Consider the following 72,089-nt stretch of genomic DNA (forward strand, 5'->3'; position numbering starts at 1 on the left):
AATATAACTCATAATAATAGCCCATATAATTATTTTAAGGACCCAATAACATTACTATAATTATTTGAAAGTTATATTAAAAATTGCGTAGGCGTAGCTCACTTACAGCGAATTTTAAAGAAAACTGGGCTTTGCTCGGAGCAGCGTTTCCGAACCGAAAGACCCTTTTTCTCGGGACTCCGGGAGCCTCGGGGCTTCCTTTAGGGGCTAGGGATTTTTTCCTCGGGCTTAGGGGTGGTTTGGGGAGCTAGAGAGAGAGAGAAACTAGAGAGAGAATGAGAATTGGTGTGAAAATCCGGAAACCCTCGCCCCCTTTTATAGCCTGCGAGGCCTCGGACTACGCTGGGCGTAATCCTTGGCTACGCGGCGCGTATCTTCGGATGAGGCTGCCAGCGAGCCTCCAGCTGTCTTGCACTCGGAACGGATAAGAGCAGGAGTACGCGGGGCATACCCAACTTCGGACGCGGGGCGTAATGGCGAGGCGACGTGTCCGAATCCGAAGACCAGACCGTGATCAGCAAGCGACGACCCTGATTTAGCCACGTCATCACCCCCCTCGCAGTTTCGCATTTTTCTTTCCCAACTTCTAAAAATCATAACTTTCACATACGAGCTCCGTTTTCGACGTTCTTTATATCCACGCGTAGGCGGGAACGTACTCAACAACTTTCGTTTAGACTCTGTCGGCTAATTTTGACTTTATTTTAAAAGTTATATTTTTAACAGGCCGGGACCGGATTGGTCCGTTAAAAATTCATAACTTCTTCATCCGACGTCCGTTTTCGTCTGTCTTTTTATCGTTATGATACTATTAACGAGATCTTCGATTCTCTTTTAGGTTGTGTTGGCTAAAAACCGCTCGATCTAATATTCGAATTTCGGGCTATACACTGCTAAGCCGAAACTTCGAAAAATCATAACTTCCTCATACGAAGTCAGATTTGGGCGTTCTTTTTATGGACGCTCTCGGTTTAACGTATTCTACGACTTTTGTTTAGATCGCTAAGGCTAAAACTCGCTCTATTGTAAATTCATTATTTACGCTTCCCGGTGCCGTGCCGGTTTTGCCGTAAAACTTCGACGGGTCATAACTTCTTTGTTATAACTCGGATTTCGGCGTTCTTTATATGTACGGAACCCTTGAGACATATTCTACAACTTGGGTAAGATTATTTATTCTAAATAATCTTTTGTCGAAAAGTCGTTTTCGACCCCTATTATCTCTAAATTGACTAGCCCGGATCTACGAGCGTTACATTTATTGTTGGGCATTTCTATTGGGCCTTGATGATTGGGTTGTTAATGGGCCATCCAAGATCAAGCAAATGGACTAGAATAATTAATGGGATTTGTGGTAAGGCCCATATGAGGAGTTGGGCCCAATTTGGAAAATTGGGCCATAGATGGGCCATAGTTTGGGCCTTTATGATTATGTGATATTGGGCCATTAGAATGTTGAATGTTGGACTCGACTAAATGGTTGGGCCTTATGGTAAGACCTTGTAAGGGTTTGGACCCAATTTGGAAAATTGGGCCATATGATGGGCTTTGACTCATAGTTGACTTTTGGGCCTATGGATTTGGCCTTGGGCTTGAATAAAGCCAAACATGGGGTAATGTAGTAATGGCCCCAAGTACGTACTTATGGTTATGTAGTGGAACCCAATTATTAATTCGGTGTTATTTTGGTGTTGACAGTTCGGGAATCTGTCATCCAGCAGCTAGGGTTGAGTCTGCAGGACTTCAGCAGCGTGGGATTGTGTCTACGGGACTTCAGCAGTGTGAGGTGAGTTACCTTCCAGTAGCGGTGGGTCTACGGCCACAATGTCGGCCCACTAGTAGGAGTTGTATGATAGATGATTGTCTTTGTGATAATCATCTAGGTTTGCTACTACCTGATATGTCTTATGTGTTGGCATGATATGATGTTATGTGATAGTGGTAGTAGGGGGGATAGTCCCCGGTTACCGGTCGATAGGGCCGAAGGGGTAGTTTAGTACCCAGCTATGCTAGACAGATTATGATACATGCGATATGTTATTATGTGGTAGTGGTAGGGGTGAAATAGTCCTCGGTTACCGGTTGAAAGATACCAAAGGGGAGGTTAGCTCCCGGTTACCGGTTGAAAGATACCGAAGGGGTAGGTCGAGCACCCAGATATTCCTGACAATATATTCATGTATGTTATGCTATATTATTATGTGGTAGTGGTTGGGGGTGAAATAGTCCCCGATTACCGGTTGAAAGATACCGAAGGGGAGGTTAGCTCCCGGTTACCGGTCGAGAGGACCGAAGGGGTAGGCCGGCACCCAGATATGCTAGGCAAGGTCGCCGGTCGAGAGGACCGAAGGGGTAGGCCGGGCACCCAGATATGTCTGGCAGTATGATATGTTATATGATTGTATGATACGTGGTATGATGGGGTAACTCACTAAGCTTTGTGCTTACGGTTTACAGTTTTGGTTCCAGGTACTCGTTTTCAAAGGAAAGGAGCCAGCTTGATCGCAGCGCATCACACTATGTTTTCCACACATGAGATCTTTGGGATTACACTCTGATATTGTTTTATGATAACATGTTTTGATTACTTCTACTTTGGTTTTGACATGACATGATATTATGGATGTTTTCTTATACTGATGGTTTTATATAATTACTTAATTGTAACGAAATTTTTGGCCTTGAATTTTGGGATGTTACAATATGATAGGCACTAAGTCCATAGCTGCCAATGCTTGTTCGTAAAGCACTAATTCCATAGATGCTAAAGTTCATTCATCGGGTACTAAATCCATAGCTACCAGTGTTAAGTTAATAGGTACTAAATCCATAGCTACCAACGTTTATTTAACAGGTACTAAGTCCATAGCTACCAACGTTTATCTAACAGGTACTAAGTTCATAGCTACCAATGTTTATTCGATAGGCACTAAGTCCATAGTTGCCGATGTTATTTGTTAGGCACTAAGTCTATAGCTGTCAATGTTCACTCATATCATCTTTCACCTCTCATCATTTATCTACCCATGTTTTACCCAACATATTCGTAGATATAAAATACATATACAGTTTAAATTACTTAAAACATGTATAAAATCGTTCATCCAGCATAGAAAGCAAGTATTCAAATAATATGCACACATAGCACGTAATTTATGTAAAATACTTCATATCTATGTGTAAGATGAAAGTAACTATGCACTCACTTGTTAAAGTGATGATTCCAAACTCGGACAGCGTTTCGCTTCTTAACAATATAATTTCCTTCGACGAAACCTAGTATTATTACCACTAGATTTTAGTATAATATCTACCGTGACTAATTATTAGTCTTAGCATTATTATTATTATTATTATTATTATTATTATTATTATTATTATTATTATTATTATTATTATTATTATTATTATTATTATATAAGCGTTTAAACAATATTTTCCAACCACTATGTACAGACAGGGGCCAGACATAAAACACCGGAGGGCAGGACCATTTTGGCATATAGCACTTCTGAAATCCAACAACCCTATGCGGCCCTTTAAACTAGATTTCCCGTACCGCGAGTAGTTAAAAATATTATAACAACACTTATATAAGTCATAATAATAGCCCAAATATTTATTATAAGTTCATAATAACAATACTAATTTTAAATATAAGTTATATTTAAAATAGGGTAAGCATAACTTACTTACAAGGGAGTTTTAGCTAGGAATCGGGCTCTGCAGGGGCAGAACTTCGTCGCTGAATCTTTCTAAGAAAGATTCTTGCAGCGCTTCAGCGCTCACCTTACTATACTAAAACTACAGAAAGAGAAGTCGAATCACGAAGTACCGAAATGCTCGGGGGATAAGAAGAGAAAGACTCTTGAATCAAGAGAATGGTGCAAGAAATATGAGAGCCCAAGGCTCTTATTTATAGTAATTGAATTTACAAAAACTACCCTCCATAATTACTTAATGACCTTATAGTTATATAAACGAGTAAACACCCCTTCATAATACTATTTTAAATAGATTTAATGATATTTGTACTAAACTAATGTCGAAAGTACTCAACACTAGTCTTATAATGACCGCATCATCGATACCTTTCTAATGATATATACATTTGTATATATATGTATACGTATATATGATTTATACTTTATTTTAATACGTAAATATGCTATTATAATTTATAATTTGTTCATACGAACTCCGTTTTTGACGCTCTTTATATCCACGCGTAGGTGGAGACGTACTCTACAACTTTCATTTAGACTCCGTCATCTAATTTTGACTTTATTTTAAAGTTATATTTTTAACAGGCCGGGACAGGAAAAGTCCGTTAAAAATTCATAACTTCTTCATCCGACGTCCATTTGTTAGGGTGCAAAGTCACTCTTGGATGTAGTGTTTTAGGCTTACCCTCTTGTATGTGTAAATGGGTTGAGTCTTTCCTATAAATAGGAAGTGAGTGACTCCCATTATGTAAGGGAACCATTTGGAGTGTTAGACTAGAGAGAGAAATTGTGTACAAACCCATTTGTATATCCTTTCTAGATCTAATATGAGCTTAAAAAGATTTATTTACTCCTTGTGTTCTTGATTTTACATGATGATTTACTAGATCTTTCTAATTCCGCACATGCCATCATAATCAACGCAACTACAATTGGTATCAGAGCGGGTGTTCTTGATTTCATCAAGAATTGATCCATGGTGGCAATCTTGATTTGGTGATTCATTTTTTGATCTTTGATCTTCGTGATTTGGAGAGTTTTTGGATTCTAGAAATCGAATTCATCATTGTTTTTACTCATAATTCGATTTTCTTCACTAGAATTCAAGTGATTTTTACTTTCTCTCTCTAGAAAACCCATTCAAAATCACTTTCTCTCTCTAGAAATCTTCAAGTTTTTGTAATCATGGTGAATTTGCCTTACAATTCTTGGATTGTGATCATTGAAGATATCAAATACAAAGTCAATAAAGATCAATATTATGGGTTGGTGTTAAACAATTCGATATATTGGGAAACTATGGTTTCTTATGGAGGTTTGAAGGATGATCATGGAAGCTTGATATTTCAACCACTTTGTGAGATCAAATGGTTGGCTGATATTACATGGTCCATATCATCACGTAGTAGTGATAAGATTGGAGAAGAAAAATATTTGTTCAGAAAGAAATATATTTCTCTTATTGAAGACCCAAATGATCTTCGTGCTCTTAAGGTTGTTGAAGTTGTTGACAATGGAGTTAAATGTGATGTTGTTGATGTTCTTGAAGTTCATGATAAGAAGATTCAAGTTGATTCTCAAGATGAAAAAGTTTTTTGCTCGATTGGAGTTCAAACCGATGATATTTTGTGTTCTTGTGATTCGTTTGAAGGAATGATTCCTTATCGGAAGCCGGTGATCCAAGAAATTCACAAGTATCAAACTCCAAAAGATTTGATTCAAACTCATAAAGTTGAAGTTGTGGAAAGTGGGTTTGTTCATGAAATCAAGTCTTCAAGATGCAAAAAGATGAGAAAGAAAAAGAAGAAGAAGATCAATCGGAAAAACAAGCGGGTTTACTCACAAAAATTGTCAAATGTTGTGAAGCCGAAATCCGTGAAGCAAATTTGGGTTCCAAAGCAACAATCTCCAAGTGTTTCATTGAATTTGAAGTCAAAACCCAAAAGTGTTGGTGGTTCTTTTGAAGATGTTCTTGGATCGTTGAAGAACACGAAGAACGGGTTGTACATCTCGCATAATGGGTGGTACAATGTTCAAATTGGATATTTTCTCATTCCAACGAAAGAACCAAGATCTTCTAAATTTGATTCGTTCGTTGCAAATGGATCTCGATTCGTCAAAAAGGTATCACAAATTCTCAAATGGATTCCAAAACGTCCATGATTTCTATTCGTATTGAGCGTTTTTTATTTTTGATCGATTTGCTTCATTGGATCTAATCCGTTTCAACCCCATTGATTGATCCAATTAATTTTTTTGATCAACTATCAAAGTCAAAATCATTTTCTAAAAATTTGATTACTGTTCATCCAAGCCCAAACATACAATCGGTTACTATTAATCTGATTTGATTCAATTCGAAAGCCCAATTGTGAATATCTACTGTTCATATAATTCTTGAGCCCACTTATTTTTTTAAGATCCGATTTCTTTGATTAAATCCGAAAAATCCATCTGATTCTCAAGTTACTGTTCATCAGTATAGTTTCACCTGCTTATCTTACTTGTACCTTCAACTCATGTGTGATTGCTTGTGAATCTTCAATCTCGTTATCTCATTTCTTTTTCTTGTTAATCGGTTGAATGCGATTCGTATGTTGATCAAAATCGTTTTGGAGGTTTGTTTGATTTTGAGTGTCGAATCGTATTTGGATTGGAGAGCACATTTGGTTTAAGTTGACTTTCTGAAGTCAAAATCGATGTTCTTGAGAAATCAGAACTGGAATCGACTGAAAAGGAAGATAAACTTGATTTGTATTTGATTTCGAAACCAACTATGTTTGGTAAATTGATTGGAGTTATAAGGTCAATTTTTGAAATCGACTTGGATAAGTTGAGTCGTTTGATGTTCATATTGATAGTTTTGGAACGAACTTGGAAAGGTTGATCTTAATGGATGGATATTGATCATCAAAAAGCGAAGGATTCTTTTGATTTCGAAAGTTTGATGTTTGATTTTGAAACTTCAATTTTGAGTCAATTGATGGGTTCGACAGTTGACTGTGCTGGAAATTGCTTTAGATGTTGATTGATTCTAAATTCGAAAGGATCGTCACAGATTGTGGTTGTTGTGATTGATTTTGGGTTAGTCTCAACAAGCGAAGGCAGTGTTACTGAAGAATTCGACTTTGAATGTTGATATCGATTTTGGTTGATGACCTAATTTCGAAACCAGAGACTTGATTGATTTTGAAAGTCAGGTGTCGATGAATTGGGTTTACTAGTGAAGGACGAACCTGTGTTGAAATCAGTTTCGATGTTTGGTGTCTGTTTGTATGAAGACAGATAAAAGGATTATGTTCGCTATTGAGGATCGATTGGGTATAGTCACTGTGATATCGATAATTGTTAATGTCAAAGGTTTTGGGTTGTGTAACAGAAAACGAAGACTGATAGTTGAATTGAAGTTCGATCGATGCATTTGGAATCAATGGATAGTTTGGGAACCACGGAATAACGAACTCATATGTTCGTTTGTTGGGTATAAAGATGGTGTTGGAATCGATTTCGATTGTGTTTGGGTTATTGTTAAGGAAGGGATAACAAAATTTCATACGAAGGGCTGTGAATTTTTTTTCGTATGTTTTGAAGATGAAGTTTCATAGGAAGAGTTTGGTTAAATGCTTTTGAAGACTGGGAAGATGATTTAGATTCGAAGGGGGTGTTTGTTTGGGATTTATACGAAGGGTTGTTTGGAATTTCGTATGAATGATAAAGGTTGGATTCGTACGAATTGAAGAAGAAGGCGAATTTTCAAAAATGGTCCCTAGACTTTCGCACGAATATGCAAAGTTTCGTATGAATGATCAAAAAGCTTCGTATGAACAGAAAAAGCAAAAGTTTCAAAAACGGCCCCTAAACCTTCGAATATTTGGCACTTCGAAAATTAACCCAAGTTTCGTATGTTTGACACTTTTCACCCAAATTCGAAAAAGGACTATTTTTGCTGAAATTTGAAGAAAATACATTTCAGGCCCCTGCAGTTTGTGCAAATTGACGCTTTCTACCCAGTTTTGGTAAAGGGGGAGAGTTTTGCATATTTGGCTGTTTTGGGCGCAACGGGTCCCTGCAGAATTCAAAAAGTGACGATTTTTACCCGGTTTTTGAAAAATCTTGCAACTTTCACCCAAAAAGTCAAAAAATTTCATAAATTGGAAATTTTTTGTGGCTTTTTCGTGATTGTTTTTCCGTGCAAGATTTTTGGTGATTCATTTTTGGTACACATCAAGGGGGAGTATCGTGAAGACTATTCCTCGGGCGCTTCTCACCCTTAGTGGGTTTTATAATCATTTCTTTGATTATAAAAAGGGGGAGAATGATGGGTATTCGAAGCTTCTCGGGTTTGTCGAATATTCATTTGCGGATTTGAAGACCGGTGTTACTTCGAGGGGGAGTTTGGTCTTGATCGCACTAGCTCGTTGGAGATTGAAGCCGGACATCGAATCCTAACTTTGAGGGGGAGAATGTTAGGGTGGAAAGTCACTCTTGGATGTAGTGTTTTAGGCTTACCCTCTTGTATGTGTAAATGGGTTGAGTCTTTCCTATAAATAGGAAGTGAGTGACTCCCATTATGTAAGGAACCTTTTGGAGTGTTAGACTAGAGAGAGAAACTTTGTACAAACCCATTTGTATATTCTTTCTAGATCTAATATGAGCTTACAAAGATTTATTTACTCCTTGTGTTCTTGATTTTACATGATGATTCACTAGATCTTTCTAATTCCGCACATGCCATCATAATCAACACAACTACACCGTTTTCGTCTGTCTTTTTACCGTTGCGCTACTATTAATGAGATCTTCAATTCTCATTTAGGTTGTGTTGGCCAAAATCGATCGATCTAAAATTTGAGTTTCGGGTTGTGCACTGATATGCCAAATCTTAGAAAAATCATAACTTCCTCATACGAAGTCAGATTTTGACGTTCTTTTTTTGTATGTTCTCGGTTTAACGTATAATACAACTTTTGTTTAGATCACTAAGGCTAAAAAGTCTTCTATCATAAATTCACTATTTACGTCTCCCGGTGCCGTGTCGGTTTTGCCGTAAAACTTCGACGAGCCATAACTTCTTCGTTATAACTCGGATTTCGGTGTTCTTTATATGTACGGAACCCTTGTAACATATACTATGACTTGATTAAGATTATTCATTCTAAATAATCTTCTATTAAAAAGTAATTTTTGATGCTTATCGTCTCTAAATTGACTAGCCCGAATCTACGGGCGTTACACGGCGTGAGTTGGAGATTGAGCTGCAGATGAGGGAGTAGCGACAGGCACCGGCACAGTCACAGCCGGCGCCCAAGCGGTCTAAGACCGCTGATTCTAGGGTTGGGGGCCAGCAGGGCCGCACTTGTGGCAAGTACGGCAAGGGTCATTCGGGAGCCTGTCGAGCGAGTAGTGGGTGCCACAAGTGTGGTAGGGAGGGGCACTATGCGAGGGACTGTCGCCAGTCCGCCCCTGCATCGGATATGAGGATATGCTATCATTGTCATCAGGTTGGTCACGTGAAGACCAACTGTCCGCAGCTCGCAGCTAGGCCGACACAGGTTCCAGCGCCGGTTACACTGAGGATTACCGATGGGAGGCCAGTTAGGGCAGAGCCTCCGAAGGCTCAGGGGCATGCCTTCCAGCTTACAGCAGAGGAGGCCAGAGCAACACCATATGTGGTTGCAGGTATGTTTCTATCCTTTATCTTATTTATTTTATCTGTCTTATGCTTATCTGTTGTACCTGTGGTTAGGTACGTTTTTAGTGAACTCCTTGCCTGCCTTAGTTTTATTTGACTCGGGGGCGAGTCGTTCTTTCGTATCTCAGACTTTTAGTAGGGAGTTTGGTGTGCCAGCAGGCAAGCTAGAGTGTCCGTTGCGAGTCTCTATCGCCAACGAACACGGAGTTTCTACTTCTTCGGTCTACCGAGGATGTGGGTTGGAGATCTTCGGAGTATCCTTTCCGATATATTTGATACTGATTCCCATGGGGGAGGTGTGCGTGATCGTAGGGATGGATTGTCTTAGCCGTTTTGGTGCCATGATAGATTGCGAGGGTCAGCGAGTTGTAGTTCGAACCCCAAGTGGGGGAGAACTGATTGTTTATGGCGAGGGCACCAGGTTGGGATCAGGGTTTTGTTCAGCTGTTAGGGCTCGACAATACCTTCAGCACGGATGTGCGGGTTACCTAGCGTACGTGGTAGATACGCGGGCCAGAGAGCAGGTTTCAGTTTCAGATGTTTCGGTGGTCAGGGAATTTGCTGATGTGTTCCCGGAGTACCTCCGGAGAGGCAGGTCAAGTTCAGGATCGACCTAGTGCCAGGTGCGGCTCCTATCGCCAAGGCGTCGTACCGGTTAGCACCACCAGAGATGCAGGAGTTATCATCACAGTTGCAGGAGCTGTTGGGAAAGCAGTTCATTCGTCCGAGCAGTTCCCCATGAGGAGCACCGATACTCTTCGTCAGGAAGAAGGATGGTTCGCACCGGATGTGCATTGATTACCGGGAGTTGAACAAGTTAACGGTGAAAAACCGTTATCCACTCCCGAGGATAGATGATCTTTTCGATCAGTTGCAGGGTGCGTCTTGGTTTTCCAAGATAGACTTGAGGTCTGGGTATAATCAGGTCAGGGTCAGAGAGGAGGACGTGGAGAAGACCGATTTCCGAACTCGTTATGGACATTACGAGTTCGTGGTGATGCCGTTTGGGCTCACCAACGCGCCAGCAGTATTCATGGACCTGATGAATCGTGTCTGCAGACCGATGCTCGATCGCTCGGTCATAGTGTTTATCGACGATATCTTGGTGTATTCCAAGACTCGAGAGCAGCATGAGGAGCATCTGCGGGAGTTATTGGGCGTTCTGAGACGAGAACGACTTTATGCCAAGTTCTCGAAATGCGAGTTTTGGTTACGAGAGGTCCAGTTCCTGGGGCACCTCGTTAACCAGGATGGGATTTTGGTCGACCCGACCAAAATCAAAGCAGTCATGCAGTGGGAGGTTCCGAAATCTCCCTCAGACATCAGGAGCTTTTTAGGATTGGCAGGGTACTACCGGAGATTCATACAGGATTTCTACAAGATTGCAGTACCCCTCACTCGTCTGACGAGGAAGGGGTGGATTTCCGATGGGGCCTTGAGCACCAGAGGGCGTTTGAGACCCTCAGACAGCGTCTATGCGAGGCTCCAGTCTTGAATCTCCCGGAGGGAGTTGAGGATTTTGTGGTGTTCTGTGATGCGTCCATCACGGGACTAGGAGTGGTCCTCATGCAGAGGGGACGGGTGATAGCTTATGCATCGCGGCAGTTGTAGCCGCATGAGACGAGATACCCTACACATGATTTAGAGCTGGGAGCGGTGGTGTTCGCTCTCAATATATGGAGACATTACCTATATGGGGTCCGTTGTACCATTTACACGGATCACAAGAGCTTGAGACATATCATGGATCAGCCGAACCTGAACATGAGGCAGCGCAGGTGGCTGGATGTAGTCAAGGACTACGATTGCGAGATCCTTTACCACCCTGGTAAAGCGAATGTGGTTGCGGATGCCTTGAGCCGCAAGTCAGCTAGGTCCTCCACCCCAACGATATGTATGAGGATAGCGGTGGATTCTCCGCTTGTGAGTTTGATCAGAGATGCCCAGGTCGAAGGCATGCGACCAGAGAACTGGAAGCTGGAGAGGATCAGGGGTGAGAACACCCGGTTTGTGCAGGATAGTCGGGGATTATTAACCCAGTGCGGTCGGGTGTGGGTTCCGATGTCTGGTGGGGTCAGACAGACAGTCATGGAGGAGGCTCATAAGTCTCACTTCTCTATTCACCCGGGGGCCACCAAGATGTACCGGGATTTAAGTTTGAGCTACTGGTAGCCGTGCATGAAGCGAGAAATCTCTTGGTACGTCGAGAGGTGCTTGACCTGTAGGATGGTCAAGGCCGAGCATCAGAGGCCGCATGGCAAGCTGCAGCCCCTGGAGATCCCCATGTGGAAATGGGAATAGATCACGATGGATTTTATTACCAAGTTGCCGAGAACGGCAAAGGGGTTTGATGCTATATGGGTCATCGTGGATCGATTGACCAAGAGTGCCCATTTATTAGCCATACGGGAGAGCTCATCGGCCGAGAAATTGGCCGACGTGTACGTTCGCGAGATCGTGGCTCGCCATGGGCTTCTGGTCTCCATTGTCTCCAATCGGGATGCTCGGTTTACCTTCCGTTTCTGGCAGAAGCTTCACGAGGAGTTGGGCACGTGGTTGCACTTCAGCACAACATTCCATCCGCAGACTGACGGTCAGAGCGAGCGGACCATTCAGACCCTCGAGGACATGTTGAGGGCTTGTGTTATTGACTTCGGTGGGAGCTGGGATTCCCACCTACCCCTTGCAGAGTTCGCCTACAACAACAACCACCATTCCAGCATTGGCGCTCCGCCTTTCGAGCTGTTGTACGGACGAAGATGTCGCACCCCGGTTTGTTGGGGTGAGGTCGGGCACAGGGTGATGGGTCGTACGGAGGTAGTCTTGCAGACTACCGAAAAGATTCAACAGATTAGGCAGCGGCTGCAGACCACTCAGAGTCGGCAGAAGAGTTACGCCGACCGATGTCGATCCGAGTTAGAGTTTCAGGTCGATGATATGGTACTCCTGAAGGTCTCGCCCTGGAAGGGTGCGATCCACTTCAGGAAGAGGGGAAAATTGGGTCCCCGATATATTGGGCCGTCCAGGATCATTGCCAGGGTTGGCAAGGTGGCTTACAGGCTAGAGCTACCGGAGGAGCTTAGTCGGATCCACAACACCTTCCACGTTTCGCAGTTGTGAAAGTGCATTATGGATCAGGAGGCGGTGGTGTCGCTGGATGATATTCAGGTCGATGAGCGCCTGAATTACGTGGAGAGGCCTGTGGCCATACTGGAGAGAAAGATGAAGATTCTGAGGAACAAGGAGATACCGTTGGTGAAGGTGCAATGGGAGCATCGTAGGGGGTCCGAGTGGACATGGGAGCCAGAGGCAGAGATGCGGGAGCACTATCCGGAGTTGTTCATCGCAGCGGACTTCGAGGACGAAGTCTAGTTCAAGTGGGGGAGAATTGTAACGCCCTGATTCTGAGGTATTAATATTATGGCTTTAATTTTCAAGTTTCAAGGTCTACTCGACGAGTTGGATGCTCTGACTCGTCGAGTAGTAGCGGGTTTGGGTCACGTGTTTAAGTGACCAACTCGCCGAGTCGGAAGAGTGACTCGACGAATTGGACTGGAGGGTGAAACCCTAATTTCCAGGGTTTTGCACCCTATTTAAAGAATCATAAGCCTCCTTCAGCCTCTTTACAGTCCCTTGAGAGCTCAACAAAACCCTAATACGTGTGTGTACTCCATTGTGTGTTTTAAGCTTTGGAAGAGGATTCTTGGGGAGAAGAGCTTGGGGGAAAACAAGTGGATTGAAGCAAGGAACTCGTGGGAATCAAGATCTACTTCAGTTGGCATCTTTTGGGAAGGTATTAAGCTGTTATCTTAACCCCCCTTTTCATTCTAGATCTATTTTGGGTGGATTTAGGGCTTTTCTAGCTTATTAGGAAGCCTTTCTTGTGTTTGAGCTCAGATATGAGGTTGCAACCTCATATCTGAACTCTCTTGGGTCTCTAAGTCCATAAAGTTTCCAGCTATTGCAAGAATGAGACTCTCCTAAGGTGTAAAGCTCCATTAGAAGCTTAGATTGGTCATTTAGAGTCTCTAGGGCATTGCATGCACGTAAAGTTTGCAACTTTACGTGATAAACATGCCTTAGAAGCTTGGATCTGCAATATGGAGCCGTTGCATGGCTTAAAAAGTACCTGTATGGATGAAGGTCTGAAGAGACTCGGCGAGTTGCATAGTCAACTTGGCGAGCCACATGAAGATGGTCCTGTACTCGACGAGTTGGATGAACAACTCGGCGAGTCCGATGAAGATTGCCTAGGGCTCGGCGAGTCAGTCGAATGACTCGGCGAGTCGGCTAGGGTTTTTCCCGAACCTTTGAAAACGCATGAACTCGACGAGTTATAAGGGAACTCGACGAGTCAACCAAAGATTTCACGACTTCTCGAGTTCAGGAAGGACTCGACGAGTCGGGTCAACATGGACTGTTGAATTTGACTGTGGACTTTGACCTTGGGCAAGGGTTGACTATTAGACTTCTGGAAGTATCTTGAGAACCTATGAACTTGTGATGTGTCAGACATGGGTGGTGGAGTTTGTGGTGGTGATCCGGGAGTTGAGCTTTCTAGTTCCAGACGACAGTTGCGAGGTGAGTTCCCCTCACTATACCAACATGGTCTAAGGCACCAATGTCGGCCCTTATCGGATTTGTATCCGAGTTTATTGCATGATATGCTTATTGATTTACATCCTGGTAGTTAGGATGGTGTTATGCTTAGTGACCTGGTTAGGTCCGTATCCTGGTTATAGGATGTTGCTATGATTGATGATCTGTTAGATCGGTTTGACTGTTATATATATATATATATATATATATATATATATATATGGTAGCGTACAATATTATGTGCACATGTTGTTTGATTGGGGGTTGGGTTGAGGCGGACCTGCTTTGTGCTGAAGGCCAACATACCTAGGGCGGTCCGGATAGACTACAGGCCCAGGAGGGCATGTCAGTCAGACCGAAGGCCCGGCGAGCGGTCCGGAAAGGCTGTAGGCCCTGCGAGGCGGTCCAGACGTGTCGAAGGCTCGGGGAGTGGTCCAGATAGGCTGGAGGCCTGCGAGGCGGTCCAGTCAGGCTGAAGGCTCACTATTCATGCTGATTGTTTATATGTTGTGATTATGATAGTATGGCGTTGGTATTTTGGGGGTAACTCACTAAGCCCTTGAGCTTGCATTTATCGATTATTGTTTCAGGTACTTCTGATGATCGCGGAAAGGCGAAGGCGTGATCGTACCGCTCCTCACATTTTATGATTTTATGATTTGATTTTGGGGTACCCTGACAGTATACTATTTTGAAAACAAGTTTGTAATAATCATGTGTTTTGGAATGTTTTAAAAAGTTTTAAATTGGCTCGAATTTTATGGATGTTACACTAGGATGCTATATAAAGTGGATCTAACAGATTCATTTGACCAATTCAATTGGCTAAATTTTAGGGAAGTTAGTTCAATTTTGACAAATTCAATTGTTGACTGGATAAGCATGCAATGCATAAGAGAAATATTGGGGAATTAAAGGGGTTAGGTCTATTTGCCTAACATGATGAATGCTTCGTCTTTGACCAATTAAATTTGAAGATGAGAGCAGGAGACTTGTTCAAAACCGTATGAGATCCAATATTTTTTTAATGCATAAAGTTGTTGTATATGATGCAGTAAGGATTGTACCTCTTAAAATTCAGCATTTGAGGCTAAATGCTTATTAAGGTATAAAGATATATATATATATATATATATATATATATATATATATATATATATATATATATATATATATATATATATATAGAGAGAGAGCTAGGTTCATTTGTTTAAACTAATTATTGTGTTATTGTATGCATAAATATGGATCAATCATTTTAAAAACCTGGATAGGGCTAAAATTGTAATCTTAGCTTTTAATTAATTTTGGTAATTAATTATTCAATTCATAAACCCTCTAATTTAGGCAAAATCTTTTACATTTAACCCTTTAAATCCCTAGACAGAAACGATGGAGCTTCTGTGATAGTTGGGAAATCGCGAGGAGGTGCAGAGGGAAGAAGCATCGGGACAACACCGATCCAGGGGGCGATCATGGCGGAAGAGGTCGATGTCTGAGACGGACATCACCGGCGAGCAATGATGAAGTTCAAATTATCGGTGGAACCGCAGAAGGTCTTGGTCTTCAACGTCACAATCGCGCCTCCACCGGTGACACTAATCGGCCGTCATAGTCTCTGCCGCCGGCTGTTGCGTCGCCGACTGTCTCTCCTCCATGTGACGATTCAATTTTCCCCCTAAAAACGATCCAGGCTTGTTTAGGAAAAGATTCCTCTGCAGTTGAAAATATCCGATTATTGGGTCCACTCATCGATCCGATTTTTCTGGAGATAAAGATGATAACGCGTGGTCAGCTAGTGACGAACATACGATGCCTTGATTTATGCTGTTGTTGAGCAGCAATTGGTGCGTTTTCTATTTCTTATAATTACTTAAATCATCAGTGGATTATTGTCTAAGATGTCGTTGAATTTTTGTTGAAGTTTGTGTGATTTTGGTCAGTAAAGATGAAATGAATAGGGGATATTTTGCTGCCTTCGTTATGAGATTTGATTGTAGCTCTTAGGATGCACACCAACTAGTCGATAAAATGCTTGAACCAACCTTTTCAATTTTTATTCAACACCGTTATTCAGGGTATGCTTAATTTTCCTTTGGGTATGAACTATGAACTATGAACTACGAAGCATGTGTTTTAAAATTAAAATCCAATTTTATCTTTCTTTGGTATAAAAATATATATTTTTTTGAACGAATGGGGGAAATGCCCTCTTTTTTTTGTTGGTTTGCTGGGTACATAAGGGCAAGAACAAGATTGTTCTTGTATTTCTTTACTGAAATCCATGTAGAATGAAAGGAAACATGGGGTTCATTAAGAGGAAACGTAGAAGAGAGGGGTGAGTGAAATCATGAATTCTAATTCTGTTGGCATTTGTTCACGAATTGTATGAAATCACGAATCCAATTCTGTTGGAATGGAATCATGAATTATAATTCTGTTGGAATGGAATCACGAATCCATTTCTCTTTAAGGGGTTTTGCGTGACTTTATTTTGGTTTGCTTCTTTATGCTTGAATTTTATCTTAGATTGTTGGTTTATAATGATCAAGTGTTGAATACCATTATTTTTGTAGGTACGAAACTAGAGATATCAAAACAAAACATGGTACATATGAAACTTACAACATTCTACTGGAATGGAATCTTGAATTCTGATTCTATGAGAATAGAATTTTGAAGATGAACATTGTATGGGATGAAGATGAACAATGACCACCAATCTTCCAAAAAGAATGGATTAGTCTACTAGAATAATATACAATATAATGAATATATATATATATATATATATATATATATATATATATATATATATATATATATATATATATATATATATATGTGTAATAGTATATTCTGGTAGAATGATTCATATATTGTGTTTTTTTTGTTATTAATAAGTGTAACATTCGCATAGAAAAGTATATATATTTTTTTTCTTTTCTAAGAATGTAATGATATTTTTTTTAACTTGTATCCAAAATTTTGTTATTCTTGAAGAAGTTCATTAAATCAAAATATATATTATGTCAGAATGTGTAATTATTGTATGGTTCCAATCATATTTGTTATTTTTCAATATATTGATAAACATATTCCGTTAGAATTTTCGAATTAAGAGAATTATCATTCATACAATCAGATTTTTAAAAATTAATAGAATCTATTTTCCTTAAAATATGTAATTTTCCTTTTTTAAATTTATGTTAATTGACTAAAATACCCTTAGAATGAAATTAGTTGGTATTTTTTAATTATATTTAATTTAATAATATGTATTATTCACTTTCCAAAATTAAGTAAAATGATTGGCCCACAATTATGCATACAATAACACAATACTTAGTTTGAATAGAATAACCTAGGCTTATATATATATATATATATATATATATATATATATATATATATATATATATATATATATATATATATATATATATATATAGAGAGAGAGAGAGAGAGAGGTAGGTTCAAATGTTTCTCACATCTATTGTGTGCTAGATTGCACCAATACGAATTTAGTAAAAATTAAATTGTTATTTAATCAAATAAAGACAGATATTAAATGATTTCCATAATTATATGTATATTAAATGATATTCATACTTATAATTCTTTTTTATGAAAACTAATTAAATTCGTCATTCATGTCAACAATAATATCTCTTCAAAATGAATTCGTGTCTGGAACAATATCGCTTGTTCCCAAAAATATCTAGATAAATGTGGCATCACAATTAACATGGTAATGGAAAAACAATCAACAAATGGAGCTGGTGGTTCGAACTGGACTTGCCCCCTTAGCAGCAATGGTGATTATCAATTCAACATATTAAGGAAGAAATTAGACAGTTGCAGTTCTGTTGATATCGATAGGTTCAAATGGGTGAAGGAAATTCCAATCAAGGTGTCGACTTTCATATGGCGAGCAAAACAGGGGTACATTCCGACATTTGTCGCTTTATCGCAAAGAGGTGTCAATGTAACCTCCACAATGTGTAGAGGTAGAAGAAACATCAGATCATATGTTGATTCCATGCTCTTACGCAAAAACGGTGATGAAGTTGATATTAAAATAGTGTAACATTCAACCTGCAAAATTTTCCTCAGTTCATAACATACTCGACTACACATCCAATTGGGGGAATTGCCCAAAGAAAAAAAGGAGATTGCTGGGAATTTTCTATGAAACTATGTGGAGTATTTGGAAGTCACGGAATGACAGGGTGTTCAATAACAAAAGGCTGCAACCGACGAAATTGGTGGATATCATTATGTCGACACTATTCATTTGGGTCAAATACAAAGGTAAAACCGATTCGATTAGGTGGTCAAAGTGATGTCTAAACCCTTTTATTGGGTTGTAATCTTTTTATTTTCCTTGTTTTTGCTTTGGCTTCCTTTCTTTGTTGTACTTTTCCTTAGCAACTTGTTGGGGCTCTCTTTTTTATATAATTCTCCATTTTCCGGTTAAAAAAAAAAGAAGAATAATAATGTATTCTAGAAGAATAAGAGTGTATTCTAGTAGAATACACTCTCATTCTTTATATTCCATGCAACTTTATTGTATTTTAAGTGAGTGAGTCCTGAAACAAAACACGAACCCATATATAAAAACTTAAATGCGAATTCATTCTGAAAGAATGTTATTGCTGACATTAATGACAAATTTAATTAGTTTCCATAAAAAGAAAACTATAATTATGGATATCATTTAATATAAATATAATTATGGAAATTATTTAATATCTATCTTTATTCTATTAAATAAGTATTTAATTTTACTAAATTCCTATTGGTGTATTCTAGCACACAATAAATATAAGAAACACATTAACCTAGTCTTATATATATATATATATATATATATATATATATATATATATATATATATATATATATTCAATGTCAACCTTTTATTTCCTTCGTCATTCGTCCCAATTTTCGTTCCGTTTATGTGCTTAGCGTCTAAGTTGGTTGTGGAATTCGTAATGATTATTTTAGTATATTTAAATTGGATAAGGTACCATTTATAGCAACGTACTTTTTGTGGTTTGAACCGAAAAACCATAAACCCACGAACCTACCGTTTTAAAACTGAAAACCCATAAACCCACCCACAAGCCCATGCATCGTTTTAAAACTGAAAACCCATAAACCCACCCACAAGCCCATGCATCGTTTTAAAACTGAAAACCCATAAACCCGAACTGAAAAACCGAAAAAACGTTCCATGCCAAAACCGAACCCATACAGGTTTAAAAACCAAAAAAGCTGACTTTATACGGTTTGGTTCGGTTTTAACAAAATAACCCATTAAAATTGACCCATGTTCAGCCCTAGGAAATTTTCATCTATCACTCCCTCAAAATATACAACAACGAGATGTTGCACTCTACAATAATATGAAATATGGAAAAAAAAGGTACAATGCTTTCTTCTTCCGTAGGGGACTTCCACTAGAGGGATGGTGTTCACTGCAACATCACTGCGGTGCCAGGCATAGCCGGTGGTATGGGGGGGGGGGCAACAGCCTGGTTTTTTAAGGGGCCCATTTTTTTTAATATATTCAATTGCAGCCCATTTTTTTATGTCTTAGCCCAAATCTTTTTTTAGTCCACAAACTAGATAGCAGGTGGGTAGTAAAGGCTTCATCGTTTATTCATCAATTGACAGTTATTATTGATTAATTGATTATTAGCGGCTTAGGCGCTTTTCGCATCCGTGACTATCAATTCGCTGCGGCAGAAGAGAAGGAGAAGCATTGAAGATTGATAATTCATAAGTTCATATAAGGTAATTGTCTAATTGATTATTCACTTATTCAGATAATCAGATTAATAGTTTTATTAGTTTATAATTGAATGATGATTGATGAGCAATTGAACTTGAATCATTATAGAATAATTGAAGTTAAACTTGAATCATAATCAGAATTCACTAATTCAATTAAGATTGAATGTTGTTTATGTGATTATTGATTGAATTTTGAAATTAAGTTGAAATCAAAAATCTGATTATATGATTGAATGTTGAAATTCTGTTGAATGTTGAAACTGTGATTATTATGATATTATCTAAAATCTGAAATTGTTTATTTGATTGAATGTTGAAATTTTGTTGAAATTTATCAGATGCTGAAATCAAATTATCAGATTATGTTTTTTATATTTAGTTGAATATTGAAAGTTGAAAGTAATGAACTTGTAGTGATGAAGTCTAAACAACCATCCGGTAGTAAAAAACGTAAAAGGATAAAACTAGAAGAAGAAAAGAGAAAGGCTGATGTTGGTGCTCTAGATAAGTTTATTCATAGACAACCTGTTGAAGAGTCTGTTGAAGAGCATGTTGAACACCAAGAAAATGTAGAAGTGGAAGTAGAAGAGGCAGAAGAGCAAGAGCCCGTTAAAGAGCTTGTTGATATATGTGATCCAAGAAGGTGGGAAAAACTTAATTATGAAGAACTTAAACTTTTGGTTGAGAAAGGTCCTAAAAGAGATACTAGTATTATGTATGGTCCCTACGATAAATCTGGTAGACGATTTTCTGCAGCTTTATATACAAAAACTTTACCAAATTTGGAGAAGTGTGATAGAGAATGGCTAGTATATTCGAAAGAGCTCGGCAAAGTATTTTGTTTTTGTTGTAAAGTGTTTAGAAAACGGATTTCTAAAGGTAAATTAGGTGACGAAGGTTATTCAGATTGGCACCATGTTACCAGTAGAGTTAAAGAACACAAAATTTCCTTGGATCATCTCACAAATAGGAATAAGTGGTTTGATATGCGTAAAAGATTGAACTTGAATGAAACAATTGATAAAGTTCAATACGAGCAATTCAAGAAAGAAAAAGATTACTGGAAACAAGTCCTTTTGTGAATCATTGCAGTAGTGAAGTTTCTTGCTAAACATAATTTAGCATTCCGTGGATCAAATGAAAAGTTGTATAAAAAAGGTAACTATAGATTGTATATATATATATATATATATATATATATATATATATATATATATATATATATATATATATATATATATATATATATATTTTCCATTTCCAACAAATACCTTTTTGTTAATTATTATAATTGATTCCACTTCTTTTTTGTTAAATATATTTAACAAGTAATGGAAATTTTTCGGGTGTCATTGAAATGTTGGAAGAGTTTCACGCAATTATCAAAGAGCATGTGCGGCGGATCACAAATGACGAGCTTTATGTGCATTATCTTGGGCACACGATCCAAAACGAACTAATACTTTTGATAGCTCAAGAAATTAAAAAAGAACTTATCAAGACGATAAAGGAAGCAAAATACTACTCAATCATACTTGATTGTACTCCCGATTCAAGTCGCCAAGAACAGATGACTATAATAGTGAGGTATTTAAAGTTATCATATAATTCTGTTACTGTCGAGGAGTCCTTTTTTGGTTTTTTGAATGTTGATGATACCTCCGGAAAAGGACTATTTGATATTACACTTGAGGAGTTAAAGTCTTTTGGTCTTGAAATTGATAATGTGCGTGGTCAAGGATATGATAATGGAGCAAACATGAAAGGAAAACACCAAGGAGTGCAAAAGAGATTTTTAGATATAAATCCTAGAGCATTTTACACTCCTTGTGGTTGCCATTCTCTTAATCTAACATTATGTGATATGGCTAACAAGTGTGTTAAAGGAAAGAACTTTTTTGGATTCATCCAACGCATTTATACTATCTTTGCAAATTCTACTAAGAGGTGGGAAATCCTAAAAGATAATGTAAAAGCTTGGAGTCTTAAGTCATTGTGTCAAACTTGTTGGGAAAGCCGAGTTGAGAGTGTAAAGGCTATTAAAATGCAACTTGTTGACGTACGAGAAGCCTTACTTCAAGTTAGAGAAAAAGATAATGATGCTGCAATTGCAAGTGAAGCAACTTCACTAGCAGAAAAAGAACTTGGTGACTTTGAATTTTTGGTATCAACTGTTATCTGGCATGAAGTGCTAAACCATGTGAATATTGTGAGTAAAAAGTTACAGTCAAAGGATATGCATCTTGATAATGTTATTACATAAATAAACAAATTGATTGGTTACTTCAAGGATTATAGAGAAACTGGTTTTTTAAAAGCGATTGATGAAGCTAAGGACATTGCTATCGAAATGGGTATTGATCCAATATTTCCACAAAAGCGTTTGATTGAAAGGAAAAAAAGGTTTGGTGAGAGTTCAAGTAGAGAAGAAGTTTTATTTACACCTGAAGAGAATTTCAGAGTTAATTATTTCTTATACATTGTTGATCAAACTATTTCTTCTCTTGAGACAAGATTTGAACAATTCAAAGAGTATGACAAAATATTTGGTTTTTTATTTCCACATAATTTGAAGGGAATTGAAGATAAAGATCTTAAGTCGTCTTGAAAAAGCACTCAGGTTTGAAGAAAGATCGGATATTGATGCCGATGAACTTTATACAAAGTTGAAATTATTTGAGACATTGGAAACCAATGAATTTAGCAACCCTATAGATGTTTTGAAGCTTTTGAAAGAACTTGATTATTTCCCAAATGCAAGCATTGCATATAGAATATTGTTGACTATTTCAGTAACGGTGACATCTGCAGAAATGAGTTTTTCTAAGTTGAAGTTATTGAAGTCTTACTTACACTCCACAATGTCCCAAGAAAGACTTAGTGGTTTGACGATGATATCTATCGATAACGAAATCTTAGAGAGTATAGACTACGAAGAGTTGCTCAACCAATTTGCTATCAATAACGCTAGGAGAGCTTCACGGATCGTCGATTAACTGTTACGATATGTAATTATTCATTAAAATACTATGATTTTGTTATGTTTATTGCTATAAAGTTTATCGTCGTTTTAAAAAAAATATTAGTTTATGTAATTTTAATTCGTTACACTTTAAGGCCTAAGGGTCTTTTTTTTCCGGTTTGTCCTGGGCATTTGAATTCTCGGGACCAGCCCTGGTGTCAGGTCACCTCCATGTTGTGTGCGGGGCTTGTACTCTGTTGGGCATTAACTTCTAACTTTTATATTGAAAATTTACTGTTACATGAATTATTAAAAGAAAATATGGATATAAATAGAATTTTTTTAACTAAACAGGCAAAATCTTTAAAATAAGAATGTTATTTAATAAATAAATGTTTTCTCAAATTTAATAAAGAGAGTAACATCACATGATTTTTTTCACCAACGCACTAAAATTTTCAACTATATGATTTTGACGGGAAAACATTAAAACGACTGAATCGATGGTGGCCTGGAGGGAACGATGAAGAAGGTCAATACATTGACCGCGGCCTCTTCTCCTTTCTATACAAGTATACAACTTGTATAGACAGGTAGGAGCGCTAACCAACCTCCAACCACCAACGACCACCACACCACCACCTCCTCCCTTACGCCACCCCTTCCTCACCACCACCCAACCGAAACAACTTTGGCGCCATCGCCCTTAATTCTTGTGTGTCAAGATCTCATTTGGGTTTTTGTTTCTTGAGGTGGTTGTGGACGGGGTGGGTGTTGCTGTTGCTGTTGCCCTTCAATCAATTGATTTGATATCAAGATTATCAAAAATCAAAACCCCCCATTATTAGATCTGGTTTTGAAGAAAAAAAGTTTGCAATAGATGATGAACATTTTACGAAAAGACCCAGGTCTACCAACTGATTCATTCTACGAGGTTCGAGCTGGATTTTCCGATGGTCCCAAAACCAATTTTAGAATCAAGGTAAAACCCTTTCTTCATTTTAAGGATCGGATCAATTTTGTTAGCCAATTAACCCAGTTGGGTAATTGCCCTATCGAACGATCTTATATTGGTGAAATTCTTGCTTTCTGCTCTGTTTAATTCATTATGTTCTAGCTTTTTTTTTTTTTTTTTTTCTGAAACTTTTGTTGTTTTTAGGCAGTATTATTCGATCTTCAATAATCCTACGCCAGCTGTTTGATTGATTCTGGTGTTTTTTGATGAATTAGTTAATCTAGCAGGAGAAATTAGCACTTGTAATTACTTTTGGGATGTGACTTTCTTTGATGTTGATAGATTTAGTTAATCTACATATTATTTCTTACTTGTATATTTCAATTGTCATCATCATGATCGGTTTCTTGAAATTGTTACTAAAGCTTCTCAATTTTTTTATCAACTTATTAAGGCCGGAAAGACACTTAGTGAAAAAAGGTGGCGGGCTTCATTTACAGATGAAGGTTGTCTTGATATAGGCAAGTGCCTTAGTCGAATCTATCATGGAGTAAGTTCTCTACATCTCACCTCAAATTTGTTTAGGGATACGATGATGATGAGGAGGGTATTTAAGTCTTTTGCAATGAACAAAGGTCAAGAGTGAGTCCAAAAAGTTGTTTCTTTTGTCCTCTGACATAGTCTTAGTCCAATGCACGCAAATCACAATGAAAAACAAAACACAATACGACTTGTTATACATTGTTTTGTCTTGTTTATTTGTTTTTCATTGACCTTTTGTTCATGTACATTGATGAAAATAAGGGGATTCATCCATCAATTAGAGGAGAAGTGTGGGAAATTCTTCTCGGTTGTTATGATCATAAAAGCACATTTGAAGAACGAGAACAAATACGACAAAGACGAAGGTAATATTATCTTTTCTTCTTATAATATATCTACCAATGAACTTATGTGTCAAATATCCAAAATACTGCTCAATAAAGGGAAAAAAATGTATGCTTTTTGACCCAATCAAATGCCATGAATAAGATCATGATAAGGGTAAATAGGTAACTTTTGGTTTACTTTCAATTTTATATTTTCTTTATGTCTTCAGGGAGCAATATGCTGAGTTGAAAGAATCATGTAGCCGAATGTTTCCCACTGTTGGAAGTGGGAAATTCATCACAGCACGTGTGATCACAGCAAATGGGGATCTAATTCAAGATCCTAATGTGGATTTAGGAACAAATCCTGAAAAGCCTCCAACATTGCAATCTGAAGAAACTGGTAATTTTAAATTTCTTGAGCCATAAATTTATTAATGCTCGTTTGAGTTTCTTATCAATAAAATGCACTGACTTGTGTATCTGCAGTTGCTCGGGAGCATGACAAGGAAATAATTCAGTGGAAGCTGGCTCTACATCAAATAGGTTGATATATAGAAATATAATCACATGCTTCCTATGAATCATGTAACTATATATTTGTTTATTTATTTATTTATTTATCTGTTTGCATATTATTTTATACCATGTCTTAGTCCCTCTTCCTTTTTTCCCCATTAAGTGTTGTCTAGATAAAGTGTTATTTGGATAAAAAGAAGTTAGGAATTAATGGGTAAAGCCTCATTTCCCTGACTTTCTCTATTAGGTCATTCTTTTCTTTCACTTTAAGTCAAAGAAGAATGGTTAATCACAAAAATGGCCAAATCGGGAGGATGTTTTTATGAAAATGACCATTTTTTTTAAACATTTATCACAAAATAACCAACCGTTTTGCAAAATGACATAATATTTTGCGAGATGATGCTGTCATTTCGCAAAGAAAATCACATCTTTTTTCACCTTTTTAAGTTTCTTTTAATGTGGTGGGGCCCTTACTAAAGCAATTTCGAAAATTGCAAAATCCACTTTGCAAAATGGGTGGTTTTTTTTTTCTGATAACTGTTGGAAAAATGGTCAATTGTCAATTTTTTTTAACCCAAAAAGAAACTTTAGCAGATTATTATCCAGTCCTCATTAAGTTCATTAAGTCAAAAAGATACAACACCTTGGTAGCCAAAAAAATTGCATCAAATTCAGTTCAATCTATAATAGGTCTCAGTTTACCTTTTTTTTTTTTGTTTTTAAAAAAAAAAAAGTATTATATAACTTGTCTTCTTTTGAATTACAAATTTATCAGGTCTTGATGTGGTTCGCACAGACAGAACACTAATGTTTTATGAAAAACAAGAAAATTTGGCAAAACTTTGGGATATTCTTGCAGTCTATGCTTGGTTTGATAAAGATGTCGGTTATGGTCAAGGTATTTGATTATATATTTATATCATCAAACATTTATATTTATTATCTTTCAAGATTCCAATTTTAACCCCAATACACAAATCAGGAATGAGTGATCTTTGCTCCCCCATGATTATGCTTCTTGAAGATGAAGCAGATGCTTTTTGGTGCTTTGAACGTTTAATGCGAAGATTAGTAAGTGTATATATATATATTTTCGCCCAATTTTATTTATTTATAATTTCTTGATGATTAATAATTTTTTATACCCTTGAAGAGAGGGAATTTCAGGTGCACAGGAAATTCAGTTGGGGTAGAGACACAACTTGATAGCTTGGCTAATGTTACTCAAGTTGTTGATCCTAAACTTCATAGACACTTAGGTAAAGTTTCAAATATTTTTGATTTAAATTACAAATATGTTGTGAATTCTTTTCTCATTTTTAAATGTACAATTACAGAACACCTAGGTGGAGGTGGATACCTATTTGCATTCCGGATGCTTATGGTGCTGTTCAGAAGAGAACTTTCTTTTGGAGATTCATTGTACTTATGGGAGGTGATAAAAGTTATACCATAAAATCATAATTTTTTTTTTTTTTTAATTTATTTATGATTTTGACCTTGAAGTTTGTATGATTTTGTATTTTGAACCCCAACAGATGATGTGGGCTTTGGAATACAATCCAGAGCTTTTCTCATTGTATGAGGGAGGAGATGAAACAAACAGTAAATCAGATACTCTTAGATTGAAAAGAAAAGCCATTCGCCAATATGGGAAGTATGAAAGAGCAAATAGGAGAAACCGGGCCCGGGTCAAACCCGGATCCGAACCCGAACCCGGATCCGTTTCACCTCTCCCGATTTCTGTTTTTCTTGTAGCAAGTGTCCTTAAGGACAGGAGTGACAAGTTGTTGACTGAAGCTAGAGGACTAGATGATGTTGTAAAGGTCAACCCTTTGACTTTATTTAGAGAACTTAAACCCAAAATTAAAAAAAACAAAAAATGTCTTTTATTTTACGTGATGAGGTTTTCTTGAATTTTTTTGGTTTTGTTTGTGCAGATATTAAATGACATTTCTGGGAATATGGATGCCAAGAAAACTTGCACAGGGGCCATGAAGATTCACAAGAAGTATCTCAAAAGGTATTTTTGGAGACTGTGAATGAATGATGTTTTAAAATATATTTGAGAAAGTTTGTAAAAGTTTGGAGTTAATGGTGAAAGCTAATTTTCATTGTTTTCTATATTAAGTCATTCTTTCTGCATTAACTAAAAATAGAAACATCTGGCTTAATGTATTAAGACGCTAACCATCCCAACTCTCTCGTTAAAATTGGTGAATATTGTGAAATTTGTTTTTTGAAATGTAAGGGTAAAATGGTCATTTAGTCTCATTCAGACAAGAAAGAAACAAACCATATGTTATGCATACAACACTTTATCCAGATATACATCATTTCCTATTTAGCCACTTAACCTAGTGGAAAGAAAAAAAGAAACAATCCCTAAGTCTTTTTATCAGGTTCCTCAAGTCAAAAGTTATACTTTTCAGTTAATTAATTGTTATGTGTTGGCTGTTTCAGGCAAAAACGCCATAGCTTTCAGATTCCATGGCTTGTTTCAAACGCCTCTTAAGTTTGAGTTTTGAGGATAGTTTTCGCAATGTTGGTGTTGGAGGCAATTTGTTGTGAATTGATATGATGGTCATTTCATTTGACTGTGTGTGATTCTTTTTACAAGACAAATAATAAGTCATTTTTGAATATATATATATATATATATATATATATATATATATATATATATATATATATATATATATATATATATATATATATGTAACAACAATCTCGTGAAATGCAAAGGTGCCTGTGTTTGTTTAAACTATTTTATACTATTAAGTCAATCGTAACGAATGTATATTGAGGAAATATAAAAAACTTGTTAATATAGAGGGAATGATTCATTTGAGATGGGGTTATTTTTGTGATATGGCGATGTGTTTCTGGCAAACACATTTTGGAGGCTAAAATTTTTAAAAAAAGGTTTAGAAAGTTTATATGGTATTAATTTTCATCATTTTTAATATCCAAAAAAATATAAAATAATAATCTGAATTCATACATTGGGCAGGATTTGGTGACGGTTGGACACTTGGGAATTACTTGGATATCTAAAATTGTGAATGTTATGAATGTTTGTAAACATTTTAGGAAGCTTTTCACATGAGAGTTGGGTCTTCGATTTTATATGGTATTTGTGTGATGATTCACTTGTACCTAGTAATTCGTACTAGTTTTCAAGTATCTACTCCATAAACATATTTTCCCTTGGGATTACCTTGGGAGTCTGTAAGAGCGAGGGAGGTTGGCTTGTAAGTTTGAGATGACTCGTAAATTGATTTTCATATACATTGTTTGACTTTTGATGAACTTTAGAATTTGTTGGTTTATAACAATATATTTAATATTTTTACTTTAGGATGTTTTTTCCTCAATTTTGATTTTGAAGCTTTTGATGATGTTTTGAGAAAAAAAAAAAGCAAGGGCTTTGAGCCTTGGACAATATATATTTTGTATTATGTTCTCCTTTTATATTGTTTTGGAATGTCTAGCCCTTAGGTTTTCATTAGACTTTAGGCTAATACACCATTTTGAGATGTACTCACGTCAACAGCGGTCTTATAATGATATTTTGGAAATTCAAAGAACTTTTTTTGGAAATGAAAAATATCATTAAAAAGCACACGCTAGCAAGAAGCTAGGCGAGGCAAAAGTACAATACAATAGAAGAAATGAAAAAACAATGACAATGAGATAATTAGGATAGATGAATAAAAGGCGAAAAACTCCAATCAACCTAATTGCTTATGTATTTACACCACACATAGGATAAGGAGATAATGTTGTGGGCACACCAGTTTTCTTGAAAACTTTGTCGTTTCTAACCATCCAAATGATCCAAATAAAACAGTAGAACACCATACTTAAATTCAACTTTTTTCTAGGACAATTCCCCCACGTTGCTGCAAAATTGATGAAGTCTCTAACCCCAGAAAAACTCTTGTGGAATACCACACCAATTGAAAATCATTTCTTGCATAGCTTTAGAGTACTTACAGATAATGAGAAGGTGATCAGATGATTCTATCTCCATATTGCACAGTGGGTAAATAGTGTTAGGAAGGTTAATTCCTCTTATAGCCAAAGCATCCGCCACTGGAATTCTACCCAGTGACGCTTTCCATATGAAACATCGCACCTTTAGTGAGATTATCTTCGCCCAACAGATATTATAAGAAGGTGATTCAAAGAACTTAGGTCTCGTTTGTTTTTCTACAAAAGTACTTTTTGAGCATTTTTCCCTTCTGGCGGGTAAACGTTTCTCAAATGCACGTCTTCTTCCGCAAACATGGAAAAAGACAAAAGACATTTAACCACTTCCAAAACAAACAACATTTTAGTATGGATAATTAGAAGACTTTTGTAATGTTTGAAATAGTTAAATGTCGTGATGATATCGTGTCTATTACATTGATTGTGATGATATGAGCAAGAGCATATTGAAGGCATGATCGAGGAATTAATATCAATTTCAGCTTTCCAAAATTTGATATACCTGCCAAATTTAGATCCTTCTATATAAAGGGTTTTGTAACCATTTCATATGCATCTATAATTTAATAATGAAAATATTTCGTTGTTCTTGCTTTCGTTTGGGTCATATGCCTTGGCATACTCCTTTGATAAATTGTTTGTAGTGTTGAAAACTTGGATGTTATATGGGACTTGTTTTTACAAAATGAAATTTATTTTAGTTTACATAAAAAAATAATATTGCACACAATAAAATCTGATTCAAAACGTTATTATTTGCATTTAATCGATTAACGACTTCTTCTATCATTCATCTTACTAATACTTTTGTTTAGCTTTCAAACAAAGTGCACTATATTCAGAACTACAATATCGACATTTTTGGCGCAAACTTTCGATAAAGTACAATGAAAGTCAAATCGTCACAAAAATGGCGCCGTTGATGGAAGAAAAAAATGAATCAAAATGAATGTAGAAAAGGCAATAATCACCGCCGGCAACAATCCTACCGGAGATTGACGACTTCCGACGGAACGTCTGGGCAATCTTCTAGGCAACGCACATTCTTCCCCGTTAAAGATTACCTTCGTCGGAAATCCATCTCCACCTGCAACACGAATTCCCGGCGTGTTTTTTTTCAAAAAAGATATCACCGATTGTTGCTTTCCCGGCACCGGTGGTTCCCCTGGTTTTGACCCGTTCGTCAACCCGATCAAGTAATTCAAACCCGGAAACCCCTTCATGAAAATCATCTTGTTCACCTTTCCCAGTTTCGTTCCATTGAACGAGTAAACATTCTCGTACCCAACAAACGCTTTCTTCAACTGAACGGCGAGAAACCAGTCCTCAAACGGCCGGCGTTGCCAATTGAACATCGTTATCCTCGCCGACCACCCGGTTTTGTAATCACTATCGAGATGCCAGTTCACGCTCATCGGACAATTATCCGGGCACGGCAGCTTTTTTGGTAAATCTATGTGTTTGATTTTCGCCCAAGCTTTTGCTTTAATCGTCCGATTAGCAAACGGAACTAGTAGCGCCTCCGCCGGAAGCGGCAGCGCTCTCGCATCCTTGTCGCATTTTCTGGTGTCTTCGTCTTCACAACCACACGCACACGTGTTGCATGGAACCACTGAATCAGCGTAATACGCCGAAAATGATACACAACACTTCGCCATTTTCGGTTTAGGTTTTGTTATGTTGCAGGTGATTTGATAACTAGCTATGGCGGAGATCGTGGCTTCGACGCCACTCGGGTCTGGTGTCTCCGTCGGGTCGACCCGGATCGGTTGACTACACTTGTAATGCGGGTTCACCACGCCTTTGATGTTCCAATTTTGAGGTGGATTTATTGCAGTTCGGTTTAAATCAGGAGGAAGTTTGAACACATTCATCTGAAAAACCGATTTCGCTTTAGTTGCGTTCATAATTTTCGATAGAATCTGTCCACCCCGGCAACAAAAAGGTAACTTTCCGACGTTGTCGTCGTCTTTCATGGTGGACGGAAGGTCGGAGATGGTTGGTTTTTTCTGACAGTTCATGACCTTTGAGAAATCCATATCTTGATAGTATCCTCCGGCAGCGCTGTAAAGGCATTCAGAAGGATCTTTCTTCCGAGTGAAAGCACCTCGCATGTCGTAAATAAACTCATTTCGCATCCATTCGAAGGTCAAGTTCCAATGATCGAGGCGTCCTAGAGGGTGGTGGTTGTCGATGGTGACCTGAGCTATGTAATTACCCTTAAACGACTGTATAATATCATATGTGAACGAAAGATCAGCTTTTCGACGTGGGAAAAATTTCAAGAGCTTCTTCTTCGGTTTAAATTTGGGATCTTTTGTGCAACATACGTGCATCGATTGTCCTGTTTCATTAACAGAGCAACATTAGTAACAGAAAATGCATATCATTTACTCCGGTGAAAGATACAGTGAGTCAGAGATAATCACGTACTGGCTTTGGTTGTTGCTTTAGGGCATTTAAAGCCTTCGTTTTCGAGTTTAATGTTTGAAGGCATGACATTGCCGCCGAGTTTCACCCCAAACATCGTCCCCTTGATCTTAACCTTCGCCGCCATCTGAGTCAAATCTCCGGCGGTATCAATGGCGGTTCTCAAATCCGCCTGTGGGTATCCAGTCAGGTGAGTTCCATTCTTCCCCACCTTCATCGGAAAACTGTCACCGTTGAGAATCGTCGCTCCGTCAACCGACACTAAGATCTCGTCGTGCTGGAAACCGATAAACGCCTGCCATGTTTTCAACTCGGTGGCGCCGGTGTTGACGACGGTTAACTGAGACTTGAAAGCCCATGGCTGTGCGGTGGCGTTCTTGAGACGTGGGTATTCTTTCTGTCGCGAATCGAAGCTGTATTGTAAGAAGATCCCATTACAGGCGTCGACCTCCTTTGGTAAGGTGATCGGAGTTTCTCCATCATCTTGAGCGTTACATATATGGAAAAGCAATAGGAGAAGCCATGATTTCCATGACATTCTCATGTCCTTGATTTGTTCCTCGTTTCAGTGTGGGTTGAAGACTGGAGATTAGAGGTGGTGGTAAGTTTTGAGTGGTGAAATGGTGGAGATCCGATCACCGGCGTACGGCGGAGGAGAATTGTTGGAGTGATGATATAATTAGAAAGGAAATAAGGTTGGGGGAGTGAGACCTGTTCAGCTTGCATTCTCTTCCCCAGTTTTAGCGCTTAATTAGGAAAGAGATGTAAAACAGTGTCATGATAATTTGATAATGGTTTTGCTGTATTTACAAATTTTGTCCTTTATTTTAGGTCGTTTATGCAGTTTTAGTCTTAAAGTTTTGTTTTCTTAAGTTTGGTCCCAAATATTTCTTAATACAATTTAATCCTTTATTATTATTCTTATTATCATTAATTTTCAAACTTATTTTTATAAGATATATAATACACTAATAATAAAGTTAGTGAACAATGATTTGGGTGCTCCGGCAACACTATTTTCTGACGAACGAGCATTCGAACAAATACTATTTTCCGATAGCATATTTTCTAACATCTATTTATTTAGTTTAGTGTTTATATTTTCTAAAAGTGTTATTTTTTTAAGTTGTACATAAATACAATTTTTACAAAAATTCTAAAATAGAAAAATAGAAAAAAAACTATTTATTAAATATATTGAGAAAATGTGATATGTTTAAAAAGAGTGATAATATTCGGCTTAGAGAGATAGTGAGAGAAAAAAAAATATGTATTTTTTGGTTCTATAAAAAAGAGGCGACAACAAATGTTTTGGTTCTATAAAAAGGAGGCGACAGACATACTAAAAAAAGATATATCATCCCTGTTTATATTTTTCTATAGTGTGTGCTTATCTATTTCACATATTAAAAATATTTACTATAAGTAGAAGTTTTCATCAAAAAAAAGTTATAAACACAAAGTTTTTACTATCATTTAAGTAATTGCGAGTTGGGAAAAGTATGTTCAATTCAATGATCAACCGAATTATGAGGTATTTTCATACAACTGTTATTTTTTTATTTTTATTTTTTGTAAGTTGTAACTTGTAGTGTGTGTTTCGTGTAGACAAATAATGTTCATACAAACGCATGTGAAGATTGTGAAAAGTATTTTCGATTCAACAATCAAACCATTTTTGAAGTATTTTTATATAAGTGTTTTTATTTTAAAAATTGTTTTTTTTATAAGTTGTAAATTGTAATGTGTGTTTTGTGTAGATGAATAATGTTGATACAAACGTATATGAAGGCAAAAGGAATGAAAACGAGAAAGAAAATAGTTACTTCATCAATGACTCAAGTTTTCAAACTAATATCGTATAAAATTTCAGTTCATTAACATATATTTGCAATAAGGTTGTCATTTAGAAGATTGCTAGTTATTGATTATTATATCATTTTCAGGTGTTCAATTCTTGCTTCTTATATTCTAAATGATCACATCAGCAAATGTTTTGGTTCTATAAAAAAGAGAGCATAGACATACTAAAAAGAGATATCATAATGTTTTTATTTTTCTATAGTGTATGCTTATCTATTTTCACATATTAAAAATACTTACTATAAGTAGAAGTTTTCATCAAAGAAAGTTATAAACACAAGGTTTTTATTATCATTTAAGTAATGATAAGTTGGGAAGAGTATGTTCAATTCAATGATCAACCGAATATATATATATATATATATATATATATATATATATATATATATATATATATATATATATATATATATATATATATATATATATATATATATATATTGTAAGTTGTAACCTATAGCGTGTGTTTCGTGTAGACAAATAATGTTCATACAAATTCATATGAAGATTGAGAAGAGTATTTTTGATTCAACAATCAAACGAATTATGAAGTATTTTTATATAAGAACTTTTATTTTTAAAATTGTTTTTTATAAGTTGTAACTTGTAACGTGTGTTTTGTATAGATAAATAATGTTGATACAAACGTATATGAAGGCGATAGAAATGAAAACGAGAAAGAAAGTAACTACTTCATCAATGATTCAAGTTTTCAAACCAACATGGTATAAAATTTAAGTTCATTAATATATATTTACAGTAATGTTGTCAATTAGAAAATTACTAGTTATTGATTATGTAACATCCCGTTTTATATAGAGTAAGTAAATAAATCAAGAACCCCGGGAAGTAATTATTATTATTATTATTTTATTGAGCTCAAAATGTAATAATAATTAGTGGGGTGTTGGTTTCGGGAAGCCAAATGACAAGAATTGAATCTCTGGGGGTGAAAGTGTAATTTTGGGACTTAATTTGTAAAGATCTTCATAAGTCGAGGGGTGTTTGGTATTATTTGGACTTAATATGTAAGGATTCATGGAAGCAGGGACTAAAAGGTAAGTTCTGGACTTGGATGAGAAGATTCTATAGAGGAGGGGCTGATTGGTAACATTTTGGACTTGATTTGGAAAGATTTTCAGAAGAGGGGGTCTAATTGGAAATCAGGTTAAGGGACCGGGTATTTAACCTCTCTACCCATCACCTTCTAAACCCTAACCCTAATACCCTCCTTCCAGCCGCCGTCACCACCCCAAACTCTCTCTTGCCTCTCCGATCGGTCGAAGCCCCAACCACCGGAGCGGCCACCTTGTACTCAACCTAATGTCGGGAAACGTGGATGCGTGCGTTACTGCCGTTGTTTGCTCGTTAGATCACCCCTCAGCCTTCGTCGCCGCCATGGAAGCTTTCATCAGCCACCTTGCGAACCTCCAGCCGTCACCATTTTCGGGGACGAGAACTGATGAGGTGAACCACCAGGATTGCTGCTTTGTTGCGCTGAAATGGTGAAAACATAGCCGCCGCTGCCTTTTTTTCGTTGAAGATCAAGCCGTCGTCGGAGGTGCTCTTCTGCCACCGTGAAATGGTGGCTGAGCTCATGAAGTCGTGAAGAGGATGCGTCGTATGACTGTGGCAAGGAAGAAACGCTGGCGTGGGCGGCTCCTAAATGCCATGACCGCCGTTAGCCACTGTTGCTGCCCGTTTTCCTTCGCCGTTGCCGCTGCCTCACGCCACCAGGTGGGTGGTCAGATTCCTTTCACGAGCAAGACAGTGTGGGTGTGTTATTTCATGTATGTAAGGTTTGTATGTCCGGAATCCAAGAGAACAGTCATCACCACCACCGTTAGGTGGTGGCTGCCGCCATGCACCAACGTGGGTGTGTGCGTCTTAGTGATTGTATGTGTGTCTGTGTTATTTGAAATTCAGCATTGTAATGTGTAATTCAGCATTGTAAAGTGTAATTCAGCATTATATGTCGACATATTATGTGGGATGGGTTGAGGTGATACTGCTCCGTGCGGTAACCAACAAACCCGGGAGCATTCCAGATACGAGTTGAGGGCCAGGTAGGGCATGCCAGGCTCGTACTGTGGGCTCGGGAGCATTCCAGATACGAGCTAAGGAAGACTCATACTGTAGGCTCGATGGCAATCCAGATGTGAGTTGTGGGCCCGGAAGGCAATTAAGACTCACATTGTGGGCCCAGGGGTAATCCACTCTGTAAAGCTGTGGACCCAGTACATGTTGTTATTTGTATATGTGTTATTTGCAGTGTATCGGTATTTTGGGGGAACTCACTAAGTTTTCGGGCTTACAGTTTCAGTTTATTGTTTCAGGTACATCAGGGGATCGTGGCAAGGCAAAGGCGTGATCGTATCGCTCCTCACTTTTTATGACTATGTTTCTGGGATACTCTGATATAGAATTGTTTTGAAAACAAGTTGGTAATAACTGTTGGTTCTTAAATGTTTTAAAAAATTTAAATTTTGCCTAATTTGATGGGTGTTACACATTATTATATCATTTTCAGGTGTTCAATTCTCGTAAGGACTTAATGTAACATCCTAAAAATTTAAGATAAGGTTCTTAAATTAATTAAGTAATTAAATAAAGCATGATTTAAGTAATTAAGTCATTTAAATGATAATTATATCATTAATTGATATAAAGCTTAGAAAGTTAAAGGTTGAAATGTTAACATTTCAGAGTCAAGGGACCAAAAGTGCCAATTTGGAAAAGTGTGTTTGACTAAGGGTTGACTCAACAAATGGAAGTGATTACAAAAGTTATGTAATGGATGGAGAGGGACTTAGGATGTCCATTCTAAAAGAAAATTCACTTATATTGGAACAATGGACCATATTTGACAAAAACGAGAAATTAGAGGGACTAAATGTGAACAAATGGGAAATAAGATGAACACTCCCTTCTTTCTCTTCCTGTTATGTATTGAGCATGCTAGAGAGCTTCAAATGGCGATTTTCTTCTCCTTTTAATCTAGGGTTCGATCCAAGTGAAGAATGAAACAATCAAACAAAGGAGAGAAGGAATCAAGGCTTGAAAGGTAAAAATCTTCTCATCCTTTAACTTAGAATTCGAATTTGTGAAGTGGGTATAATCCCCAATGTCGAATTTGATTGGGTTTAATGATTAGGGTTTTGGTTTCTAACATCTCTTGAGTTGTTTTGATGATCATAATCTCAATCCAGTCATCCCATTGATGGATTTGAGGATTTAGGTAAAAAGCTTCATGAACCCTAGAAAACCCAAATTGGGGATATTGCAATTGATGATGAAATGAGATTGGATTCTATGACCTAGATGATATTTGATAGCAATAAAACCAATTGTAATGCTCAAATTCATCCATGATGGTAGAATCAAGCATAAAGATAGGTTTTAGATGGTTATGTGAGAAATTATGATGAATACAATGAAATTGTTGGAATGTGAGCATTTGATGAGTATATGATACTCATAATCATGAGTTGATACTAACAATATGATTTGAATGCAATAACATGAAGGCTTGAGTGATCTATAGTTAAATTTATGGAATAATTGGCCATAAGGGCATTTTGGGAAATCTAGGGATAATTATATGTTGATTGACATATAAGAAGTGAATGACATTCATGAACATGAACTGACACTCTAGAGATGATATTCAAACATAAACATGAAGGATCTCTTGATCTATAAGTGGTTCTAGTGATTGTTTGGCTATAAGGGGCAAATTGGAAACATGGAATGGAATTGAGGATTCCATTGTTAGTGTATGTATTTACAATGAGATTAATGAGGGTTTATGTGCTTGACAACATTTATTTGAGTGTTCAATAAGTTAGGAACAAGCCTTGTGAGCTTTGGAATGTTCAAGTGAAAAATGGACTAGTTTACCCTTCTTTTAAACACTTTAGGATCATCACGATCTAAAGGTTTCAATGAACACTTAATGGATTAAGTGGAGTGTTTTAAGATGATAAAACACCTCCTAAACATGTGTGAGAACCTAAATAAATGGTACAACGTGAACGGGAAAAGGGTCTTCAAGAACTATGCAAAGTAGGGTGTTATTATGAGAAAAATAGAGTTTTGGGTGTGTCCAGACATGAAAACACGGTCCGTGTAAGTGCAAGCTTTAATTTACACGGCCCGTGTAAATCTCTGATTTGGAGATTTTCTTGTTTTCTTCATAACTTTTGCATAAGAACTCAGATTTATGCACGGTTTTCGCCTACATTCATATTTTTGGACGAGGAATGATTTGAAACAATAAAATTTAGTATTTGAACCTTTGAGGGGCATTTTGGTCATTTTAATTACTTATGTCCATATATGGCGTATGTAGTGTTTGAAGAGGATTGCTATAGGGAAAGGAACTGGAAGAGCACTAGCTAACCTATGTGTGATTAAGGTGAGTACGTGTTGGAATTTTTCCCACTTTGGGGTACATGGCAAAATGATTTTAGGATAATGAAATGCAATGCTTTGATATATGAAATGTTATGAAACGAAAGTGTCAAATGTTTTTGCAAAAGGTGTTTTGAAAGAGTGCCTTAAAGGCAAGAATGTTTTTGAAAGAAAAGAACGTTTTGGAAGATCGAATGTTTTGAAAATATGATTGAAATGTTTTGAAATATAGATGCTTTAATTTTGAAATGATTTTATGATACTAATGTATGAAATGTGTAAAGCATGGAAAGTAATGAAAAGAAATGTAAAGTAATGAAAAGGAATGGAAAGTAATGAAAGGAATCGGAAAGTAATGAAATGAAAACTGTCCGGGCCATGATACCTCGTAAGAGGCACTAGAGGAATCTATCGGGATGACGCCTCCCCTTCGCGAGATAGATGTCATATTATGATATCTTGGTGGATTGATTTGTTCTTTCTACCTTGGCCTTGGAAATGATGCCTTGGTGGATTGATTTGTTTTTCCACCTTGGTCTAGACTTGGGAGTGGTTCCTTTATTGGACGTAGACCCTAAGTATAAAAATGGCAACGATTTAATACTGGAATTAGCCCTTAATGATAAAAGGAAATGGAATATGGAAATATGTATTTTGAAATGAAATGATAAGATATGAAATGATATTTATGATGCGTACGAAACGAGTTTTCCTTGAAAATGCTTAAAACTGATTTATGGTCTAAAACTATGTTTTGCAAAGATTAAACGTTTTTGATGAAAAGTGATAAATGTTTTGGATCACAAACCCACGTAGCTCACGAGACATTTTTGTCTTACGCATATCTTTTTAATGCAATGTATTACAGGTTGCAATTAAGGAGAAAATTGATAGATGGAAGTTAGAAGATTAAGATATAGAGAATGGAGTGGAACTTGTTAAGTTCCTTATTTAATGTTATTGATGTAATTCGTATTTGCTGGCTATGGTTGTATGATGCTTAATCGTAACACCCAAGGTTTTAATTGTAATTATTTTTGTGGGACCGGTTTTATGTTAAATAGGAGTTAATACCCAAATGTTTTTATAACCATAACATTTGAAAAAGTAATGAAAAATTTAGGGTGTTACAGTTTGGTATCAGAGCCATAGTTTAAGCGAATTAGGATTGAATCATTCCACTCCTAGGCTTAGACTTTGGTTATGGAAATTTTGAATGAGTCATAGGATTACTATGCCTTGATTTAGGTAGAATCTTATGCAACAAGTGATAGAAAGGAATTGCCATCTAGATGATATGAGGTTTTAGATAAGTTAGATTAGCTTGTAGAATGCTACATTGAGTGCTTATAAAGCGAGTAATGGAAGTAAGACTAGTGTACGGACGATCTAAACCAATGAATCAAAACCTCCTAAGTGGTGAAGTCATGGTCGGTTATGTATGATGTGGTTATAATAGTATAGGGCCCGTACTATTATAAATACATGATACATACCCGAACTTGGTGGAACCATGAAAGGGTTTTGAGAAATGTGGTAAGGATTCGGGTGAATTAGGGACTTAACAACATGCATTGTGTCAAATAAGAGTCATCAAAGAGTTTAAAGCATGATAATAGACAATTGGAAATTTTGACAGCTTTGACTTTTCTGTCAAAGTCAAACAGCTTGTATGAAAATGAGAAATTACTTGGTGTACATTTGATATATGTTTGAAATTACTATTCGTAGTGAGTTAGAAACACTAAAGAATGAAGATAATTGAGCTATTTACTTTATTAACAATCAAATGGCTAAAAAAAGGACATAGTTGACTTGTGCTAAAAGTAAAAAATGGGACAATAATTAGAATTGCAAATTGATGATTAAGAAACTAGTTGAAGTTGGTTATTTGGGACAAGCTTATACTTCTACACATGAATGATAATTTCAATTTGCAAACAAGTTAATTGAGAAAGAATGGAAAGGAATCATGAAATTCTATCTTTAGATGAAAGACAATGTTTTGATGTGATTGTTGACATGGGAATGTGAGCTAATGACCTAATTGGTGAAAAGGCGATATGATGATGAAAGCGATATAGTACAAGAAAGCACAGTTGTTACAGATTAGGAAGGAGCTTGATGTGTTTGATTCAATGAGATCTTTTTGGGATCCTAAAGAGTTGACGACCAGGCGACAACAATATCATGTATCAAGTGTGATGGTAAATATGGAAGAATAGTGTTCTTGTGATCTCGAGACACTAATAAAAGGCGAGAAATGATGAATTAACATAATGCACTGGGCTGACGAGTGAAGTCACTACAAGGAAAGAAGAGTAGTGTGAGATGAATGAAGGTAATCCTTGAGACGAAAAGAAAACGGTGATGAGTAAAGGAAAATTTTGAATTTTCCATGGATGAGTCAGAGGGAAGAACTAATACTATGTGAAGATCATAGGGTAATTTGGACCTTAAAAGAAATGTCATCATTTCTTTTAAGGGGTAGATGGTAAAATGGAAACGAAAGTGTGATGATGTGATGTTACAAGATATCACAGTACACTAGGGGTTGAGTAAGAACAACACGTGGTGCTTGAAATTATAAGTAACACAAACAAACCAAGGATACAAGATTTAGAGCTTCCAAGTTATGCAACCTAATGATGTGGACCAAGCACACTCAAGTAAAATATGTTACTAAGTTTGAGTATTGCTGCTAATGGGAATCGACGGCTAGGCAAAGAGCGGATAGATTTATGATAATGGGAGCTTTTATTATGAGTAAATATAGAAGACTTGAGTTTGCCTTAGAGCACTATGGGTCACTCGAATTGTGACCAAAGGACTCGAAAATCAATTGATATAAAGGTTGGTGGTGTATTCATAAAAAGGACAAGAAATAGAAAGAAGTAAAGTATCATGATGCTTAAGAAGCTAAACTGACGAAGTGCAGAATGAAAGAGCCGAGTACTCAAGCAAAAATGTTGAAGGACATATGAATGATGAAATTATGATAGAATCCATACACGATCAATGGTACAAGGCAAAAGGTGGGATTCGAGGTCCACGAGAAGTAAATGTGAGGCGACGACTTTTCGTGAAGAAATAAACAAAACATCTTGCTACATGATCAGGATCATCTTGTGTATTAACCTTAAAAGAAATACCCTTATTTATTTTAAGGGGTAGATAGTTGGGAAGGATCAAGTTACAAGGGATGAGATAATTTGGACCCAACAAGATTTTGAAAGTTGGGTTGAAGCAACGCCATGTGCTTTAGATATTCTTGTCATGGTATGCTTAGGCTTGTAGACCTAGGAAATGTGTTAACTCATGAAATGAGATTTTGTTTTGACACATCAGTTAAATTGAATGAAGAAGGATAGAGAAAATCTTCGAGAAGTATATATAGACTTGGATTGTAACATCCGGAATTCCAGGTATTATTTTTATCAATTATTTTTGGAGTTAAGAGAGGGAATCGACGAGTTGACGCCTAGAGTCGTCGAGTCGGGTCGCGATTGCTGACTGGATAAATGAAGGGACTCGACGAGTCGGTAAGGGTGGACTCGACGAGTCCGTGCTGACGATTGAAACCCTAAATCCCCGGGCCTGAGCCCTATTTAAAGGACTTTATAGCCTCCATTTGCGGCTACCAGTCCAGAGAGAGATACCCTAGCGATTTTGAGCGAGTTGTGAGAGAGTTTGAGCCTCTTTGTTCGTTTTTGGTGTGATTTAGCCAAGGAAGAAGGGTTTCCAGCAAGAAAGGGGCAAGAGGACTTCATTTCAGCATGATTTCAGCTTGGATCTTCATTTTGAGGTAGCCATTCGATCCTATTCTTCTGTTTTGCTTAAGAGCATTGAATTTAGGGTTTTCTATATCTTTTGTGGCTTGTTGGGTTGAGATTTAGTGTCCCATTGAGTAATAAACTTTGGATCCGGACCTTTTGAGGTCCAAAGAGCTTGAACCACCTTGCTTTTTGTGGTTCTATGGAGGAAAGGGACATAGGTTGCCATGATAGATGGGATTTCACCAAAATAAGCCTAGAGTGCCTTGCATTTGTACCAAGATTCGACCTTTACGTGTTTATTGGTCATGGGGAAGTCAGATCTATAGATTAGAGAAGTAGATCTGACCTCAGGAGGTCAGATGAGTGTTTTCATGGGAGGAACTCGCCGAGCCCATAAGGGACTCGACGAGTCGAGTCGGGTTGCCCCGCGATTCGTGACCTGTGATAACCCGTTGAGTGTAGGGTTGACTCAGCGAGTCGAGTGAGGACCAGGGGCGAAGAGGACACGCATGTACTCGTCGAGTCACACGAGTGCACTCGACGAGTCCGGTCAATGTTGACCGTTGACTTTTGTTTACTTTTAGGGTTTAGTCAGTGTTTGGACTTATGAGCCATTAGAGGGGTAGAATGGTCTTTTACCCTTCTTAGAGAACTTATAGAGAGGGGTTAGCCTAGCCTTTAGAAGTTGTATTAATTAGAGTAATTATTTATGTGATTAGGCGGAGGCTAGTGCAGTATTTCAGAGTTCGAGGTTTACCGAGTTACCCGAGGTGAGTCTTCTCACTATACTTTACCTTGAGTGGTAAGTAGAGTTATGTGACAGAGTATCTTGTATGCTATGTATGTGATGTGTTGCACTGCATTATTTCTATGTGATTTATGCTGTGTGTATTCCAGAGTTTACAGAGTTAGGACCGGAAGGTCCACAAAGTTAGGACCAGAGGGTCCACAGAGTTAGGGCCAGTGGGCCCACAGAGTTATAGCCTCGAGTGGCTAATATGTGTTATATGTGGTATTTTGGGGAACTCACTAAGCATTTATGCTTACAGTGTTTTGTGTTATGTGTTTCAGGTACAGTGAGGATCGCGGGAAGTGTTGGATTAATGTCTAAGTCCATAACTATATTTGGTATGTACTTGACCCGACCCGGCATGGTCCATTTGGGTTGCACTTCACCGGCACAATTTATATGGATAGTCTTTTGAGAATAGTATATTTATGATTTATATTAATATATTATAAGTTCTAATATATTAATATGGAATCATATTATTTAATTAGTTAATTTAGAATTAATTAAGTGATCAAAAAGAACTAATTAAATATGGACTCTTATATATATGGAATGAGCCAAGTTCATTTAGGTTGGGCTAAGCTTTCATGGATGGTCCATGGAGCTTTTAACCCATGGATCCTATGTAAATGAAAGGTCATGGGTATTAGGGTTTACATGGATGTAACCCTAATCCTCCATAATATATAAAGGGGTCATTGGCTCACAAAATTGGCACAAGTGGGTGAAAATAAGAGTGGGCCGATTTTAGTGTGCATACATATTCTCTCAAGTTCTTCCAAGGTGTTTTGGTGATTTGTGATTCCATTTGAGGCTTCCACACTATTGGGGCTAAGCTCTTAAAGCTTGAAGACATCAAGCTACATCAAAAGGTATGTCATCTAACTAGAACTTTGTAGTATAGGTGCTTCATAATATACTAGTTAGGATGAAACCTTGGAATAGTTAATATTTGCATGTATAATAGAGAAAACATAGATCCAAGGTTTATAGGGTTGCATGTACACCATATGAGTGTTAGAATGTTCAAAACCCTACAGTGGTATCAGAGCCATGGGTTGTTTTCTGTTATATTGATGCAAATGTTTTATTTTCAAAGTTGGAAAAAAAAGAAAAAAAACATGATGTTTGTCAAATTTTAAGATAATTACTTGTTTTTGTGAAAAACTAATTATTTGTAAAATTTGAATCATTTGCTATATGAGTTGAATTAGGTCAAATTTAGTAAAAGATAAAATGATATGATTATTTTATTAGTTTTAAAAGTTTGATCTAAAGAGTTTTTTGAAACCTCCATAAGTTACGGATATGAAAAAGTTTTTAAAAAAATTGATTCAAAGTTTTTTATGGAGTTACAAAACTTGGTCTGAATGTTTTAAAGAATTCCATAACTTGTTCTTAAGTTATGGAACATGAAAAGTTTCATCATAAAACAAGTATTTAACTCCATAAGTTATGGAATCCAAAAGTTTTCAAGAGTTACAAAACTTGCCCTCAAGTTTTGGAATTTGGAAAAAGTTTTTTTATGATAAAAAAAAATTGAATTCTAAAACTCTTGGGTTCATAACTTAAACAATTAATTAAATGGTTTTAATTTTGAATTTAATAATTGGAATTATGATGTTTTTATTGAATAATTCAATTAACTCTTATGGAATTTATTAATAGATAATTAAAGTGTTATTAATTCTTCCATAATGACATGGTTTAAATTTAATTAAATTAAGAGTATAGTTTAATTAATAGATTAAACCACCAAGTATTTTAAATGTCTAAAATACACCCTTATACTATTATAATATTAAAAGTTTAATATATTATATGTATAAGAGCAAGTCGTCTTACCATTAGTAGGCCTCATTCATGAAGCCGGTCTATAAGGGGGGGTATAAGGTTACTGCCTATAAAATGGCAGTTTAATGGGTGTCCACTCTCACTCACCGCTTCCTTGACCGGTGGAGGGTCGTTAGCCGAACAGGTAGGACAAGGACTATAATTCTCCCTTCATTATAAGTATAATGATAAATACTAAGTAACTAAACACTTATAAATTCCCAATCTTAGTTACTTAGGAAAATGTGAATAAGGTGCTAATCCATGAAATTACACTTTGCACTTTGTTTAAGCTGTTAGTGGAGCGTGTGTGGTTAACCGGCACACTAACCTGGACTTAACAAGGTAGGCAAAGGGCAACTTAATGTTTATCATAGTATCGTTGGAGCGTGTGTGGTTAACCGGCACATCGATTGAGGGGTAAATATTAAGGGTACCAAGTATATTTGCATGGTTACTTCACACCTTGTTTTGTGATCCTCGGCATCCCAGTCACAAAACCTGTAGGGCACACTCGAGATTGAAACATGCCATTGAAAAGTTCAATGAATCTCAAAAGAATCTAGGAGTTTCAAAACCAATTAAAACCTAATAATACATTTCGTTTATCTTGGTGGAAATTGGTGAATTGTCATTCACCTACCTTCAAATATTTTATAGCTTGAATTACGGCATCCCTCTTCCAAGTTATAAAATAATTTGTTGGGTCCTAGCCTTAATATATCATATTGGGTGTTATATTAAGGACTTAAATCAACTTTACGTGAATTTCTCCCATTGTTGATGTCTGGTTTAGACAACAATGATCTTCCCAAACCAAGCTTTCCTAATAAATATGACTTCCCGAGTTTGGCTCATGGAAGTCATACTTCTCTTCCTCCACCTCCTCCAATTATTCTCCCTAACCCACAAGTTCAAGGTCACTCAGGCCCAAATGGCAAGCAAGGTCTATGTGTGATCACATCTTAGAGATGAAGTCACATATTGACAAGCCGGGAGAGTTGGGTGTCAAAGTCTTGAGAAAGTTAGATGTTCAATCACTTTCTAAGTCACATAGTGAGTTCCTTTGGGACTACTATGAAACAGACTATGACATGAACCTTAATGATCATATCTATTTGCTTGGTGCTGCTGAATCAGCAATAATTTCGAACGATAGTAAAGCAAATTTGATTAGAAGATCAACTTCCCAAAAACTTTATGGACAGTGACAATGGTGACACTGGAAATCCAGAAAAAACATTCTCTTCCCAATGGAAAGGGATTGGCTATAGTCAACCCGGTTGACCAAATGGTAAAGAGAAAGGCTAAGTCTGAGATAGTCCCATTACCAAAGGGTCCATATGTTTATTTTGCCAAAGGAAGGGGCGTTGATTGCAAAGCTACCAAATTTACCTAAGGATGTTAAAGTCAATAAGTTTGACTCTACATCAGGTAGAGCCCATTATCTAACTTTGTTAAGTTCTATTCTGAGATCCTCATTACATGATGTGACTGGGTCACATGTTGATGTTTTAAGAATCAAAGAACAGAGAGAAATCTTAAAGGAAGTATATGCTGATTCTGATCGCGAAGGTGGATTTCGATCGCATCAGAATTTTGAGCAGTTGCTTAAGAAGTTATGATATATTGCTAAGGAATAGATAACAACAATTTTCCATGTGGATTGTAAGGATAAGTTTTTCCGCAAAGTTTTAAAATAAAAGAAAAATTGTTTAATTTTATTTATTTGAAGTATCCTTACAATGACATTTGTGGAAAATTGTTGCTTATATGATTCCACTGACAGCAATATTGGAAAATGGATTTGATTCTTTAATTTGTGGTAGTGTCTAAATTTACCAAATCAGGAAAGTTCCTCATCGCCCAAGTTTCAATTGGACCGAAACTTGGAATCATGCAAGTTGAATAGTATGATGAATGAGAACTTTCAAGCATTGGAAAATCAAGACTAATTACTTGTTCACATGGATGTGTGAGTCAAGTGAAGGACTAAAGGGATCGAGTACACATTCTTGTGTACTGGTCATGTCCACCACAAAGCTCGTTAAGACTATTTGATTTACTAAAGTTTAGTAAATATGGTTATACTTACAAGTTTAAGTATAATTCTGAAACATTGGAAAAGTCTCAATGTATGGCAGAACGAATGGGAAGAATCAAATTAGGCAGAAAGATAAAAGTTTCTCAAATCTGAAAAGATGGGAGAGTAATTTAGTATCATGTTTGTGATAATCTTAATGATTTAGAAATCATATCACAATTAGTCCTCTAAAGGTCATCTTAGTGCAGTCTTATGACTAAGAAGAGGAGTCATGAATTGTTGAAATGGTTAGATCAGGAAGATGAGTCATACTTCGTTCCAAAACAATTCTTAGAGTCATACTCTAAGATTGTAACTTGAGTGAAATATCTTAAAGAAAGGTTTAAAACACTTGTCAAATGTAAGAGTAAAAGTGTCCTACTCTTGTATATTTGAAATTGGTAAGTTGTGATGTTTTGGATAAAACAAAGACCAACTAAGGCCAATTGTGTGAAGTGTTTGTCTTGATAAAGAATCCGCACTATCTCTTGAATATTTGGCAAGATAGTCTTATATGTCAAGAGGATAGTGGGAGTCTTAAACATCCTAAAAAGAATTTCAAGAACTAATCAAGAATAAAACCTGAGGTTCTTCACTAGCACACGACTTGAGGTTTATAACCTATCGTGTTGACATATTCTGTGCCCATTCCAGTTAAAGTTGGCTTTGCATAGGAGTTCTGAAAGTTCTCAATTGGTTGCATAACAACTTGGAAGCAATGGCAGGCCCTGTACTGCCAGGTGGCAAGAAGTTAAGATTGCATAAGTTCAGTCCATATGAGTTTGGATTTGTCATTATCCTTGTCTTGTGACTATGGTTTTGACGATTCACATGGATAAGAACACATACACCATAAAATCTAAGGGTCATAAGGTTTCTCTCCGATTCATGAAAATGATGGTGAGGAAACACTTCCACCAAGTAGATTTGAAGCAGATGGCAAAAGGTCTAAACAATTGAGACTATGATTACGACATCCCTTTTCATAGTTCTGAAATTATTTAGACACACATGCATGCTATCTAAGGAAAGGTGTATGATTTTGATAAAGTTTTATCAAAGCATCTCGTATCATAAATCTGAACTTTGGTAAGAAAGTCAATAAAGTATTGATTTCTAGAAGTCCAGCTGATTTCTGAGTACATGTCAAAGCTAGTGGGAGCATAAGTGTTATGCTAATAATCATCATGTTAGTGGGAGCATGATAATTATTGTTAGTGTTGCAAGTTAGCAATGTTAATTATAGAAAACAAAAGTTTCAATTCGTGAGGCTGCAGGGATTGAAAAAGTTGTTTTGCTATAATTAAGGGAGAGGATATACTTCATTTCAGTTCTAAAGGCTTAGATTGAGACCATAATCATCTTTAGTCAAGAATATATATATGAATTTCATGTTGGATTGGTTCAACTTAAGGAAATTCTATATATTGCGTTCTCAAAATTCGATTATGATTACGACATCCCTCTTCATAGTCAAATTTTGAAAACATGGCAAATAAAAATATTGTAGCAAAAGACTGGTCTAGAATCATGTCTTTATGTGAGACATCATGAATCGTGTACCATTTGCTTTGGGTACAAGATCGATTGCATGTGCTATAATATTTGTCATTTCTAAATTTTTCCAAATGCCCAGAGGCATTAAGAAGGGAAAAGGTCTAGAATTGGATATGACTAAAATGATTAAGCAATTGTCGAGGACAATCTGAGGTTTACCAAAGATTGGTTGCTCAGGGACAGTTGGAAGTATAGTGCTAATTTTGGAAGGACCATATTGACATATTCTGAAAAGAGGCATCTCTTATTCAGAAGTGATAGTCAAAATGAGAATATGGAGTTGTCTCCATAGGTGGAAGTTATCTGTGTAAGATTAGAAAACTTAATGCAAGAAGCATGTCCAAAGCAATGTACTTTGAATATGAGACTTAGTTTCCATGGGGTTGAACTCCATTGGAATACCTTATAATGATTGTTGACAAGTCTTTGTAACTTTGTACACTTTCATTACAAGAGGTCAGTGCATATAAGTTTAAAATCTAAACAAATTTCAATAAATGATAGGAATTTGGAATTCTTACATTTTTTTGATAAGGATTTGGGAGTGTGAAAATAGAATCATTGAAAGTATGTTCAATCGATCTAGTTCACAAAGTAAGGATCATAGACAAACATAGTGTGCATACTTGGTGTATGGCAAAGCTATTGTTTAAGAAAAACATAGTGTACATGCTTGGAGCATGGGACAACTAGTGTTTTTAATTCAAGTATAAAGTTGATAAAACCGAAACAATGAATAATGAGTAATCAGTATGGTGATAAATAAAAGTGTTTATTTATATTCATAGGGTTTGATACCATATTTGATTCATTTATTCTTGTGTTTCACTTTGCATGTTTTGACTTCCAGAATAACTAAGTCGCTCTTCCTGAATGATTAAGTTATTCAAACCATCCACAGTCGGTCATATGTTGGAAGTAGATATGAATCAAGACTGTCATGGGTTGGTTTGTAGAGGTCCAAGTTGGTGGACAAAGTGGTGCTACAACACTCATGAGTGCTCATAAGTTCTGAGTATTGGATTCAACCCACGCTAATTTGAATCACTTCATGGATTTTATCACGAGTGATCATGAGACGATAATATCTTATATTCTTAAAACCTAGAGATATGAGTTGTTAGTATGAGTTGGTTATACATTGATTGCACGAAAACGCATTGGTAACTCGATGTTATAAAACGTGCCTTTGTGTATGATTCAACAAGTAGTAGAACAAGCCATATGAGTCGAAGTTTATCCATTCCTTTTACCTTCGGGATAAAAGCGATATCTGTGGGCCCCTCGATGATTTAGCGATGACACATGTAAGTGCTTGGCCAAGCCAGGACTGATTTGATTTGTTCAATCAGTCAGTCATCATAAATCGGAAATCGGGAAACAACAACTGGACAGAGAGAATGATTATAACCCATGTCTCAGTCCATATGATATCTAGAATGGAGGAATATATGATCCCTTATCTAATGGACAAGTCATTGACAAGGTCAGAGTTCGACAACGGCTTTAAGAGCTACGATTGCCAGTTAGGTTTTGAAGTCATACTCAATAATAGTTTTAGACTTATCCAAGTGGGAGACTGTTGGATTAATGTCTAAGTCCATAACTATATTTGGTATGTACTTGACCCGACCCGGCATGGTCCATTTGGGTTGCACTTCACCGACACAATTTATATGGATAGTCTTTTGAGAATAGTATATTTATGATTTATATTAATATATTATAAGTTCTAATATATTAATATGGAATCATATTATTTAATTAGTATTGATCAAGAATTAATTTAGAATTAATTAAGTGATCAAAAAGAACTAATTAAATATGGACTCTTATATATATGGAATGGGCCAAGTTCATTTAGGTTGGGCTAAGCTTTCATGGATGGTCCATGGAGCTTTTAACCCATGGATCCTATGTAAATGAAAGGTCATGGGTATTAGGGTTTACATGGATGTAACCCTAATCCTCCATAATATATAAAGGGGTCCTTGGCTCACAAAATTGGAACAAGTGTGTGAAAAAAAGTGTGGGCCGATTTTAGTGAGCATACATATTCTCTCAAGTTCTTCCAAGGTGTTTTGGTGATTTGTGATTCCACTTGAGGCTTCCATACTATTGGGGCTAAGCTCTTAAAGTTCAAGACTTCAAGCAACATCAAAGGTATGTCATCTAACTAGAACTTTGTAGTATAGTTGCTTCATAATATGCTAGTTAGGATGAAACCTTGGAATATTGATTATTTGCATGTATAATAGAGAAAACATAGATCCAAGGTTTATAGGGTTGCATGTACACCATAGGAGTGTTAGAATGCTCAAAACCCAACAGGAAGGCGCCGGCATGATCAGTACACACTATTGGAGTTTTATACATTTTGATCTTGGGATGTGTTTTTATGGATTTGAGATGTGATACATTGAGAATATTTATGAATGAATTTATATTTTTAAAAGTGAAAAACTGTTTGAAAAATTACGGTGTTACATGGATAGTATAGAACATGTTGTTACAAAGGTACTAGACAAGGAATGATATACATGATTAGATTATCTTGATGAATACTATAAATTGACTTGAAAACCTGGTTGAGGGTAAATTGTCATTCTTATGACCTTAAAGTAAGGCTTTTGGGAAGAAAGGTAGAAGTATTAGTAGGAGCTGAAGTGATAAAACATAATGGAATGGAAGTTAAAAGTGAACTAAATTTGAATGTGTAATGCACCATAGTGTAAATATCATGTTTATGCTTAATGGTATAATCAAGTGCAATGAATGGAGAATGATAAGTATGAAAAGAATCTTGGACTTGGGGGTGAATAGACCCTAAGGAAACTTAGACTTGGGGATGTATAGACCCTAAGTATAGAAAACAAAGTATAAAATTAAGGTTAGTTTAGACGTTATGTACAAGAATGAGGGATTATGAAGAGTGATTAGACTCTAAGTATGAAATCCAATAATAGATTAATTATGATTTTAGAAATAGAATTGAAATGGTATCTGTACCATAGTATGTTACGAAATGTAGGCCATATGAGATGGGAGTATAGCGACCTTACAAATCATGATTTAGTAGACATTCAATCCATGTTGAAGATACTATGTTATGTTTGAGACTTAAATACCAGTGAAAGTCAAAAAGAGCAAGTTGAAAAGATATTTTGGAAGCTAAGTTTGAGAAATGATTTACTAATGGAATTAGTAAAGATTGGAATATTGGTGACATGCTTGAGCATGAAGGGAGATACTTAGGAAAATTAGGACCTAAGTATAGAAATAGACAAATGTTGACTTAAGGTTGGATAACCTTATTGCACGATGTGTTAAAAGTTCAAAAAAAAGGACAAAAGGGTAAAAGTGTCAAAGAGGGTTAATAACCCCTAATGATGTAATAATAATTATTATATGGGGTTAAAATTGTGATAAGATGACCAAAGTGACGTGGACATCGAAGAAATTAGAAAGTGATGGGACGAAAATCTAATGAGATGGCTCGCGATATGATTCCGAGGACGAAATCCTTTTAAGGGGTAGATAATTGTAACATCCTAAAATTTAAGATAAGGTTCTTAAATTAATTAAGTAATTAAATAAAGCATGATTTACGTAATTAAGTCATTTAAATGATAATTATATCATCAATTGATATAAAGCTTAGAAAGTTAAAAGTTGAAATGTTAACATTTCAGAGTCAAGGGACCAAAAGTGCCAATTTGGCAAACTGTGTTTGACCAAGGGTTGACTCAACTAATGGAAGTGATTACAAAAGTTATGTAATGGATGGAGAGGGACTTAGGATGTCTATTCTCAAAGAAAAGTCACTTATATTGGAAGAATGGACCATATTTTACAAAAAACGAGAAATTAGAGGGACAAAATGTGAACAAGTGGGAAATAAGATGAACACTCCCTTCTTTCTCTTCCAGTTACGTATTGAGCATGCTAGAGAGCTTCAAATGGCGATTTTCTTCTCCTTTCAATCTATGGTTCGATCCAAGTGAAGAATGAAACAATCAAACAAAGGAGAGAAGGAATCAAGGCTTGAAAGGTAAAAATCTTCTCATCCTTTAGCTTAGAATTCGAATTTGTGAAGTGGGTATAATCCCCAATGTCGAATTTGATTGGGTTTAATGATTAGGGTTTTGGTTTCTAACCTCTCTTGAGTTTTTTTGATGATCATAATCTCAATCCAGTCATCCCATTGATGGATTTGAGGATTTAGGTAAAAAGCTTCATGAACCCTAGAAAACCCAAATTGGGGATATTGCAATTGATGATGAAATGAGATTGGATTCTATGACCTAGATGATATTTGATAGCAATAAAACCAATTGTAATGCTCAAATTCATCCATGATGGTAGAATCAAGCATAAAGATAGGTTTTAGATGGTTATGTGAGAAATTATGATGAATACAATGAAATTGTTGGAATGTGAGCATTTGATGAGTATATGATACTCATAATCATGAGTTGATACTAACAATATGATTTGAATGCAATAACATGAAGGCTTGAGTGATCTATAGTTGAATTTATGGAATAATTAGCCATAAGGGCATTTTGGGAAATCTAGGGATAATTATATGTTGATTGACATATAAGAAGTGAATGACATTCATGAACATGAATTGACACTATAGAGATGATATTCAAAGATAAACATGAAGGATCTCTTGATCTATAAGTGGTTCTAGTGATTGTTTGGCTATAAGGGGCAAATTGGAAACATGGAATGGAATTGAGGATTCCATTGTTAGTTTATGTATTTACAATGAGATTAATGAGGGTTTATGTGCTTGACAACATTTATTTGAGTGTTCAATAAGTTAGGAACAACCCTTGTGAGCTTTGGAATGTTCAAGTGAAAAATGGACTAGTTTACCCTTCTTTTAAACCCTTGTGAGCTTTGAAATGGTGTTTTGAAAGAGTGCCTTAAAGGCAAGAATGTTTTTGAAAGAAAAGAACGTTTTGGAAGATCGAATGTTTTAAAAATATGATTGAAATGTTTTGAAATATAGATGCTTTACTTTTGAAATGATTTTATGATACTAATGTATGAAATGTGTAAAGCATGGAAAGTAATGAAAAGAAATGTAAAGTAATGAAAAGGAATGGAAAGTAATGAAAAGAAATCGGAAAGTAATGAAATGAAAACTGCCTGGGCCATGATACCTCGTAAGAGGCACTAGAGGAATCTATCGGGGTGGAGTCTCCCCTTCGCGAGATAGATGTCCTATTATGATACCTTGGTGGATTGATTTGTTCTTTCCACCTTGGCCTTGGAAATGATGCCTTGGTGAACTGATTTGTTTTTCCACCTTGGTCTAGACTTAGGAGTGGTTCCTTTATTGGACATAGACCCTAAGTATAAAAATGGCAACGATTTAATACCGGAAGTAGCCCTTAATGATAAAAGGAAATGGAATATGGAAATATGTATTTTGAAATGAAATGATAAGATATGAAATGAGATGAAATGATATTTATGATGCGTACGAAACGAGTTTTCCTTGAAAATGCTTAAAACTGATTTATGGTCTAAAACTATGTTTTGCAAAGATTAAACGTTTTTGATGAAAAGTGATAAATGTTTTGGGTCACAAACCCACGTAGCTCACAAGACATTTTTGTCTTAGGTATCTCTTTTTAATGCAATGTATTACAGGTTGCAATTAAGGAGAAAACTGATAGATGGAAGTTAGAAGATTAAGAGATAGAGAATGGAGTGGAACTTGTTAAGTTCCTTATTTAATGTTATTGATGTAATTCGTATTTGCTGACTATGGTTGTATGATGCTTAATCGTAACACCCAAGGTTTTAATTGTAATTATTTTTGTGGGACCGGTTTTATGTTAAATGTGAGTTAATACCCAAATGTTTTTATAACCATAGCATTTGAAAAAGTAATGAAAAATTTGGGGTGTTACACTTAATAGATTAAGTGTAACAAAAACATCGTTCTCTTGGTATATTTATTATCTAATTATTTTTATTATCCAATTAATAGTTAATACATTGATAATATAACAAAACAGATCTAAATTAACAAAAAATCTTAATATTTTTATTATCCAATTAATATATTGATAATAATATAAATTAAAATTTCAATAAACAAAATGTATTAATTGCAACTTTTATAAGGGTATAAGGGATGAATTTAAAAAATATTTAAGTTGTTTAAACAAGTAAATTTAATATTATATAAACATATTGTTTTATTAAAAAGTAAATGAATGAGATCACTTGATGTGAAAGAAAGACCACATGGTTGTCAATTTAGAATTCCCCCCGATTCTAAGGCTATACGGTGTGGGGTGCGGTTTGGAACCGCGATGTAGCCACGTGGACCGAGAACACCGCCCCCAGGGTGCGGTTTCGTGCTGCCAAAACCGCAGTGCGGCTATAGAAGACCGCGTAATCTGATTGGCTGGGTGCTTTCTTGGTCAAGATTCGTGTAATTTTTTTTAACCATTACTCCATCTCTCTCTCTCTCTCTCTATATATATATATATATATATATATATATATATATATATATATATATATATATATATATGTTACCATTTTAATCATTTACACCACATTCACACCACCTTTACACAAATATTTATACAATCTTTTCATCCAATTTTTTTTTGAAAAATGTCTTCTTCCAATTTTTTATGTTTCTAATTTGCTTTTCTAATTTTTTAGATTTTTTTAATTAATGTATGGTATTTGTATTTTTAATTAATGAAATATTATCTTTTTAAAATTACGTTTTTTATTTAAACAAGAAGTTTTATTAAATTAAAATAGTTAAAAAAAAACAAAAAATAAAAAAAAATAAAAGTGTGGCACCACTCCCTTGGTGTGACAAGAGACCACACTTGTGTGGTAAAAAATGACATGACGCTTATGTGGCGGGGGAGGGAGTGCGGTTTCGGTGACACCACTCCCTCCAGCCTAAGGGCACAAACAAATATCTATCTACACCAATATTTTTTTCCCTTAAAATTATATTTTTTTTATTATTTAAATGAAAGGTGAAATCTAAGCGTTTTATTCTAAGATCATTTTCAAGACATTTTCATTTTTTCTCTCGTAAATTTTTACCTCGTTTTTATCCCAAAAAGTATATTTCTAAAATATTCCATTTTTATAACTTATATATATATATATATATATATATATATATATATATATATATATATATATATATTGTCAAATACATCCCTCTACTAATTAGATTTTAACAAATATATATTATATTTTTTCATTACAAAAATATTACAAATTATATTATCATAAATAAAATGTTTATATATAATAAATTTAAATTAATTATTACTGTATTATAAATAATTATTAAATAAATAAGATTATATTTATAATAAATATATAAAGATCACGATCATATTTGATTACTATATTTTATAAATTATGTTACCGTGTTTCAAATCTTTATATATTTAATTTTTTTATATGAATTCGATAAATAAATATTAAACTCTATATTTATGATTAATTAATATAAATTAGTATATAACATGATATTACAAATATTAAATATTGCATTTAAATTATAATTAATCGATAAAAATAAACTAGAAATGTGTAAAATAAAAATAAAAGAGACTAAAGTTGACAACCGAAACTTCAACTTCATTTTTTGAGATATGAATAGTATTCCCCCAAATATGGGGGAATACTATTCATATATCCAAAAATGAAGATGAAAATGGGGTAGGGTTTGAAATATTCCAAAAATACGGTCCAAAAATTTTATTTTTAATTCATTAATTAAGCCAGAGTTACTAAAAATCATTTATCAAAACATGAACCATAATATCTCAAATGTCAAACAGTGTATCAATATCAATCACATGTCGAAAAATTCAGAGTAAAATATCCCAGGCTAAACATAAATGGTGTGTGCCATGCAATCATCCCGAGCTCTTCCCCTTGCTACTGGAAGTACCTGAAACCAAAGTTGAAAATTGTAAGCACGAAGCTTAGTGAGTCTCCCCAAACTACCACATACCATACACATAATCACATAATCACATACATTGGGCCTTGCCGGCTATATCGGGCCCCGCTCGGCATCGGACCGAAGTCCGACATCGACCCCGCCAGCATTGGGCCCCGCCCGATATCGGACCGAAGTCTGACATCTAACCGAAGTCTGGTGTACATCTAACATATCAACAAGAATATAAAATAATCACATAACATAAGCATATAAACATTCCTCGGGCTTGCCCCGACATCGGACCGAAGCCCGGAACATATAACACATAACATATAAGCTAAACATTCCTCGGGCTTTCCCCGACATCAGATCGTAGTCCGGAACACATAAACAAACACATGCAAGAATCACGAAGACATCTAGCATACAAACATTCCTCGGGCTTGCCCTGGCATCAGACCAAAGTCCGGAAACATATAAACTACATCGGGATGACTGCATGGCACACACCATTTGGTTCCAGGCTAAACATAAATGGTGTGTGCCATAAAGTCATCCCGAGCTCTTCCCCTTGCTACCGGAAGTACCTGAAACCAAAGCTGAAAATTGTAAGCACGAAGCTTAGTGAGTCCCCCAAACTACCACATACCATACACATAATCACATACATTGGGCCTTGCCGGCTATATCGGGCCCCGCTCAGCATCGGACCGAAGTCCGACATCGGCCCCGCCAGCATTGGGCCCCGCCCGATATCGGACCGAAGTCCGACATCTGACCGAATTCTGGTATACATATAACATATCAACAAGAATATAACATAATCACATAATATAAGCATATAAACATTCCTCGGGCTTGCCCCGACATCGGACCAAAGCCCGGAACATATAACACATAACATATAAGCTAAACATTCCTCGGGCTTGCCCCGACATCGGATCGTAGTCCGGAACACATAAACAAACACATGCAAGAATCACGAAGACATCTAGCATACAAACATTCCTCGGGCTTGCCCTGGCATCAGACCAAAGTCCGGAAACATATAAACTACATCGGGCTAACCCCGACATCGCTAACATACATAAACGGGCTGACATTAGTGCCTTAGACCCGTTCCTAGGAGGAAAACTCACCTCGCAAAGCTAACAGTTGAATCTCACAGTGAAGAAATCTCTAGTGGCTGCTTCAACGACTCCCCGGCTATCATAGTCATAACAACACTTAGTCAAATTTCCATAATCCTTCTTAGGGTAAAATGACCATTTTACCTCTTGGTCTAATTTGGGCCACAACCAAGGTCCAATCCTATCTAATCTCTCCAAGCTCTCTAATGGCCCACTAAAGGCCCACTAATGGCCCAATTTTCTAAATTAGGCCCCCAACTCCTCAAATGGGCCTTCCCTTTAGCCCAAACATGTCGTTAGTCCATTCTCTGAATTCTGATGGCCCATTAAGTCCCGATAACTGCTATGTCCAAAGATTGGCCCAAACCGAGGCCCAAACATCGCAAGCCCAAACTTGAGAGTACGCAGGGCGTACTCCTCTGTACGCTACGCGTACAACTTGCATGGCTTGTACGCTGCGCGTACTGGCGTGTACGCCCAGCGTACTACCCTGTTAAGCCATCTTCTTCCAAACTGCTTAATCCCTTAAGACATTAAGTCCAAATTACAGATCTAGGTCCATTGACATGTCTCAACTCATAAAGTTGGTTACTTGGTGTCACACCCCCGGACCAGAATGGCGGAAACGTCCGGAGGCGGGTGACTTCATTTCGCAGTATCATAACAATTGCATATAAATGAAACATAGCAAATCCAAACATCATACATCAATATAACAAACTTACAATGTTTTACATCATGTTTACGTTCTCAAATTTTACATAAAAGAGACATCAACAAGCAAATCCAAAATATAGCAAAATAATATTGAGTTCGCGATCCACAACCTGCTTATTGGTTTCCTGAGAATACAAGTCGTTTGAAAAGCGTCAACATAAAATATGTTGGTGAGTTCATAAGCATTTTTGTATAAAACTTTGATGATAGTTTAGAAATAGTCCAATATTTTCTTTTCAAAATAGTTGTATGTCTTGTTTCAACTCGAGTATAGTTGCATGTGTGTCTTAGTTAGTCGTTTTCGAAATCGTATATAATTGTTTCCTCTAGAAAATTCTATATTTTCTGATGTATAAAATAGTAGCTTTGAAAACCATAAAACTTGTGTAGACAAGTTTCATTTGAACAAACCAAAACATAGTTGTTTGTAAACCAACAATGAAATCTGTATAAATACATTTCTGATATATTCTAGTAAGTCGTTATAACCATACTAATATGACGGAGTGCCCGTTATGACGTTCTTCAGACGTCAGTTTCGTTTAAAACATTTGTCACCCTAGACTGGCCGGTCTAGCTGTAGCGAACAACGAAGGTGCGGGGTGTCAACCCCGTATAGATCTATACACAAATTCCCGTTCCCCCTCCAGGAGACTCTGGTTATAACTCTTACAAGACTTTAGCCGTACACTATTTATATAAATATATGTGCTGTGAAGATTTGTCTGACTAGAATACTAACAGATTTTTGAACAATCGTGAAATCCATTATTTACTAATTAAATAATAGTAGTTGTACTTTTTGACTAGATATTTCATTTCGTTTCGCTTCGTTTCGTTGCGTTTCGTTTGTTGGAAATAATCCGCTTTGCATATTTATCAATCGACCTAATATTAGAGAAGTCGGCAAAATGGCTCTTCCCTTTAATATTTACTAAGTGAGACCCCATTTGTCGGAAGGTGTCAAGTTATGATTTGTGTAAACTAGGACTTGTGTGAAGTTATGACAGCAACTTTATGACATGCAAATTTTTCTGTCATAAAGGCTCTATTTGTAAATTTTATTGGTGAAATTATTTATCTCAAATATTCATAAATAATCACTAATAGTTAGCAAAAAGTCACTAATATGACATAAAGTTCCAATTTTTCAAAAGAATTATAGAAACAGTGTCAACATATCAAGATATATTTCAACAACTTTTACTTCTAGACAAGAAGCCATGGATAAAGGGGGTATGCTGGACATAATTTGGGAGGCTCCTTTTGTAAATAGAATATCCTTTATGTGATGATTAAAATATACTCCCAACTTCATGAGGTTTGTGAAATCTCACGTGCATGAAAAGTCATCTTGAAATAATATTATTTTAATACACCCATTTAACATACAAATACATGCAATTATTCAAGAATTTAGAACAAGAGTTGACTTGTACTCTCCCCCAAAAACAATAAAAACTTAGAAAAATGTGGGGGTATGAAGCTCACCTTGGTTTAGTTGCTGGGTGATTTGAAGAGATGTAAGGAGTTTCCAAGTTCCAACACTTGGAAGTTTTTTTTTTTGAACTTGGAAATATCCTAAGAAATTTTTTTGTGTAAATATAATGAAGCCTTAGGAATATTGTGAAGAATCACTAGTCAAAGAAGATGAACACATACAAAAATCTGGGAATTTTCCTTGAAGGGGTGAAACTTGGAGCTTGAAGGAGTTGAGAGCACTCTTAGGAGTTTGCTGGAGATGAAAAATGAGAAGTGGGGAAATGGGAGAAGAGGAGTTAACGTATTCTAGGTGGAGGGATAAGGAGTGACTTGACATTTGCTTGGAGGACTGGTGTACAAAGCTTAGTTCTCTTTGGATAATACATGTGTAGCATCCAGGATTCTCCAGGTATTATTAACCATTTTAAATTGAAGAATGGAATGGTTTGGTTTGGGCTTTGACCTTTTGGCCTTATTAGTGGACTTAGGAAGCTATGTACGCGGGGCGTACACAGCCATGTACGCCCAGCGTACTCGTGAGAATGAACCGCGGAGGCCAGGTGCGTACGCCCAGCGTACGCATGCAGCTCATTTAACCCTAAAATTTAGGGTTTACTCCCTATATAAAGAACATTACTCCTGTTTGTTCAGCCTCCCTTCACCCTTATACAGCCTCCACGAAAACCGTAGCCTACTTTGTGTGTTCTTGTGATTTGAGAGTTATTTGAGAGTATTTTGGTGTAGTTTGGTGTCTTGGAAGAGAAAGGAACTTGAAGAAGGAGCAAGGATCCACCAAGAGCTTGTAGATCCAGAAGATTAGCACCATTTCTGACTTATTTGAGGTATCAAGTTCCAACCTTGGCCATTATGTTCTTAGAATTGCTGATGGGGGCGTTTAAGTTTACTTTTGGACTCCATTGTTGAGGCTTCTTTCATCTTAATGATTTCAGACCATAATAGCTGTCCTTTTGGGCTCTTAGAGGCACTAAGGACCATAAAAATCGGACCTTGATGGTTAAGCCACAACCATGCAAGTGTTATTGGGTCTTAAAGTTTGTTAAAAGGACCAAAATCATGTTTTGACCCCAACCTTGCATGCAAGCACATAAAGTTTGTGACTTTATGGTTTAGGAGGTCTTAAAGGACCCGGATCTGCATTTTGGACGTAAGGACTTAACAGATTAAGTCATGAATGAAGTCCCAAAGAAGCTGGCCAGTACGCTGGGCGTACTCCCTGGTACGCCGTGCATACTGGGTCAACTCCCTGTTCTGGTCAAGGCCAGCGTACGCTGGGCGTACGTGCCAAGTACGCCGCGCGTACGCATGGAAAATGAATGTTTTGGGCTTTGGGGCCTTAAGGAAATGGGCCTGGACTTTTGGGCCCCGTGGCCTACTGTGAAGTATAATTCTGGACTTTGGAATCTGAAATTAGAGTATTGGGCCTATTGGGCCATAATTGGACCCCTTGGAATCATTATATTAGGACTTGAACTTTTGGGCCCATTTGGGGGTTAAGGCCCAATTCAAAAATTGGGCAATTAGTGGGCCCCTAGGGAGCCCTTGTTAGGCCATAAGAGGGCTGGACTTCATAAGCTAGAATTGAGACTTATGTATGTTCCAATTGGACCAAGGGGTAAAATGGTCATTTTACCCTGAGCAGTGTTATGGATTCTGACAGGGGTAGGTTGAGCACCCCGGTATGCTCAGCAGGGTAGGTCGGGCACCCAGATATGCCTGACAGTATGCTATAGTATGGTATGTGGTATGATGAGGGAACTCACTAAGGTTCGTGCTTATAGTTTTCAGTTTTGTTTCAGGTACCAATTCAGCGAAGGGGAAGGAGTCGGCGTGGTAGCGGCACATCACACTCACGCATCATTTCCGCATTGAGTTTCTGGGATTGTACTCTGATTATTATTATTATTATTATTATTATTATTATTATTATTATTATTATTATTATTATTATTATTATTATTACTATCCGATGATATGCTTTGGAGACACAACGTAATGGTTTTATGAATTAATAATATGTTAGCAATGTTTGACAAATGATTTTATATGATTACTTAATTAAAAATGAAATTTTTAGCCTCGAAAATTGGGATGTTACAACATGTTTTACTGAGATTTGCATGGGAAATGAGGGATTTGCATCACATTACAAAGGCAAACCTCCTTATCTACTTAGAATCCCTTTAAAATCTTGGATATTATTTTTATATAAATATGTTTAAAATAAGCAATTTTGGCATAAAATAGGGGTTTAAGGGGTTTAAGATATGAAAATTACGAGTTTGGAGGAATTCCCGACGTCAAAATGCCTTAAAATGAAGAAAAAGTCCGAATGGACAAAAATCCGGAGTGAAGTCCGGAGCCTGGGTCCGAAGTCAGTTCCAAAATTCCGGAGTCATTCACAAAGATCTGGAGTCAACAGGAGAGGTCCGGGGTATTTTTCTCGGATCCGAAGTCCATGCGAATTCCTGAGCGAAGCCAGCAGTCCGGACCGAGGTGCGAAGCCGGCTAAGAGTTTCCGAAGCAAAATAAGTTCTTCCAGATGAGAGGCTTATTCCGGAGTCACCCTTCCGGGCTTGCGAGATTGTCCGAAGCAACTAGGGCATTCTGGAATCCATCAGAAGTTCCGAAGTAGGGAGGGGTTCCGGCCTAAGAGGGTTCCGGACCAAGAGGGTCCTTTTGGGTTTTCTCCTTCGGTTTTGGGCTGTTTTCGACTGATGAAGGTACATAGAGAGATTTGGGAGAGATTCCACATACTTGGAGAGATTTCATATTCTTGGAGAGATTTGGGAGAGATTTCACATACTTGGAGAGATTTGGGAGAGATTTCACATACTTGGAGAGATTTCATATTCTTGGAGAGATTTGGGAGAGATTTCACATACTTGGAGAGATTTGGGAGAGATTTCACATACTTGGAGAGATTTGGGAGAGATTTCACATACTTTGAGAGATTTGGGAGAGAGATAGATACAATGGGAGAGATTGAGAGAGACTTTGTCGGGGGCCTTTATTAATGTTTTTTCTTTGTAGATCAAAGACCATAGACTTAGTTACATCCCATTTTGAGTGTTATACACCCCCGAAGGGCACGTATTAGTGTTTTATAGAGTTGTTACTTCCCTCAATCTGATTAGGGTTCAGAATTTTGAACATTTGAAACTTTCAAGTGTTACTTTGCATTAAGATTTAGAGTCATACATTAGTAAACATAAAATAATCCCTAACATATTAGCACTAGTTGAGTTGACCAGTTGACCCGTTGACCTTGCCTTGACTTTGGCTTGACCATAAGTTTGTCGGTTGTCACATCATCCCCCGCTTGAGGGAATTTCGTCCCGAAATTTTGCTTTGAAGTAGCCTTCAAGGAATAGAGAATAGGTGGGGGTATTTCTGTATCATTTGATTGTAACATCCGGATTCCCATGTATCTTATTTTAAGTATTTATCTTGAGTTAAGGAGGGACTCGGCGAGTAGGCGCTCAGACTCGCCGAGTAGGAGCGCACATTTCTTGTCCGATTTAATGAAGGACTCGACGAGTCGATGCGTGGACTCAGCGAGTCCGCGCTGTAAAGTGAAACCCTAATTCTCGGGGCCTATACCCTATTTAAAGGCCTTAATGGCCTCCATTTGCGGCCAATGCACCCCTGAGAAACCCTAGAGAGCAGAGAGAAAGGTTGTAGTGCAATAGGAGGGCTAATTCATCATTATAAGTGTGATTTTGCAAGAAAGAAGGAAGAAGGACAAACAAGGAAGATTGAGGAGCTCAGATCTATCACCCATTTGATCAGAAGAGGCTGCTAGAGGTACTAATCTGTGCTCAATCTCGTGTATTTGGTGATCTACTTGAATCTAGGGTTTTCTTATGCCTTCTTTGGCTTGGATTCGAAGTATGTGAGGTCCCAAGGTGGAGTTCTTCTTAGATCTGGACCTTAAGAGGTCCAGAGAGTCCTATCTACCTTGCTTTTTGCTATTCCATTAGAGATATGACCCTAGGTTGCCATTCTAGAGGTTATTTCACCCAAAGGAGCTTATTGGACATTGCATGAGTGTAAAGGTTGGACCTTTACGTGATTATAGTGGTTGGGAAGGCCAGATCTATAGGTTAGAGAAGTAGATCTGACCTCAGAAGGTCATTTCAGTGTTGCCATGGAGGCAACTCGCCGAGTCCATAATGGGACTCGACGAGTCGAGTCGAGGTTGCCCCGCGATTCGTGACAGGTGTAACCCGTCGAGTGGGACGATGACTCGACGAGCCAAGAGAGGCTAGAAGGATTCAGAGAACCCGCATGGACTCGCCGAGTCGCCCTTGTGCACTCGACGAGTCGGGTCAAAGTTTCACCGTTGACTTTCGTTGACTTTAGGGTTTTGGTCAAGACTGATTCAAGAGAGTTCAGAGAGGGGTAGAATGGCCTTCTACCCAATCTGTAGAGATGAGGCTATGAGAGAATATTGATCGGGAATGTTATTTGAATAATAGGAGGAGGCTAGGTCGGGACGTTGAGCACGAGAGTTTATCCGACTTCATTGAGGTGAGTCTTCTCACTATATTGTACCTGGAAGGGTACCTATGTGTGACCGGAAGGTCTTGTATGCTATGAGATGTATGTGCTATATGCGGTTATGTGATATGTATGTGCTATGTATGTTATGTATGGTAAGGACCGGAAGGTCAAGATGATATGGACCAGAAGGTCAAGATGATATGGACCGGAAGGTCAAGAGGTTACGGACCGGAAGGTCGATACGGGTAGGACCGGAAGGTCTACCGGGATTCGGGACGGAAGTCCTCTGAGACACATGGATCGGAAGATCCTACAGAGTTATGGCCTGGAAAGGCGTATGTGTTGTATGTGGTATTTTGGGGAACTCACTAAGCATTTATGCTTACAGTTGTTGTGTTATGTGTTTCAGGTACTAGCAAGGATCGCGGGAAGGCGCCGGCATGATCCGTACACACTCATAGAGATTATGTTTTGAGATTCTGGGTTTAGTTTGTTATTATGACAGTGGATACAGTTTGCTTGATATTGTTTTGATGAATAAAAGTATGTTTTAAAAATGAAAAATTGTTTTGGAAATTTACGTTGTTACAAGTTGGTATCAGAGCCTTGGTTTGAGGGATTCGGGTGCATCTTCAGATGAATCTGAACTCAAACTGAGGATTTGAGAAAGTTTTGTTGGATAAGGTGTCTAAGTCCATAACTTATTTGGTATATACTTGACCCGACCCGGCATGGTCCATTTGGGTTGCACTTCACCCGAACTAGTTATGGATAATTTTATGAGAGTTGTATACTTACGATTTATTAATATATTATAAGTTATAATATATTAATATAAAGTCATGTTACTTAATTAGTTTTAATCTTGAATTAATTATGAATTAATTTAGTGATTAAAAGGAAGACTAATTAAATCATGGGCTATTATATTTATATGGTGTGTGCTAACACTCATTTGGAATGGGCTAAGCTTATATGGAAGTCCATGGATGATCCATGGAGCTTTTACCCATGGATCCTTGGAAGAGGAAAAGACATGGGTTATTAGGGTTTCACCCTAACCATGTACACTATATAAACAAGCTTATGTTGCATGAAAAAGACACTAATGTGTGTGTAAGTGTGGTGGCCAAAATCAAGAGTTAGAATACTCTCTCATACATTTTCCAAGTTTGTGGTGATTTGTGATTTCCATTTGAGGCATTCACATTATTGGTGCTTGGCTCTCAAACTCCAAGGAATCAACAATCAACAAAAGGTATGTAATTCATCTAGTTCTTTTATGGTTAAAAGTACCCCATGCCATGCTAGATAGGTTATAAACCTTGGAAAATAATATTTTGCATGTATCTTAGACAAACATAGATCCAAGGTTTAATAGGGTTGCATGTACACTTAGGAAGTGTTAGAATGCTCAAAACCCAACAGTGGTATCAGAGCCTAGGCTTGTTTGTTTGATACTTGATGCAAAATAGTGAAAAAAGTCGAATTTTTGGCTGTCTGCCTGATGAACTCGCCGAGTCCATGGGGGGACTCGCCGAGTTCATGAGTAAACTCATCCTACTCGGCGAGTAGGTTCGTGCACTCGGCGAGTAGGAGCCTCAGAATGCAGATTTTCGACTTTTGCTGCTGGAAATGGACTAGAAACATTACCCTAAACTGTTTTGGTGTTTTAAAACTTGTTTTAGTTGGTGTAATGGTTGTTCTAATCCATTTACAATAGCTTATATCAAAATTTCATGCTTTGTATGTGTTCATATAATTCTTGAAACTTTGATGATCATGTTCATGTTCTTATGAATTTAGAAGATGATAGGAATTATTTGCTGAATTGTTTAGGATTAATTCTTGATCATTTATGTGTTTTAATGGAGTCCATAATTTGTCCTCAAGTTATGGATATCCAAAGGTCACTTCTTTTAAACACACACTTAAAACACATAAGTTACATGGAAATGAAGAGTCTTCATTTTTATGAACCTTTAATTCATAAGTTATGAAATGAAAAGTTTTGAATATTTTCAAAACTTGTCCTCAAGTTTTGGAATTTGTAAAGTTACACACACTTTAATATACTTTAATTCCAAACCCTTAGAGTTTTAAAAGTTAAAATTCAACCCTTATACTATTTATAACATTAATGATTAATTATTATATATATGTATAAGAGTAAGTCATCTTACCGGTAGTACGCCTCATTCACGAAGCCAGTCTATAAGGTGGGTATAAGGTTGTTGCCTATAAAATGGCAACTTAATGGGTGTCCACTCTCACCCACCGCTTGCTTGACTGGTGGAGGGTCGTTAGCCGAACGGGTAGGACAAGGACTTATAAATTCTCATTAAAAGTATGATGAATATTATAAAGTAACTAAACCTTTTATAAATTCCCAATCTTAGTTACTTTAGGAAAATGTGAATATGGTGCTAACCCATGAAATTCACACTTTGTACCTTACCAAGTCGTTGGTGGAGCGTGTGTGGTTAACCGGCACACTAACTTGGACTAGTAAGGATCACGAAGGGTGACTTAATGTTTATCATAGATCGGTGGAGCGTGTGTGGTTAACCGGCACATTGATTAGGTGATAATATTAAGGGTACCAAGTGAATTTGCATGGTTATTCACACCTTGTTTTGTGATCCTCGGCATCCCAGTCACAAAACTTGAAGGGCACAATCGAGATTGAAACATGCCATTGAAAAGTTCAATGAATCTCAAAGGAATCTAGGAATTTCAAAACCAATTAAACCTAATATATCATTTCGTTTTCATGGTGGAAATTGGTGAATCGTCATTCACCTACCTTCAAATATATTATAACTTAGATTACGGCATCCCTCTTCTAAGTTATAATATATTGTGTTGGATCCTAGCCTTAATATTACATTTGGGTTTATTATTAAGGATTCGATATATCTAATCTAAACTTGTTTTCTTCTTTTCAGATGTCTCTCGACAACAAAGCTTCGGGCTCTAACCCTACTGGCTCCTTTTCCCTCATGAACCTTTGTGGGAGGGTCATCTTTGATGGTTCCAACTTTATGGATTGGATCCGGAACATCAGGATGGTTACTCGTTACGAGGACAAGGAATATGTCCTCGATAAGGAGCTAAAGGAGCTTGATGAGTCCACTGCTACTCCTGAGGAGGTCGCTGAGTATCAGGCACATGAAAGAGATGCCACCAAGGTGGCATGCATCATGATGGCCACCATGACAGCTGAACTCCAAAAGTCCTATGAGGACTATTACCCTTTTGAGATGCATCAGGATCTGATGGAAAGGTACCATCAGAGTGCTCGTCAAGAGCGGTATGAAATAATCTCCTCCATGATCACTACCCGTATGAAGGATAGCGAACCAATCACGAGCCACATGCAGAAAATGCAAAGGTATGTGGACCGGCTAATGAAACTGAATGTGAACTTCCCTGAGGAGTTGGCAATTGATATCATTTTGCACTCCTTGCCATCGTGTTATGATCAATTTCGTATGACATACCACATGAACAAGGAGGAAGTGACACTCAGTAAGCTTCAAGGACTTCTGAAGACTGCCGAAAGTGGTCTTAAGAGTAAGTCGGTTGCTACTCCTACTCCTACTACTACCCTTGTTTTGGCTATCGGGCAAGGCAAAGGGAAAAAGAGGAAGCACCCTTCGAAGGGTACCAAGGGAAAGTCCCTTGAAGGCTCCTCATCTGGAACCAAAGGAGGTTCTATCACTCCTTCTGCCATCCCTAAGGATGCTGAATGCTTCTACTGTCAAAATAAGGGGCACGGGAAGCGAAACTGCCCAAAGTACTTGCAAGATGTCAAGGATGGGAAAGTGAAACCATCCCATGCAGGTATTTACACTATATTGTCTAATAACTCACCATATTCTAATTCTTGGGTTCTTGATACAGGTTGTGGTATTCACATCTGTTGTGACTTGCAGGGCCTAAGAAGAAGTGAGGATGTGGAGCACGGAAAGATAAACTTAATCATGGGGAACAAGAAGGTTGCACCTGTTACCAAGATTGGAGTTTATACTTTGTTGCTAGATAGTGGGTTAAAGTTAGATTTGAATAAATGTGTGTACTCGTCTGAAATGGCGAGGAATATTATTTCCTTTCATGCTTTGTACAAACAAGGTTTTACCTTTTCATTTGATAATGAAGTTGGTAGTATTAATGCTTTCTTTAATAATATTCTTTATTTTAAAGCATTACCTTGTAATGGTGTGTATGAAGTTGTATCGGTTGTAGATAATTTAGGGAATAATGTATTATGTATTGATTCTTCTACTAGCTTAGATAAAGCATCTTTGTGGCATTGTCGTCTTGGACATGTAAGCAAGAAACGCATAGGCCAGCTCCAAAAGGATGGAGTCTTGGAGTCGTTCGACCTCAAGTCGGATGATAGTTGTGAGTCTTGTCTACTTGGAAAAATGAAAAAATCACCCTTCACTGGTACTTGTGCAAGGGGTGAGGGTTTATTGGACCTTATACATACTGATGTATGTGGACCATTCAAAACCGCCACAAGGGATGCTAATCGCTATTATGTGACTTTTATTGATGATTTTAGTAGATATGGTTATGTCTACTTAATCAAACATAAGTCAGAAACTTTTGAAAGGTTTAAAGAGTTTAAACAGAAAGTAGAAAATCAATTGGGCAGGAACATTAAGATGCTTCGATCCGATCGAGGTGGTGAGTATCTTAGTACTGAGTTCCTCGACTATCTTAAGGAGTGTGGGATTGTCTCACAATTGACACCTCCCAGGACACCACAGCTGAATGGTGTAGCTGAGAGGCGCAATCGAACTTTGTTGGACATGGTTCGCTCTATGATGAGTCGAGCTTCGCTACCAATCTCTTTTTGGGGGTATGCCTTAGAGATTGCCGCCCATATCCTTAATCTAGTCCCTACAAAGAAGGTTGCCAAAACACCTCATGAAATGTGGACTGGGAAAGTTCCCAATTTGGACCACATCAAGATTTGGGGTTGCGAGGCTTTCGTGAGGCGCGAGACTCATGACAAGTTCGAACCTCGAAGTGAAAGGTGTATTTTCATCGGCTATCCACAAAAATCCTTTGGTTACCTCTTCTACAGACCCAACGAGAATGTGGTCTTTGTGGCTAGGAGAGGGGTCTTTCGAGAGAGAGAATTTATAAGCCAAAGAGACAGTGGGAGGCAAATTGACCTTGAAGAAATTCAAGACTCGATTGGTGAAGGAACCTCAGACACTAGCAATCAACTTGAGGAGGAAATTCCTGTTGATCCAGCTGACGAATCTATACTTCCGAGGCGTTCCACAAGGGTTAGGAACACACCTGAGTTTTATTATGGATTTCATATTACTACGGAAGGTGATACATTTATCAGTGACAGTACACTGGTAAATCTGGATGAACCTAACAGTGTTAAGGAAGCCATGGCAGGCCCAGAGTCTGCTAAATGGAAGGAGGCTATGGACAGCGAGATACAGTCCATGTATGACAATCAAGTTTGGAACTTGGTTGACAATGTACCACGCCGTAAGACAGTCGGGTGCAAATGGATCTTCAAGAAGAAGACCGACATGGATGGGAAGGTGCACACTTATAAGGCTCGACTGGTTGCGAAGGGGTTTACTCAGACTCAGGGTATTGATTATGATGAAACCTTTTCACCAGTAGCAAAGATTAAGTCTATTAGGGTTATGCTATCCATTGCTGCATTTCATGATTATGAAATATGGCAAATGGATGTCAAAACCGCTTTCCTTAACGGAAAGTTGGCTGAGGATGTTTACATGAATCAGCCAGAAGGTTTTGTCAGTGCAGAGTACCCCAATAGAGTGTGCAAGCTTGAGAAATCCATTTATGGATTGAAACAAGCATCTCGAAGTTGGAATCTTTGTTTCGATGAGAAGGTCAAAGAGTTTGGTTTCTCAAGAAATGAAGATGAGTCATGCGTGTATGTCAGAGCTAGTGGGAGTATAGTTAGTTTTTTGGTACTGTATGTGGATGACATACTACTCATAGGAAATGACATCCCAACCTTGCAGGAGGTTAAGTCCTGGCTTGGGAAGTGCTTTGCTATGAAGGACCTTGGAGAAGCTACCTATATCCTAGGGATAAGGATATTAAGAGAAAGGAGTAAAAGACTAATTGGACTTAGTCAGAGTATCTACTTGGATAAGGTGTTGAAAAGGTTCAACATGCAGAATTCCAAGAAAGGAGAATTACCGATCCAAAGCAATGCCAAACTGAGCAAGGCTCAGAGCCCGAGTACGGAAGATGAGATAGTTGAGATGAGTCGATTACCTTATGCTTCCGCTGTTGGTTCGATCATGTATGCTATGACTTGTACTCGTCCTGATGTGGCCTTCGCTTTGAGCATGGTCAGCAGATATCAGGGGAACCCTGGCAAGGCTCATTGGACTGCGGTAAAGAATATTCTCAAGTACCTGCGGAGGACTAAGGAATGGATCCTTACCCTTGGTGGGAGTGATGACTTGAGAGTAGTAGGGTATAGTGATGCTAGCTTTCAGACTGATAGGGATAACTTCCGCTCTCAGTCGGGCTGGGTCTTTACCTTAAATGGAGGGGCAATCACTTGGAAGAGTTCCAAACAGGAGACTGTAGCTGATTCGACTTGTGAATCAGAGTACATAGCAGCGAGTGAAGCGGCAAAGGAGGCGATATGGCTGAGGAACTTCATCGGAGACCTTGGAGTTATACCAGCTATTAAGGAGCCTATGGAGATTTTCTGTGACAGCAATAGTGCGATTGCCTTAGCCAAGGAACCAAGAGATCATGGCAGATCCCGACACATTGACAGAAAATATCACTTCATAAGACACAAGATAGAAGAGGGACTCCTCGTGGCAAAGAGGGTATCGTCAGATGAGAACCCTGCAGATCCCCTTACGAAGGGACTGCCGAGGGTGAAGCATTTGCAGCATGCGAGGCGCATCGGGCTGAGGGACGATATTAGTTTTACAGATTAGATAGACTTTTCTGAAACTTGTAAAATGTAATCGACGTTTGATGATGAATAAAAGTTGTGATTTATTCATGAGTAAGGTGTTGCTATCATTGTCAATTATTTACTATTGTTTCAGTTTTGCATGTTTTGACTTCCAGAATAATTAATTTATTCAAACCTCCACAATCGGTCATACGTCGGAAGTAGGTATGAATCAAGATTGTCATGAATTGGGTTTGTAGATGGCTAAAGGTGTTTAGACATAGCAACGGTTGCTACAACGTTCATGAGTGCTCATAACTTATGAGTATTGGAATAAACCCACGCTCACTTGTATCACTTCATGGAATTTATCTCGAGTGATCGTGAGACGGTAATATCATATAAGTCTTCAAACCTAGAGATATGAGTTGTTACCTATGAGTTGGTTGTGCATTGATTGCACGTAAACACATCAGTAACTTGATGTTATAAAACGTGCCTTTGTGTGAAATTCAATAAGTAGTAGAACAAGCATATGAGTCGAAGTTTATCTGTTCCTTCTAGAAATAGAAGCGATATCTGGGCCCCTCGATGATTTTGTGTTGACCCATGTACCGGGCCCGGTCAGAACTAAATTGATGTGTTCAGTTAAGTTCTTTGTCAAACAAATCGGAAAATCGAGAAACAACTGCTAGACAATAAGTAAGACATTGTTCCATGTATTTGTCCGGCTGATATCATGAGAGCAGAGGATTATATGATCACTTATCTAAAATGGCGCTTCATAGTTCACAAGAGTTTTCGAGAGCTACGATTGCCGGTTGGTTCCTGAAGTAATATAGGCAAATACAGTTATTAGACTTATCCAAGTGGGAGTCTGTTGGATAAGGTGTCTAAGTCCATAACTTATTTGGTATATACTTGACCCGACCCGGCATGGTCCATTTGGGTTGCACTTCACCCGAACTAGTTATGGATAATTTTATGAGAGTTGTATACTTACGATTTATTAATATATTATAAGTTATAATATATTAATATAAAGTCATGTTACTTAATTAGTTTTAATCTTGAATTAATTATGAATTAATTTAGTGATTAAAAGGAAGACTAATTAAATCATGGGCTATTATATTTATATGGTGTGGGCTAACACTCATTTGGAATGGGCTAAGCTTATATGGAAGTCCATGGATGATCCATGGAGCTTTTACCCATGGATCCTTGGAAGAGGAAAAGACATGGGTTATTAGGGTTTCACCCTAACCATGTACACTATATAAACAAGCTTATGTTGCATGAAAAAGACACTAATGTGTGTGTAAGTGTGGTGGCCAAAATCAAGAGTTAGAATACTCTCTCATACATTTTCCAAGTTTGTGGTGATTTGTGATTTCCATTTGAGGCATTCACATTATTGGTGCTTGGCTCTCAAACTCCAAGGAATCAACAATCAACAAAAG

General features: G+C 37.1%; 3 protein-coding genes across 4 annotated transcripts; 2 read left to right on the forward strand and 1 right to left on the reverse strand.

The window, feature by feature from the left end:
- The first annotated feature begins 21,175 nt into the window (after window positions 1-21,175).
- LOC145127244 (uncharacterized) lies at window positions 21,176-22,814 on the forward strand. Its single transcript, XM_079062466.1, has 3 exons — window positions 21,176-22,027; window positions 22,109-22,350; window positions 22,394-22,814. The coding sequence occupies exons 1-3, from the start codon at window positions 21,176-21,178 to the stop codon at window positions 22,812-22,814; spliced, it is 1,515 nt and encodes a 504-aa protein (XP_078918592.1).
- A 445-nt stretch (window positions 22,815-23,259) lies between these two features.
- On the forward strand, window positions 23,260-28,486 carry LOC145124501 (rab GTPase-activating protein 22-like). 2 transcript variants are annotated; one of them, XM_079059864.1, is made up of 13 exons: window positions 23,261-23,762; window positions 24,190-24,285; window positions 24,540-24,643; window positions 24,835-25,007; window positions 25,094-25,150; window positions 25,902-26,024; window positions 26,109-26,197; window positions 26,280-26,385; window positions 26,464-26,561; window positions 26,665-26,952; window positions 27,067-27,149; window positions 27,590-28,051; window positions 28,140-28,486. In XM_079059864.1, exons 1-12 carry the CDS (start codon window positions 23,661-23,663, stop codon window positions 27,639-27,641), a joined length of 1,371 nt encoding a protein of 456 aa, XP_078915990.1. In that variant the 5' UTR covers window positions 23,261-23,660; the 3' UTR covers window positions 27,642-28,051; window positions 28,140-28,486. The 2 variants fall into 2 exon arrangements, with proteins under 2 accessions (XP_078915989.1, XP_078915990.1); XM_079059863.1 differs by having other exon boundaries at window positions 23,260-23,762; window positions 26,280-26,561.
- Window positions 28,487-30,024: 1,538 nt separating this feature from the next.
- Window positions 30,025-32,253, reverse strand: LOC145127245 (COBRA-like protein 10). Its single transcript, XM_079062467.1, has 2 exons — window positions 31,556-32,253; window positions 30,025-31,466 (listed from the first exon to the last, which is right to left on the reverse strand). The coding sequence occupies exons 1-2, from the start codon at window positions 32,094-32,096 to the stop codon at window positions 30,025-30,027; spliced, it is 1,983 nt and encodes a 660-aa protein (XP_078918593.1). The 5' UTR covers window positions 32,097-32,253.
- Window positions 32,254-72,089: the final 39,836 nt, after the last annotated feature.

The sequence above is a fragment of the Lactuca virosa genome, chromosome 7, assembly GCF_052849685.1.
Source record: "Lactuca virosa cultivar CGN04683 chromosome 7, Lactuca_virosa_CGN04683_v6, whole genome shotgun sequence".
Lineage (NCBI taxonomy): Eukaryota > Viridiplantae > Streptophyta > Magnoliopsida > Asterales > Asteraceae > Lactuca > Lactuca virosa.

Excerpts from the sequence above, each read along its gene's own strand:
- LOC145127244 (XM_079062466.1), top strand. The coding sequence starts at position 21,176 with ATGTTGGAAGAGTTTCACGCAATTATCAAAGAGCATGTGCGGCGGATC. Across the intron at positions 22,028-22,108 it reads TGCTAAACCATGTGAATATT|GATTATAGAGAAACTGGTTT; the intron begins GTGAGTAAAAAG and ends GGTTACTTCAAG. Across the intron at positions 22,351-22,393 it reads AGATTTGAACAATTCAAAGA|GGAATTGAAGATAAAGATCT; the intron begins GTATGACAAAAT and ends CATAATTTGAAG.
- LOC145124501 (XM_079059863.1), top strand. The coding sequence starts at position 23,661 with ATGATGAACATTTTACGAAAAGACCCAGGTCTACCAACTGATTCATTC. Across the intron at positions 24,644-24,834 it reads CAAATACGACAAAGACGAAG|GGAGCAATATGCTGAGTTGA; the intron begins GTAATATTATCT and ends TTATGTCTTCAG. Across the intron at positions 25,008-25,093 it reads ATTGCAATCTGAAGAAACTG|TTGCTCGGGAGCATGACAAG; the intron begins GTAATTTTAAAT and ends GTGTATCTGCAG.
- LOC145127245 (XM_079062467.1), bottom strand. The coding sequence starts at position 32,096 with ATGAGAATGTCATGGAAATCATGGCTTCTCCTATTGCTTTTCCATATA. Across the intron at positions 31,467-31,555 it reads TAAAGCAACAACCAAAGCCA|GACAATCGATGCACGTATGT; the intron begins GTACGTGATTAT and ends TTAATGAAACAG.